A 71,743-nucleotide genomic window follows, 5' to 3' on the forward strand; every position below is an offset into this window, starting at 1 on the left:
TAGTGGTAATTCCAATGAAGAATAATAAGTTTCGCATGTACGTAGACTATAAAGATCTAAATAAGGTGTGCCCTAAAGGCACGTTCCCATTGTCAAACATTGATCAAATGATTGATGCGACGGCCAGGCACGAGTTGATGAGTTTCCTCGATGCTTACTCTAGGTATAATCAAATCAAGATGAACTCAGAGGATAAACAAAAACTTCGTTCATAACGAACTTCGGCATATATTGCTATAATGTGATGTTTTTCGAGCTTAAAAACGCCGGAGCCACTTATAAGAGGCTTGTAAACAAAATGTTTGAGAAACAAATAGGAAAACCCATGGAAGTTTACATAGATGATATGCTAGTTAAGTCTTTGAATGCAGGTGATCATCTTAAACACCTGCAAGAGACCTTTGACATCCTAAGGAAGCATAACATGAAGCTTAACCCTGAAAAGTGCGCACTCGGAGTCAGTTCCGATAAGTTCTTGGGGTTCCTGGTGTCACAAAGGGAGATCGAAGTCAATCCCGATAAAATTATATCCATCGAGGACATCCCTGACCAGCTGTCAAGCGTAAAAGAGGTTCAAAGGTTGACAGGAAGACTGACCTCTTTAAGTAGATTCATTTCTCGGTCTTCAGAAAAATGTCATCACTTCTTTTCACTTCTCAAAAAGAAGAATAACTTTGAATGGACTCTAGAATGCCAGCATGATCTGAAAGATTTGAAAAGGTATTTATCAAAACCTCCATTATTATCAAAATCGGAGGAAGACGAACAATTATTAATTTACTTAGTGGTGTCGGAGGTAGCGGTAAGTGTCGTTTAGTCCGTGAGGACGAAGGTACGTAATCTCCTATCTATTATGTTAGTAAAATTTTGACTGGGGCGGAAACTTGCTATCCGCATCTAAACAAATTGGCCTTAGCTCTTGTAGTCGTCGCTTGGAAGCTTAGGCCTTATTTCCAATGTCATCTGATAGTCGTGGTTACAACCTTTCCCATGCAGAATATCCTTCACAAAACTTGAACTTTCAGGTAGGTTGGCCAAGTGGGCAGTCAAAATGAGTGAATTTGACATAGAGTATAAACCTAGAACTGCGATTAAGTCACAAGTTTTGGCCGACTTTATGGCTGATTTCAGTCTGGGACTACTACATTTGGCTACTAAAGAAGAAGTAATGGTGTCGGAATCAGCATCAAGAGTTTGGACCTTGTTCACGGACGGAGCTTCGAATGTGAAAGGGTCTGGGCTTGGTGTAGTGCTAATCACGCCCTCAGGAGAAACCCTAAGGCAGGCCATAAGAATTATTCTTCTAACTAACAATAAAGTCGAGTATGAAGCTTTGATTGCAGGAATCGAGCTAGCCCGAGGACTGAACTCTGAGGTCATAGAAATAAAATTTGATTCTCAATTGGTAGTAAATCAAGTCTGCGGGATCTTCGATGCCAAAGAGGAATGCATGCAACAATATGTAGTGAAAGTCCAGGCTCTGCTCGCACGGTTAGGGAATGGTCAATTACACACATACCAAGGGAAAAAACATGGAAGCAGATGCACTAGCCAGTCTGGGATCGTCCATGGAAATGAAGGGAATGGACTCCGGTACGGTCGTGCAACTTATGCATTCGGTATTGGATGTAGACAGTTATTACGAAGTAAATGCGACCAATTTGGTCTAGGACTGGAGAAATGAGATCATTGACTATCTTGAGCATGGGAAGCTACCTAAAGATCCCAAGGCATCTCGGGTGCTGGGCACTAAAGCAACTCGATACAGCTTCAAGGGAGGTCAATTGCATAGAAGAACTTTCCAAGGCCCCGATGTTTGGGAACCTCCTAAGCTAACTATGTCATAAGGGAAGTCCACGAAGGGATCTGCGGGAATCACTCGGACGATGATTCCTTGGTATTAAAACTAATTAGGGAAGGATACTACTGGCTCCGAATGAATAAGACGCTAAGGAGTATGTTCAAAAATGTGATAAGTGTCATCACTATGCACTGTTGGTGCACCAACCAGCATATTTATTACGCTCGGTTCTATCGCCCTGGCCATTTATGAATAGGGGATGGATATATTCGGTCCATTACCGCCAACTTCAGGTAAGGTAGGATTTCTTTTGATTTTGACTAACTATATTGGGTTGAAGCAGGTTTTTACTATAAAATCGGCAAACGCGAAGTGGTAGATTTCATGTGGGAGAATACAATTTGCAAATCTAAGATACAAAAAGAGATAGTCTGTGACAACGTGCCACAATTTATAGGCGCAAAGGTCACAAAATTCCTTAAAGACCTAAAAATCACATCATCACCTTACCACCCAAGCGCAAACGGTCAAGCAGAATTAACAAACAAAGTGATTATCCAAAATCTCAAAAATAGATTGGAAGTAGCCAAAAGCAAGTGGCCTGAAGAGCTGCCGGGAGTACTATGGGTGTATCACGAATAATGACCATATCAAGCATGGGGGAGACTCTTTTCTCTCTCGTATACGGAGCATAAGCCTTGATCCCAGTGGAAGTAGGAGAACCTACCTTGAGATATTTTCAAACGAATAAAGAAACAAATGATGAGGCATTATTGGTTAGGTTGGAGCTGCTCAACGAACACAAGGACTTGACGCATATAGGGATGGCAGCCCAAAAGTAGAGAATGGAAAGATATTACAATCGAAGAGCCAACCTCCATTATTTCAAAGTAGGAGACTTGGGTTTAAGGAAAGTAACTCAAAACATCTGAGAGCTTAATGCAAGAAAGCTAGATCTGATGTGGGAATGTCACTGGGAAAGGGTAATATGAATTGGAAAATAAAGACAGAGTAAAGCTGCCAAGAAACTGTAATGTGGCACACCTCAAAAGATATTATTGCTAATGAGCACCGCCTATACTAAAAGTATGTGCAGCACTCTTTTTCCCTTCATCTGGTTTTATCCTAATCGGGTTTTCCTGTCAAGGTTTATAATGAGGCATCAATGGAAAGCATACTACGAAGGAAGCTTCGTCAACGGAAATAAGACCTTTAAATGACAAGGTGTGCAAGAAATAAGCCACTACGGGACGGTTAGATAGTATTTTTCTCGATAGCAAAGTTCTTACCTAGAAACAAAGCTTGCTATCGGGCCAAAGGTTACCCGACTAATCACGAGTGCAAGTCACTAGGGTTGGTTAGGTAATCTTTTGCTCTATAAGAAAGTTCTTAGCGGGAAGTGAAGCTTGCTATAGAACCAAAGATTATCCAACCATGCACTAGTGGAATCTTTAAAGGAGCAAGACTTCCAGTTTTCAAATTCGCATTCTTCGTATTCGAACATTGAGGGGAATGATATGAGAATACGGCAACATGACTATCACATAAACCGTGACTACGAAATCCAGGAATAAAGTCTTATTATCGGGACCAGGGACTACGTACCCAGCCTCATAGAAACAAGTTGTACAAGTTAGCCACAAGTAGTAGCAATTTTTTTAGCACAACGAACGCTTATGTACTTTTGAAAATGGAAGGAATAAAGTAAATTCCTTTTATTTTATCGTGTTTCTTATCCGAAAGATGAATTAATTTTATAATTTCAAAGTTAAATAAGTATTTCAAATGCTAGTCTGGAATGAATAGGAGACGTCCTCTTTAAGAGCACCGTAAACATAAGAGGGCCCTCTCTTATGAAACTCTCACATTAAAGGGTTGATTCCGGAAGAACTTATCCCCATAATCCAAAAGCTATCGGGGAAAACTGCACCCGAAGCCTTGTATAATTTGACTCAAAGAGAAAAACTTGTGCAATACTTAAATGAAAAAGCACTTCTATATACAATAAATGTGCCACGCGGCACAAGTACAAAAATATGGAAAGGAAAAGCAAAGTGGAAACAAAGCAAAAAGCAAAACTACTGCATCCCTGGAATCCGCGGGAAGAGAAGCATCTGCACTCCCAGGAGAAGTAGGAAGATCTGCCGCTGGCTCAAGATCTTGGCCTTCACCATCATCCCCTTCAAGTTCTTCTTTAGTTCCCGAGAAATCGAAATCGAAACTAGAAGAGTCATCCGCATCAGGTTGGATCGGGAGACCCCTTCGGGCAGTTGACTCCAACTCACGGGCCTTGGAGATTTTGACATCAAAGTCAATGTCCCCCGCTTTGGCCTTTTCCAAGGTTTTTCTCCTCATGTTATACATAGATTTTTTTTCAACAATGAGAGAACTGCTCGGCGCTGAAGTTCTTCCTTAAGACGGTCAACCTCGGTTGAAAGGTTATTCCGCTCAGATCTTTAGCAGCCTGGAGGCTGGCATCAAAGTCACAGATAGTGGAGTTAAAAAAAATTATTATGCTATATGGCCTTCTTATGCCTCTCTTCCAAACGGGCATGCTTTTCCGCAGCAGCAGCAGCTTCTTCAGCTTTGGAGTTCAAGTCTGTCTCCAAATTATTCAGTCTTTCAGTAGAGGTAGCCTCGCGATCTGCAGCAGCAAGAATGGCATTTTGGACCTCAACCCACTTTGCCTTAGCTTATTCAAATTATACCTTTTACAGGCGGCCTCTTGGCTAAAGGTAACTACCTTTTACTTGCTTTGTTGCAACTAAGCCTCCAACTTGATGGCCTCAGCAGCTTGTGCTTCCAGTTCTGGGGGGCGGGCAGTAATTTGATCCTGCTCGGCCAACAATTGATCCCGTTTGGAGATGAGTTTCTCTTTGTCAAGGATCAACCTTTTAAGGCCCTCTAAAGCAATTGATCCCGCTCATAGGTGTTATGCATGGCATTTTTCACCATACACTCTCCCGAGAGAGACTATATTTTATTTCTATCCTTCTCTGAAGTCAGAGGCTTCATATAATTAGCAAGTTCCATCGGCCGGGACAACAGATAGCATCTGGTAGAAACCGAGAGGGAAACACTCATCCTCCTTTGAGGATCTTCGGAGGGGGCCGAATAGTTATGTCCCAAATTCCCATGAATTAGGGACCAGGAAAGAGGGATATGCTCCTCTCGGACGACTACGGCCGGTGGAGATGATGTAGCAGTTTCTGCTGGCGAAGGCAAAGTTGGCGAAGAAGGAGAAAAAGTTGATGGCATTGTAGGTTGAGAAGCAGTTGTGGCAAAATCAATGCTAGTTGTTGGTTGCTCATCAGCCGAAGACGGAAGGTACCCGGTACCCAGCCTCACAGCACCGGGAACAACGACTGAGACTCGAAAGTGAGAGTTGGCATCTTCCACTATATCATATTCCCCCAGAGCGCCAGGTCATCATCCTCGGTTGGTGTAACTACCTTAACAGATTTAGCATTCCGTTGAGCTGATTAAGGTCATCATCTTCTATGTAGAGAACCCCCTCATCACTGGCTCCTCCATCAGCATCGATCACCACAGTGTCTATGGTTGGCTCGGGCACGACGCTCTTCGCCTTTTTATTTTTGCCATCGGCCATGGAGGAACCTTTCCATTTTTGTTGCTTGTTCTCTGGCCGAGGACTCCGAGAGGAAGCACTTGCACCAGAGGCATGCCCGATGACACCCGTTCGGATTAAAGCCTCCTACAACAACCTCGCCCCATTAGCAGGATTGGCCAAAACGACATTCTCGGGGACGATAACAAAGCCCTGCGGAAGACTTGAATTCAACAAGAGAGAAAAGGTAGCTAGTTTTCCTATACATAAGGTAAAAACAAGATAAGTTCAACCTACCATGATTGTTTGCCTTCCGTCTGTAATAAGGGCCAGTTTTTTCCACCGGCGAGTTTCAGGCGTAGTGACTTCCAAAATCTTCTGGAGCCAATGGCTCAAGCCTTCATCCCTTGGTGGTGTCCACCGAGTTGCTGAAATAATGAAAGGAGAAGGATCAGTAGTATCATGGGATAACCATTAACCAGAAGGAAAAACAGACGTTGAACTTATGAGTATAGTTCCATGATTCGAGAAAGAATGGATTTGTAGCCCGGATGTTGTCCTTGGTGACAATTACAACGAACCGCTCCATCCATCCAAAGTCATTGTCATCGTCCATGCTAGTGAGCAAAGCATGGTGACTATATTTGCTGAAGTTTATCATTCTCCCACGGAAGATCTTGGGGGAATAAAGGTTCATCAATCGAGCCAGGGAGAGCTCTTCTCCTATCTCCTGCCATAGACACCGAAGACAAGTAACCTCCACACAGAAGGGCTCACTTGAGCCAAGCAGACTTGGTAACGGAAGCAAAACTCCAAGATAATGGAATAACCCCCCCCCCTCCCACACACACACACACACACTCAATGAGAATAGGCCCAAAGTGAAGGGTACATGTAAATATATATAAAAACCCTTCATGGAGAAGGTTACCCGCTCCGCTAGGTCAGGAGCGATGATGTTCAAATCTTGACAACCACAGTCTTCCTTCATAACAGGGATGCTGGAAGGATGGATGGAAGAAGGATTACACCTACAACCCATGTGCGGGGATTAGCAGTAGGGTACTTCTCTTTGAAGTCCTTTGTTGTAGTAAGCCTTCTGGGGATAATGGTGCTCACCATAGGAGAGCAACATCATCAGTATTTTCTTTGTTCTTTGAAGAACTGAAATTTTTGGAAGAAGGGGCCATAGTTATCAGAAGAAAGTGAGGGTTTTTCTTTGAAGAAGAAGATTAAACGAAGTTGAAAACAGGTGTGAAGAGAGTTTGAGAGAGTTTAAGAAATTATGAAGTAAAAAAGAAGAAGATGGAAGCATATAAGTAAAGGAATAGGAGGCTAAAATCGTGGCCATGATTACCTTGAGAACCGGCAAAAGTTTTGCTGAATCGTAGGATGACACGTGTTCGTGGCATTAAATGCGGAGAGACGTACACCTAATAAAGCATCAGAAACTTTTCAGAGAGAGTCAGTAAATTTTCCGCCAAGAAAAGTATCTTTACCAACTTTCCGATGATACAAGGATGTGCCACCGGAAAGCAGGGGGACTATCTGTATAGGGTAAAATCGGTTCATATTAAATTCTCGTATAATAGAGTGACACGTGGAACCAAAAACAGATAGAAAGCAAGACATGTGGACGTCAAGACTGGGGGCAGCAATCTCGGCTGGCACCGGAAAGCCCCGAAGAAAATGTTGCTCATGAAGACAAGTGAATACCTGTCACCCGATAGCATTTAATGAAGAAAATTCTGCAGTATTAAATACATAATCCGTTATAGAGAATATGTCATTCATAGTCTGCCCTTACACATTCTTCAATAGCCCCCATAATTATCATTTAAGAGGGGCTTGATCCTAGGACCTTGTTCCCTAGGTGCCACTATAAATAAGGATTCCAACAACCATCGTAGGAACACGAACTTTCTGACAAACTTATACTATATAGTGTTCAAAGCTCAATAACACTTTATTATCTTGCTTCTTTATATTATTATTTTTGCCTTCGGAAACTCCGCTCCCGGAGCCAAGCTTTCTACTGTCTTATCTCGATTCGATGCTAAGTCTTACATTCTTATTTAATTTATTTACTATTTTGGGATCAAATCGATTCGCTTGTCTATAAACTACGTATAGATTTCATTGTACCATTTTACAGGTAAACAATAAAAAAAACTCAAGAAGTAATTTAGGAGTTCGTGACTAATTGCTGGATTATTTAGATAAGTAGCGATTGAATAAATTTTATTAGTATTTCTTTTTTCCCATACTTGAAAATTTTATGTCTGAGGAAATTTATAAATACTCTCTCTCAATTAGTTAATATGTTTCACACTACAAATAAATATATTAGTTATGTATATAATTAGGGGATAATGGATGCCTTCATATATCCACTGCAAATACTTTCTTCTGCCACTGGATATTTGCATTGGTTTGCTTTCTTTAATTCGACAACCATCAAGCAAGTTCATGTATATGTCCCTGTCTCCCTGAGCGCCACCTGGTTGGTTTGGCGAAAATTTCATACTAAATTTTTATTTTTATTTTTATTTTGAATGACATGGATTTATAGCTGTCAAAAATATTACTATATAGTATGTTTAAGATAAGAAATTTCCAAATGTCTTTCTATTTCTTTCCTAAACTGTACAATCAATGTCGTCACATAAAACTGAAAGAGAGTAACTATAATATCGGTAGTGACAAAAACGATTGGAAAAGAAAATGGGGAATGGGGAACAAGTAAGCGTAGTACCAAGAATTTTGGAGAAAGAGAGACCAAGAAAATGTTGAGTGACGGCAGCGAAAAAACGAATAATCTTCAGCCTTCATAGCGGATGCAGGGAAATCCATATGGTTCCCAACCTACCCCACATTCAAATAGTGGCGGATATCCATAATATTCGGCGTGAAATATAATTTATATGTAAAAATTTATTGAATTTGTAAAAATAGTATATATGAACCTATAACTTTAAAATTATATAATATAGTCAATGGTAAAAATCTTATATATTGAACCCATAAAATTTAAATCATATATCCGCCTGATCCAAGCTCTTAGATACCGAGACAAATCAAAATTTAGACCATTTGGATTCGATCTTTAAAGTTTTTAGCCCTGATCAACAATTTCTTATACTTTCAGAATTACAAGTTTAAATATAATTTTTTATGAACTTTAGTGAATTTTCTTGACAAATTTTTACTGCACATAAAAAATATAGAGTTCAATAAATACGCAACTTATTAGGTGCATCGGCCACTCTTTAGATATAATTGTTTCTGTTGAATTTTGTATTTGTTATTACTGATATTTGATATACTAGAATAATAAGTAATTTAGTCGTATGAGGAGTCTTTATTTGTTTTAAATTTAATTAAATAAGTTAATTGAGATAGTTTAGGTTTTTGAATTTGAATATTTATGTTTTAAGTTGACTATTTATGATAGAAAATTTCAATCAATACTTTTAACATCTGTTTAAAAAAAAAAAAAAGTTTCTTTCTAACTTAATTCCATACCTTCTTTATTTTTCCAACCAATCGTGTGCTATATGGTGATTCAAGCAATGAGGTAAACAATCCTATTATTAATTATACCCGATACGAATAAAGATGTGTGAGTTGTTCAAAAAGGTTGTTGATGTTGTCATCTTAATGAATCTCTTGAGTGGAAAATGAGACAACAGACAATTTTGCATTTTTTTTTATCCAATAAGATATGCATGAAATTGATATAATCCTTAAACAAAGCTTAATTCAGAATAAAAAAGACCAACAAGACAGTTTGATGATATAAGCAAAAGTTTACAAACCTTGTTTGAATCCACGTCCTTTGATAATACAACCATGTTATATACGTAAAAAAATGTGACCCCATCAGCGCCAAACTGTGTTCTTACTTGCTTTTGTCTGCTTTTTTTAATCTTTTCTTGTGCTCATGATGTAAGCTGTCATAAAGAATATACGTATACAACGTCAACTACTACATTTTTGTTCTTTTAGTTATTCTTCTCTCTATCTTTCCTTTTTTCCTTATATGGTTTGGAATTAGAATCTGAATCAGAGAGTATATTCACGTTCATTTTTGTATATTCCTTAATCTGATTCTCTTTGTTGATGATGGAAGATGCTGCAAGTTTCAGTAGTAGAGGATTGTCGGAGTCTTCACAGAGTCGTATTGCTCGAAAGAGAAGAGAAAAAGTTGAAGTATTTCAAGAGGTGCTTCGAAGATTAAGAGAGTCAAATGATGAAGAAGCGAATCAGCCTGATTTTGAGGACGAGTTGTGGGCTCATTTTACTAAACTTCCACTTCGGTAACTCTGTTATTCCCTCTCCCCTCCCCCCCCCCCCCCGATCAAATTTAAGTTATATTTAACTGGTTATAGCTGTTACCTATGTTGCCATATTTAACTGGTTATAGATGTTGCCTATGTTGCCCGGACTATCCAAAATCCTACCGCACCCGTATCAGATCCTCCAAAAATGCACTACTTTTAGAGGATCTTACACGCACCCGGTAACATTTTCGAAGAGTCCGAGCAACATAGGCTGTTAATATATGTTATTTTACTTTCCAGTTTACCATATTAGAGTACTTGATATGAGACTTACATGTTGTTGTTCCAACTTAATCTGATGGTTCGAGTTGACTTTTCTGTTAGCAGTATCGTTAATATCTTCGTCTTCAATGTAGGTATGCATTGGATGTGAATATTGAGAGAGCACAAGATGTTGTGATGCACAAGAACTTGTTGCAAATGGCACATTATCAGAACACCAGGCCAGCAGTTGAAGTCCGCCTAGTGCAGGTAATAATATTGTCCAAATTTTGCACTTCAATTCTTTCTCTGATGACCAATTTATGCCTATATACATGTGTGATGAGTTAATAGTAATGTAGTGTATGACCATCTCATCTAAAAACTTGCTGAATTATGTCTTTAACTTGCCCCTTTAACCTGCCCCTGACGTGTGGGCCTGAATCTTTTTTTCTTGGGCCAATCACATAAGAATTCTTTTTTTGATGATAGGTGGCGGTAAGACTTGAACTCAAGATCTATGCTTACTCTAATGTTGATCTGTATGAGCATCTCATCTAGAAATTTATTTATGTGTGTGACCATCTCATCTAAAAATTTATTTGAATTAAATTTTGGACATAGGGATATTTGATGGAATGGTCACTTGAATTAATGATGATTATCAAACATTTGTAGCTAATATGTTATGTCTTTGTTAAGTCTAGGATACTTTATTCAGTAAGATATACGCCTATTTCCTTTATAATTTCTCTTTACTATCTTTTAAAGTAATTTTCTGATTAGCATGCCTGAAGCAAATTGAATAAGAACATATTCATCTGACTTTTGCTCAATCCAGATTCATCGAATATCCGATGGAAATCCAGGGGATTCAGTTCATTCAAACTTCTCAAAAAAGGGAGGTGCACAAGGTACTGATCACCACGGCAGGTAGAGGCATGACGAGATAAATATAAATATATCTGAACTCTCTTTCCTATGCTCAGAGTAGTGATGAAAGCTGCTTAAATAGGCTGTTTCTGTATTCGTTCTTTTTGCTTTTGTTTATCAAATTACAGCATGCATCCTCCACCTGCCTTTGGTTTGACACCAAGTACAGAGCTTGCATTAGAAGCCAATAAGTTATATGTTCAAGATGGAAATAGTGCTGTGAGTGGAAATTCACTGTTATTTCGGTAATATTCTGATAGATTTCTCCATATTCAGCTTTCCTTTTCTCCATTGTCGTTTCGTCCATAAGGAGTTTTTCATTGCAAGTCTATGATGCTGTCATTTTCAGGGAATTTATTAATACCTACCTCTTTTGCTTTGTTTTGCAGGTCTTCATATGAAATAACAATTTCAACGCTTGACAAGCCCAAGCTCCTCACCCGGGTAAGCATTTTCAGCAGCCAGACCAGAAATCTGATAGTATCTTCTGTTTCCGAGGATAATCTGCAAACACCAAGTAGTTCACAATCAAATCATAATTTAAGACATTTTAGGATTAAGTGACATTTGCATGTTCTTCACTGAAGTTACATAATGATCACATCTCAACTTTTTTCAAACCGTATTCATGTTGGCATAGTTTTCTGCAATGGATGGAATAGCTAAAGGATTATGTAACAATTATCATAGGCTTGGTACACTATGTCATTGCCTTCCCTCTTGTTTCTCTCTCTCACTCTCTCTCTCAGAGAGTATATATTATTTTGTGTGCACGCCTCTAATGTCCATATATAGAACCTTGAATTCTGATTCAATAGGGATTTAAAGCCATGCATAACACTAATATCAATAGTTCTATTCTTCTTAGTCATGTATCACGATGTTGCCAAACTAGTATGTCGCTTATGACTAATCATTCGTCAAGTAAGGAACATGTAACTAGGGGGTAATCAGAGGATAAGAATAAGGGATTTCTTCACTTATTAGTCTGCTTATAGTCACTGTTTTGAATGTGGACATATTATTCAGACTTTTGCCCTCTCTAAAGATTCTCTACAAGTTTCTCCATTCAGTTGTTTTCATGATAGATTATTAAGGTTAAATGCACTTTTACTTTCAGTTGACTTCCTTAATTTCGGAGATTGGGCTGAACATTCAAGAAGCTCATGCTTTCTCCACAAAAGATGGTTACTCCTTGGATGTCTTTGTGGTTGATGGTTGGGGAAATGAGGTACTCTCCTAAGACTCGAGTTTAGATACACTTTGTTCTAATGATAGTTTTATGTTTCAAATTCACATCCTTTAAAACTTCACTCTCCATCATCTTTATACAATTGTTGACGTTTAGTCTCTTTCCTAATTGTTAGGAAACCGACCAACTAAGAAGTGCCCTCTTGAAGGAAATTTCAAACATGGAGGTAAAAGTCATAGATTTGCTTAGTAATGTTGTTGTCATCTCTCATCTGTCTCTATCTTAAGTTTTAAAGTGCAATGCAGAAACAGTCTGCGTTAAATCATGACCTTTTGCGGTCTGCACTAAATCAAGTCCTTTTGTCCCCTAAAAAGGAGTTGGTAAAAGCTGGTATCAACTTCACCACGAACCAAGTGGATATAACAAGCAATGGGAGTGAAGCCTGGGAAATTGACGCTGCACTGCTGAAATATGAATACAAAATTGCAACTGGCTCAACTGGTGATTTGTCAGTAAAATGACATTTTGAAGCAATAATCCATTATTTACTGAATATGGCCTGATAATTTATCTTACTGGCAGGTATAAGGGTTCATTCCAAAGTCAGGAAGTGGCTATTAAGGTTCTCAAAGCTGAGTGCCTAAATGAAGTAGTGCAAAAAGATTTTGTCCAAGAAGTTTATATATTAAGGTGACTATATATGCTTGCATTCAACAACAATATTCAGTCCTGTTTGATATATAACGGCGATTTTACTTTCAACTTCTTGCTTTGGCTGCTACCCTCTCTATGTGTGTGTCTAAGATAACTACCGAGTAAAACTCATTCTGGAAAGTAAAACACCTCAATAAAAAAGGATATTGTACAATTGATGTGAAGACTAAACACCTGAACTCTTTCTGGTACTTACAGGAAAGTCCGCCATAAGAATGTCGTGCAATTTATTGGTGCATGTACGAAACCTCCACCCTTATGTATCATCACAGGTAAACCTAGAGATTAATGTGTCACATTAGATGCTTTTTAGTTCAAGAGCACACACTGATTGTCTAGTTTAGTTTTACCTTTTTACTGGAAAAGCCTCCTTTCATTTATCTTAAATAACCTCTTCTATGCAGAATTCATGTCAGGTGGAAGTCTGTACGATTTTCTGCATAAAACGAAAGGTTTTTTCAAGCTTCCATCGGTACTCAAGGTTGCAATTGATGTTTCAAAGGGGATGAGCTACCTGCACCAAAATAACATAATCCACAGAGACCTGAAGACTGCCAATCTTTTGATGGATGAAAACCAAGTAAAGAATAAGTTGACATCCTTATCTGTTTAACTTTATATGTAAAAAGACTCTATACAAAGTGCTTACAGCTTGTTCTTGACAGCTTGTGAAGGTTGCTGATTTTGGTGTTGCTCGAGTGCAAGTTCAGTCTGGTGTCATGACTGCAGAAACAGGAACATATCGTTGGATGGCTCCAGAGGTTCACCCTCCCTCTCTTTCCGTCTTCGTCAATATCAATCTTTTTTCTGCTTGTTCATGTGTTGTGAGCTTAGTTGATTGATGTCCTTAGTAAAACACAGTTCCAGTATGATCAAGAAAAGGTCTGGAAAAAACAGGAGGTTGAAATCGCATCCATGATATACTATATTACTCACGAAATCAACCCAAATTACTCTAAATGAGTGCAGAGAAGTGATTCTCATAATAGCTATCTTGTTTTCCAAACATAACATCAGTCTTAAGCAGTTCACTCCTCCTGATTTTTATTTTATTTGATATTTCAAAGGTTATTGGACATAGACCATATGATCGAAAAGCTGATGTTTTCAGCTTTGGGATTGTTCTGTGGGAACTGCTAACCGGAAAGGTAATGCTTTCTCCCATTGATTCTTCCATTATCTTTCATTTATAAGAACATAGGGAAGAGAAAGGGTGGGAGAACATTAAAATATAAGGAACCTTGCCTGTAAATCATAAAGTATTTGTTGAATAAAGCTTTTTCATAAAGTTTCATGTGTCCTTCAATTTCCTATTCACATTTTGCTTAAAATTATCTATGTCATTTTTGTTCATAGCTGCTTCCTCATGAGCTTTTTCTTGGCTTTAAAAATTTTCAGTGTCAATAATCGTTTTTGTTGATATTGATATATATATCAGCTTCCTTACGAGTACTTGACCCCATTACAAGCTGCAGTGGCTGTGGTCCAGAAGGTATTCATTAGCTTCTTGTACTCTTGAATTTTGAAAGATTCAACTTGAGAAAGTTGAGGTTTTGCTCTTCATTAGCTGAATTTTCTGACATCAACTTTAGGGTTTGAGGCCGACACCTCCCACGCACACTCATCCGATATTGGTGGAATTACTTGAGAGGTGCTGGCAGCAAGATCCGTGCTTAAGACCTGAATTTTCTGAGATTCTTGAGATCTTGAAATACACGACCAAAAAGGTATTAAGGTTAATGTCATTTCTGCATTTGCTTTATGTTTCTAAGAACTTGAACTAGCGTTTGTGCTGCTCGTAAACAGATAGTCGAAGAAGAGAAGAGTAGCAAAAGAAGAAGCCTCTGATAGCCATATCAACTCATGTATGCAGAGCAGCATGTCACATGACACGCATTTTACTTAGGATTCTAAGTTTATATATACCGATAATGCAAAGAATTTTTTTACACTATCTGTGTAGTTTAACCTGTGAACCCGTGATAATTGCTAGTTTACCCAGTTTTATACTTTTATCAGGTTATAAGTTAATGTTTGTCATTTAATTCATATCTTTTAAGGAACCTGATTATATTGTGTAAATATTTTTACACTGGCAGTACATAAACCTTTAAACTTATCATAATTGTTATGTTTCCTATTCAATTGTTCATTACACGTGATGTCCATCTCATTGAAGAAGTATTAGGCATGTACCTAATAAAAGTTTCTTTGATTTGGTAGCCAACCTTGTTGACTTGGTTTGGTTAGTAGCCAACCTTGTTGAATTAGTTTGGTTTGGTAGCCAACCTTGTTGAATTTTTTGGTTTGGTAGCCACTAGCCAACTTTGTTGAATTGTGAAAAGTGTGTGTAAATTGTCAAATATTGTAGGCTTTAGAGAGTGAAGCTTTGCCTATAAAAGGAGAGCTTCAACTCTCATTTCTTCACACCAACAAAGAGAGAAAGAAAGAGTGAGGTTTCACAGACAAGGTATAAGAAAATAGTTTGTGAGGAAAATAGAGAGTGAGCGATATTGTAGTGAGGTGGGAATATAAAAAGAGGGTTATTTCTTTTGAGTGTTGTAGTGGTCTTTGAATTATTTTACTCGGACCTACAAAGTGTAAAATTTCTTACTATAGTGATATCAGTTGCTCCTCTCAGGGCCGTGGTTTTTTTCCTTATTAAAAGGGTTTTCCACGTAAAAATCTTGGTGTCGTTGTTACTCTTTTATTCTTGTTAATTACCATATCTCGGTACTACATTATTATTTCGCTTTTATTACCATGAATATTATTTTTGTGGGGGGTTTATACCCAACACTTAGGTCTTAGCATGATTTCGAGTGGAGGATTCTGAAATGGGCACAAGGAGGAAAGCAATAGTGAGCACTAGTGTTTCTTGTTCTTGAAAATTACTACTTTGGTAACTGGGATAGTTGATATGTGGTGCTTTAAATCTATTTATTTATTTTTTTGGCGTAATGGCTTCCCGACCACTTAAACTTGTACTGGATTTTAAAGCCGATACACGAACTTACATTGTTCCCATTTGAACACTTCAACTTGACGAAATGAATACTAATAAACACTTTCTGTTGAACGTGTTTGCTAATCGCTCTGGAATATCATGTCACATGTTTGGTCTTTATTATATAACATGTGGATTTGTGGGTCCTATATTATTAAAAAAATTAATCTTTAAAATTTTTAAATGAAATTTTAAAAATTAATCTCCCTTCTTCTCCGTTCGCCCACCTCCATTCATTTCTGTTATCTTGCTCTTTCCCAAAACCTTCCAACTTCTACGAGCCTAACCTTCAACTTCTTAGACAGTGAGACTAGAGGGATCTCATTGGTGATATCCCCGTGTCTACCCACCAGACACCTCTCCAAGAACTGTAGCTTTGGTTTCAAAATCTCATCCTAAAATTTCACGAAATTTGAACTGCTTGTCGGAATTGTCTCTGCCCTCACCCAGCTTTAGGCCAAGCTATCTCTCTGGTGACTCCATCCATTTTTTTCTAAGAACTTCTTAATCTTCTTCGCAACATCAACCCTCCCTGCATTTTGCACCATTTCTGGGATGATAATGGTGTACTTGTTTTCTTTCTGTGAGTTGCCAAAATCCTTAGGTGTCCGCCAAAATTGTTTAAGTTTTGAAAGGCGAAGCACTCATATTGTGTTGAGCTCTTTTCTGGGGCATGGGGGAAATGGTCTGGTTTATTTTCTTTATTTTTAATTTGTATTTTTTTTTCTAGTTTTAGATTTTTTTTAAATCAAAACTATTGTAGTCACGCATATAATTTTCGTGACTTGCACACACCTTGTCCACATCATCATTGTTACTATTACATGTGCATGGTCAACGGTCAAATAGGTTTATTAGTTATCGGATATGTGAGTTTGAGTGTTCAAATGGGAACAATATAAATTTGTGTATCGACTTTAAAATTCGGTACAAATTTAAGTGGCGAGAAAGCCAATACGCTTTTTTTTTTTTTACCAATTCTTCTCTGGTACACCGCAGACAAGTTGAACCAGCTGAAAACTTGGATTTGCAAAAGTAGTTTTAACGTAGTAAATACTTTCTTCTAACAAGAGAAACAAATAAACTCAAACATTGTAACATAGGCCAACGCCATGGATTTCAGTATTTCACATTTCCCATAACCCTAAATAGTTTAAACCAAATACATGGATCGCATTTTATTTGTTTGTTTATTTGTACACAAAAATATAAAGTTCAATAGAGTAGCTAAATTGACAAAGTCGACTCCCTTGTCTAATTTAAATCATTTTCATTTTAGTATTAATAGCACCTTCTTATAAAAACTAGATGACATATTTAACACCACATATAAAATTATTATTTTTGAATATGGTAGTTATATGCCAATTTTTATGATAAAAGTTATATATGGTAATTACATGCCAATTTTCATGAAAAAATAACGTATTAAATAAAACCTAAAAAAATGATAAGTAACATTTATCATGACATAGAGAAGTAGTTTTTTTTTGGCCTTCTCTCTAGCCATTAGAGAGAGAAACAACACCAAGAACCCAAATCAATCACCACCAAAAGACTAACGAGACAATAACGATGGACACGGCACAATTATCATCACTGACAACTGAAGAAGCTAATCTGCTCTATCGGAGTACACAAAAGCCAAAAACGGAAGGAAACAAACTAGACCCCAAGGTAAGCTTCACAGATAGAGTAATTGAAAATCAACTCTTTGAATCTTTAGAGTTTGACTTTGACATGTTTGCCAATCTGTCACTTGAAGATGATAATGATAACCCAACAAATCACCCGACTTTTATACCCATCTCTTCTGCTGAAAAACAAAGACTTTACAAATCCTTGGACCCAAGCACTAATTATCAAGCTCATAGCTAAAAGAATTGGTTATACTCTTCTACGCATAAAAATACAAAAACTTTGGAACACAACAGAGCCCCTAAATCTCAAAAACCTTGGCAATGATTTTTACCTTATAAGATTTTCGTCAAAAAATCTGTACACCACAGCCCTGAATAATGGACCATGGTTCATTGGATCCCAATTTCTCTCAATTAGGAAATGGACACTGAAATTTAATCCCAACAATGTCCAAAATACCTTTTCCACCATATGGGTGCGCCTACCAGAATTACCTACAAAGTACTATGATTTAAATGTACTACAAAAAATTAGAGGCACAATCGGTACGGTTCTCAAAATTGATAGTTGTACGGTGCACACAACACGGGGAAGGTATGCCAGACTATGTATTTTAACACCACTGGGCAAGCCTATACCTATAAATGTTATGATTGGCAAGCATCTACAGGAAATACACTATGAGAACACAAACCCACTTTGCACAATCTACGAATGGTTAGGCCACAATTACTATCAATGTTTACAAAGTAAGTCTACCCAACAGACGGAGTAGAAAGCATCTGAAGAGCACTCAACCCAAGGTCACTGGAAAACAGTCACATACACAAACAAGAGGTACGCTACTAACAAAGCCTCAAAGTTTTATATAGATGGAAAACAAAGAGAAAGGGGGAAAACACCTGCTGAAAATTTCGAAGAAAATGGAAAAGAAAAAGGAAAGAAAAAAAGGAAATTAGAATAGAGGAAAAAAAATTAATATTGGGCATATTTCTATATGTTTTGATGTTACTTTACCCATGTTTTAACCACTTTTTGGTGCTATTTGGTGTTTAAAATGCCCAATATGTGTTAATTATTAGTTTTATGACTAATTAAGTTATGTGTGATGATTTAAGATGTTTGGAGCGCAAAAATATGAAGAAAAGATGCTCCAACTAGAGGAGAAGAGGGTGGATGCGTCGCATCCAACCTTGGAAAGAAGGCTAGTTGGTACACGCTTAACAGTGAAGTCGGGCCATAGCATCCGCCTTAGCTTCCGCAATTGGGCACAACAGAGATGGAGGAACAAAAGTTGAAGAACCAACATCAATTCCTGAAGCTGAGTCGGATTAGGAAAAAGAAAACTTTGGCCCACGACTTTTATACGCATTATATAGGTTAAAAATGCCCCCTTTAGGTCATCTAATAAAAATTTTGAAGGGGATTCGACCTAGGGAGAGCAAGGAGCCGCAGTGGAGGCCAGATTTCATCTTCTTCCACCAAACTTAGTAATTTTTATGTTTCTTTATATGATTTATTGTTTGGCTACCATGTCTATATGGAGCTAAACTTTACGTTCTAGAATTGTGGTTCTTTCATGACTACTGTTATTCGGATATTGATTTTGCCTTCTTGATTTAACATATTGGTTTATTTATTCAATCTTGCGCTTAATTATTTAATTGTTTGATCACCAATTGAATACTATCTACGAATCTAGAATTAAACTCGAAAATGGGAATTCTAGATTGCATATAGGATTGAGTAGAGCAAGTTCTTGAATCGGGGCATCGGGGAACGATTCGCGGTTAGGATAGACATATAACTAATTGTCTTGCTTGGTTTATGTACAGGAATTATAAATGCATTCTTGTTAGTTCTAATTCCATAGATATATAGGTGTTAGGTTAGCTTGAATAGGCGAGTAGGAACTCGACAGATTCTTATGAGCAATATTAACCCTGTCAATCAATAAACTAGATAAATTAGTCAATCAATTCAATTGAAGAATACAATAGGAGTGTTAGATAGCTCATAACCCTAGATCGTTTTCATTACATTGATATCATAAAAATATGCGCTTTCTCTATTCAAAGTTCATTATTTATATTTCTTTATTTAATTAGTTTAGAATCAAATATTTCTAGGTTTAATTCTTGTTTAGGTAATTAGGATAGCCTAATTTAGTTAGTAGTTAATCATAAGTCCTCGTGGGTTCGACATCTGACTTCTAGTCACTTTATAACTTGACGACCGCATATAATTGCATGTGCGTTTGGTCGCAACAAAAATGAAGAAATAAAATAGAAAATTATTACATCAGGAAGTGATGTTACAGCTCATACCAACATTACGTTGGGAACAAGAAATGACTTTGACTTTGGCCCCAAGAAAGAGGTAACTGGATACAACCCTTCAAATGCCAAAGGGACATTTACAGTTACACAATAAAACAGATTTGCCATCTTAAATGACAACGGATGGGAACTTCAAAATAAAAATCCCAAAAAAAAAATCAACCCAATCCAACACATCATCAAATTTATCAGCTACGCACATCCAATTCCAGTTCACATCAAATGATTCCACAATACCCACGGAACAAAAGCTTCCTACGACCAGAACCATGAATAGAAAAATAGCTAAACATACAGCAACTATAAAAACTACCTTTTTACGGACCCCACACAACATCAACCCCAAAGACCACGATCCAGAACCTCACCCATCCAATTTGTTCCCTCTTTTGGCCAATTCACACAAAATCACTCTCTTCACATTTAATTCACTGACTACTACTACCCTTCCGTCTACCCTTAGCACTGGTAATACCACTCATTCCTCCCCTATCACCCCTAATCCAACCCTTATGGCAAAAAAAACCAGACCTTCTATCACCCCCTCCACTAGAACCCCTCTAAACAACTGCCCATCTAAAACGTCTCCTACACCCAACCAACTGTTTCACTCCCCACAATCCACCACCATAGTTAGCAATGTGGAGACACTACCAAAACTACCGCTGGAACCACCACTACGGCCTCCACCAGAACCACCATTACGAACGTACCACATGGAACAAGACTACCAAATCCAGCCATAAATAACAAACTACTACTTCGAAATGACGATTATCCCGCTCCCAACAGTCACCAACCACCAAATCTATTACAACCAGATAAGTAATTATATGTACGGCCTAATGAATCAGCAGTGGGCTACACCCCACCATCTTCCACAGGATCCAACTAACCACCAAACATAAGCAAACCAGGAACCGACGACTGTCCTAAAAACAGGAGGCCCTAATCTTGGATACAACACAATAACTATTCCAGATGATAAAGCAATACCTCTACACCAACAAATAAGCAACAATGGTACTACAATCACTCTACACCCAGGAGATAGCTGCCATGGATCTTATTTAACAGCTAAGAAACCACAATACTACCAAAAGTAGGAGTTCCCACCTTCTCCACAGAACCAGGAGGAGATTGCATCCCTACAGGCCAACTGGTTGCTCTTGTCACCAGAACAGGTACTATCCGAGAATCTGTACATTGAGGATCAACTAACCCCATTAGAGCCATTATCCCTTTTGAACATGGAGGAGGCAATGGCTATGATGTTCGATCCCGAACAACATGCGCCAAACATCCTCGATCAAATTCTCTAGAACATCACACTGCAGGAATCACTGTCAATGACACTCCACAAAAATAGAGAAAAAAGTTGCTTCATAACTGTCCCAACAAAAGTCCAGAGGATTGTGATGAACATCTACTCCTACCCGCTTTCAATCCTCCACAAATATGCTATTCTGATAATTGCAACACTGATGGAGGAGGATATCCTAATAGACAATGGGGTGGACCACCCACTTGCATATGTCACTAGCTCCGGGCGGGAGTTCGAGGATCGTTAATGAGCCACATATGAAGATACCTCTTTGGAACTGTAGAGGGTGCAAAATCCCTGAATTCAGGTAGAGCATCAAGGACCTCGTGGACTAGAACAACCCCTCCATCATCTGTCTTACAGAGACACGCATGTAGAATCATTACGACCTCATGGAGTTTATTAATTTCACTGGCCTATTTGAGCTTAGTGCAGATGGGTACTCTGGAGGTGCTGCCCTATGTGGAAGCATGAAGAGCTTGAGGCTGACCCAGTCACCTTTACTGATCAATAGATCTATGTCAATATCCATGTTAGAGGAACATCACACCATTGGTTTTTATCCTTATTTTATGCGACTACGAACCTAGATAATAGAAAATTTTTATGGAATAACCTAGAAACTGTAGCTAAGAATCATACTATGCTATGGCTTCTATCTAGGGATTTTAATGAAGTAACATCTGCTTCTGAAAAGTTTGGAGGAAGACCAATAAATAATACTAGGACTACTGCCTTTCTACAGTCCCTAGACAATCTCAATATGATTGACTTAGGGTTCACGGGACCCAGGTTCACGTGGACAAATAAAAGAAAAAAGGGGCCACCAAATCCTGAAACGGCTAGACCGTTTCCTTGCCAACCCGGACTGAGTGGGGACATACCCTGATGCGACTGTGGCTCATTTTCCTCGCACGCACTCTGATCGTTATCCGGCCATCTTGAACTTAACAAAACCTATGAATAAAATCACCCACATATTCCGCTTTGAAACAATGTGGCTAAACCATCCTGATTTTAATAATAGTTAACTATCATTGGTCAAACAATATATACTACAGGAATTCCATATCATCTTTTACGAAATATGTGGAGACATGGAATAAGGGCATTTATGGAAATATCTTCAAAAAGAAATAAACATTACAAAATAGAATATTAGGTATTCAAAATATGCATCTTACCTACAAAAAGGACTTCTGTATAGACCTTGAGGAACAACTCATTTGCGAATATAATGGAATCCTAGAAAATGAAGAGGACTTCTGAAAATTAAAATCTAGAGTCCAATGGCTAAATAATGGAGATGCCAATACCAAATTCTTCCACATCTCGACTATCCAACGAAGCAGAAAAAATAGAATCCTAGGACTCAATGACTCTGTAGGAATATGAACTTTTGACTTACAGAATATACCGATGAGTTTACAAAGCCTTAGCTTTATGTTTTGATGATCTAACAAACTTACTGTCAAAGAACCAGATAAGGAACCTAACGCACTTGGTACACATCGCAAATCAACGAACTTTGGCTAATGTGAACTGCTACAACTTCAGAAGATAGAGAATCAACACAGGGACCTAATATCTTTGTGTTCCCCTGACAGCAGTACGAAGTCAACTATTTATAGCTGGAAAGTGGATGCCTGCACTATAGGCAGAAACAGTGCAGCACAGTTCTGCAGTCACTTCTCATTTGACCTACCAAGTGATTACATCATTCAAGTGATGTCATCTATCTTGTATTAACAAAGTGCATTACAACAAAACATCACTTGAACTCTTGAGAATTCATTCAAGCATTCAAGCATCTGACATTCAAGCATTCAATTCTCAAGTGCATCAAGAACAAAGTTTAACACTACTACGGACCAGTTCCTAGAGATAGTATTTTGTATGTCCTTAGTTGAGTTGTAACTTTGTAATTGTTCTTCATTGAAATTCCTACTTTTCTTATCTAAAAGCGTTACTTAGGAACCTCCTGTAAAACTATAAACCATTAGTGTTTGTGTCGTGACTAGAGTTAGTCATGAGTTGAAGTCTTTATAATAGGTGTATTGCAAAGTGGCTTGTAATATGTGTATTACAAGTTAGTGAGGGATTAAGAGTTTAATTCCTAGATTGCATAGGTTGTAATCTAAAGTTGCTCATAGTGAAGTTGAAATCCTACCAGTGTAGGTGGTAATTTTTTATCCCCTTGAACAGGGATTTTTTCACATAAAAATTCCCTGTCTTATTTGCTTACTATTTTATCAGCATTCTCAGTAGAAACTCATAGAAGACCTGGTCTCTATATAGTTTTATGGACTCATATATTCTTTATGGAACATAATCTTAAACCACTTTACAGACATTTACACTACTGAATTACCATTTTGTTCTAGATATGTTACCCATAATTCAAACACTCTTAATATCCTCAGTGACAGAGATAAAGAATTCCTTAGTAGAGACTAAAATACCCTAGAAATTCACAAAGCAATAAAGTCTTTTAAGCCGCTCAAAGCACCCAGACCAGATAGTATTCACCCAATATTTTTTCAGAAATGTTGGGCGGACACAAGTCCCTCAATTATCAACACCTGCTCATATGCTTTCCGAACCCTTACAATTGATCTTGAGATAAATAAGACATTTGTATCTCTCATCCCTAAGAAAAAGAAATCCACAGTACATCTCCCACTATAGATCTATTAGTCTTTACAACACGATCAACAAGATATTTACTAATATTATTGTTAATAGGATACAACCATTCCTTAACAAAACAATTAGTCCTAATCAGTGCAGCTTTATTCCGGAAAGACGTGTTGCTGATAATGCAATAATATTTTTGGAAGCTATTCACTCCTTTAAAAAGAATTCAGGAGGCAAAGAAAAAATGATGCTTAAACTAGACTTAGAAAAAATATTTGATAGCCTGGAATGGTCGTTTATTCGAAACTCCCTACATGCCCTCAACTTTCCTATTAAATTAATCACACTAATTATGAACTGCATCTCAACATCATCTACCTCTATCATAAGCCAATTGTCAACCAACATATTTCTTTGAACTCTCTCGTGGCATACGCCAAGGGGACCCATTGTCACTATACCTCTTAATCATCTGTATGTAATCAATTAGTAGGTACATTGACTATGTTGTGGACATTTGTCAATGGAAACCTATAAAAATTAGTCTATCAGGACCCCTCATATCCCACCTCCTATTCGCAGATGATCTTATCATCTTCTCTAAGGCAAAGGCAACGAGTGTTGCCTCTATCATAAACATCTTCAACTCCATTTTCCAACAATTTGGTCAGCGGATAAACTTCACAAAATCAAAAATTCTCTTCTCAAAGAATGTGGATAGCAACACCCAGAGCACGCTCTCCACAATGCTAAACATTAAGGCAATAAACTATGTAGGAAAGTATCTTGGCTTCCCAATTACCAATCTACAATCAAAAAGCTATGAATATCAATTTATCCTTGATAGAATGAATACAAGACTAAAAGGCTGGAAAGCAAAGCTCCTAACCCAAGTAGGAAGAACCACCCTTATTCAGTCGGTTCTGAAAGCTATACCAACACACTCAATGTAACTCAATTATCTGCCTACGTCTACTAGAAAACATATCGACTGCATTTAATGGGACTTCTTATGGGGATCAACTACAAAAAAAGAAGGGTGCACCTAATTAATTGGGATACTGTAACATCACCAAGACAAGAAGGAGTCCTGGGTCTTGTCAGTTCCAAGAGAAAAAACCTAGCTTTCCTTTGTAATATCATTTGGCGCCTCTACGTCAGCCCAAACAGCCTATGGGCACAAGTGGTAGGTCAAAAATATCTAGCAAGGCAGGATCATAAAGATTTTATCTCAAACATAGCTGACTTTTATGTGTGGAAGAGCCTTGTTGGAGCTTACCCCTTCTTTGCAAAAGGATTAGCTTGAAATGTGATGAATGACAACTATATTAATCTTTTGAAGAACAACTGGGTCATCGCCCAGCTACCTCTAAGGGCTCTCATCCAAGGTCAACTAAAAAATGTATATTTGGGGAAAAATCTCTCACACATATTATAATCAAACTCTTGGGACCTAAGCCACTTATCCTTTGAACCTCTTACAGACATTCAATCACTAATTCACAGCACCTATCTACGATTCTTTTAAGCTGTCGCAGATAACTTCTTTTGGAAACCAACCACTGACGGCTCCTTCACTATCAGGTCAGCCTATTCTTTAATAAGGCAATGTCTATCTATACAAACACCAAGGGATTTCGAACACACTTGGATATGGAAAGCCAACTGCCATAATAAACTCAAACACGTCCTATGGTTATTAATCATAAAGTGCCTACATACATAATCCATGCTATATTACAGGAAAATAATTTCATCCCCCATTTGTCCTCACTGCAATGTTGTGGAAGATACCGAACACATCTTCCTCCATTACCCACGAAACAACATCATTTGAAACACTCTACATATAGACTTTGAACCACCAGATTTTAGTACGTGGGTTAAAGAACTATGTACTTCCAATGGCTCAACAACTCTACCAAACAAAATTAAAGTCCCATTATCCATTATCACCCCCATTACCTTATGATGGCATATCTTGTTACACCGTAATAATAACTTGTTCAAAAAAACATCTGCAATAATCACTAGCAACACACCAATTGCCCAAGCAATTGAATACCTCTACTTCACAAGCCAAAAAACAGGCCAACAGAAAACCACTAGAATTCAAAGTACGGTGGGAACCACCACCACCAAACATCTATAAACTCAATATAGATGATGCATACAGAAAAAACTTCAACTATGGAGGAGCAGGAGAAATCATTAGGGATTCCCATGGAAGTTGGATAGCAGGGTTTTCCCGCCGCGTTGTGGCAACTACGCCACTCCAAGCTGAACTTACAGCCTTGCTCAAGGGATTGGAACTGGCCTTTACTAAAAACTTAATGCCACTAATAGTGAAAACTGACTGTCAGGTATTGTCCATAATTATAAAACCGCATATGATTAATGATGCTTACACAATTTTACTACATGATTGCAGGTTCATCATCAGCCATGAACCAACCACCAGTCAAGCACATATACCGTGAAGCCAACTCAGTTGCCCACATTTTAGCAAACCATGCAAGTACATGGATACTGGAAGGAAATGCAGGACGTGAAGACATATTTTGGAGCACAGTGTCTTTATTTGCTTTCTTTACTTATCGCAAAGACTTATTAGGAACTACATCGTTAAAATATATTTCATGTTGTAATAACACTCTTTAGTTTCCTACTTTAATACATCTCGTCGTTCACAAAAAGTTTTTTATCATAAGTTTAAATTATCATATTATGACATAATGTAAATAGCTTAAATCTATCCTTTATTAAAACACCAACATAAAAATAAAACAGTAAATAAAAAAGCTTTATAGCTTATTTGGTCAAGTTTCTAAAATCAGCTTATTTTAAAATATGTTTTTAAAAAAGTACTTTTAATGAAAAATAATTTGTGTTTGACTAATTAATTTGAAAAGTACTTTTGAACATCAATTAATGTTTGACCAAACTTTAAAAAAGTGGTTCTGTAAGCTAATTTTTTTATTACTCTCAAAAACTCTCCTTCTACTTCTATTTAAAAGTATTTCTTTTGAAAACTTAGCCAAATATTTTAACTTTGGAAAAAATACTTTTTGACCCAAAAAAAAGGGATCGGAAGGTTTATGAGTTGCCTTAAGCAAGCAAATGCCGGATATGTCTTGAACACCAGGAATCTTCCCTGATCTTTTGCTTTTTTCTTTTCTTCAAGAATCTTCCTCCATCTTCGAAACCACAAAAAACTGAGGAAATAATAGTTAATACGTTTCGTTCAAACACTACAAAGAGAACATTTGCCTCTGTACAAAAATCCCGCTTTATTCACTGCCAACTCTTCAACATGTCATTAGCTTGTTCTTTTATCAGTCACCCCCTTAAAGCAGTATTCCTCCTTCTTTAACTTTTGTAAATATTCTTTCTGGTCATGAGTACTGAATCATCCAGAACAAGCCAAGAATCACCTTCCCCTTTTTATTAACTTCTTGAAACTAAACACCACTTCTCTAAATGGAAAAACTCTCCAAAATACATCACTGTAGTGATCCTACTTCATACCCTGAATAATAACACCAAATTCTCTTGAACCAAACTCAAAAAAACCCATTCTTGCCATGGGTACATCCGAACCAGAGGACTCTATTGTGAAAATAAATAGCAGGGAATCCCCCAAAACCCCTAAAGAAACTGAATTGTCCGTTTCTTCAAAACCCCATTTCAACAAGAATGACAGCAACAACAGTAATAAAGATTTAAACATAGTGAATGAGTCACCAGTTTCACAACATTCACCGTTACACATGGCCCAGGAAGAAGCTTTACACTACAGTTCCAGCTCTTCTTTAAGGAAAAAATCTAGTCTTTTGGTGAGTAGGACCAAATCAAGGCTATTGGACCCACACCCACCTGAGCAAGATCAGAGGTCTCAGAATGTTGCAATGAAATCTGGAGCTTTATTAAGAGATAGTGAAATCGAAGAAGATGACGCTTTTTCAGATGAGGATTTGCCTGAGGAATACAAGAAACTGGAGTTCAGTCCATTAACTGTACTTCAGCTGGTGAGTTTGGTTGTAATTATTGCAGCTCTAGTTTGCGGTGTTATATTTAAAGTATTGAGGGAAAAAAAGGGCTTTGGGCTTGAATTGTGGAAATGGGAAGTAGTGATTTTGGTGTTGATTTGTGGAAGATTGGTTTCTGGTTGGGGGATAAGGTTAGTGGTTTTCTTGATTGAATGTAACTTTTTGTTGAGGAAAAGGGTTTTATATTTCGTTTATGGATTGAGAAATTCAGTGCAAAATTGCATTTGGTTGAGTCTGGTTTTGATTGCTTGGCAGTCTATTTTTGACAAGAAGGTTGATAAAATGACTGGTGGGAAGGTTCTACCTTATGTGTCAAGTATTTGGGTTTGTCTTTTGGTTGGTGCATACATTTGGTTGCTGAAAACACTTCTTGTGAAGGTGCTGGCTATGTCATTTCATGTTAGTACATTCTTTGACCGTATTCAAGAATCGTTGTTCAATCAGTATGTGATTGAGACGTTGTCTGGGCCGCCGTTGGTTGAGATTGATCAGCAGGAGGAGGAAGAGAAGGTTATGGCTGAAGTGCAGAAACTTCAGAGTGCTGGGGCTACATTGCCTGCTGATCTAAAGGCGAGTATATTTGCAAAAAGACCGATTGGAACACCACGCAAGAGTCCTACGTCTGCTACTACGAGGAGTTCTGCATTTTCGAGGGTTATTTCTGAGAAGGTGAAAGAAGAGGAGGGAGGAATCACTATAGATCATTTGCATAGACTGAATCAGAAGAACATTTCTGCTTGGAATATGAAAAGGCTGATGAATATGGTTCGAAATGGTGTGCTGTCAACTTTGGATGAGAAGCTACCACAGTCGACTCATGAGGATGAATCGGCTGTGCAGATCACTAGTGAAAAAAAGGCTAAAGCTGCAGCCAAGAAGATATTTAACAATGTGGCTAAGCCTGGCTCCAAGTAAGATTTTTCCTTAAAAAGACAAGTTTAGTTTCCTTCACTGTAACTTACCTATCTCTTCGGACTACTGATGCTAACAACAATTAGTTGTTGCCCTTAAATTCCTATGTTATCATAGCTCTGCAGTTTATATTTGATATCTCTGCTATTATTTCTGAAACTTATCGTGTTGTTAGTAAAATAAATAGGATAATGTTAAGTGCCCGCTTCGGCGAAAGCTGGACCAGAAGTTACAGCCCATAATTCTTTTATATTCTTAGCTCTTGTGTTGTTCTATAATCTATTGTTTTCCAAGCTCATTGGTTTACTTAATTGGTGGTCTGTGACTGCCATACATCAGGTTCATCTATCTGGAGGACTTGATGCGTTTTATGAGAGAAGATGAGGCTGTGAAAATAATGCGCCTTATTGAAGGTGGAACTGAAACCAGCGGCATAAGTAAAGGGGCTTTAAAAAATTGGGTGGTGAGTATATAAGGCCAATTTGCCTCTTCTTTCCTACATTCTGTATTCAGATTTTTGCTGATGCAGAATATGCAAGTTGTCCTTGAATAGTCAACCTTTTTTCTTGGATAAATTAGTGCGAACTCATCTTAAAATTGTAGCGAACAAAAAATTTTGGTATTCATTTCAAATCATAGCTACAAAATGAGCAAAGATGGCTAGTTTCAAGAAAACATAGTTTTTTCACTTTCACATTTCACTGATGGAGATTGGCATGTGAAGTAAGAGTGTCCCGGCTATGAAAAGATGCTCTAGCTGAATGTAGCCTAACCAATTTAAACCAAAAGTAAATGAGACTTTGAAATATTGATATCCAAAGAGAGTGTGAGCTTTAATCGAAAACCTAGACTTGAGGTGGAATTTGGCCTTTCCTGCTATTTTTTATTTTTAGATAATCCTAAATTAGCACAAGTTTGATAGGATTATAATGTTTTACTTTATATTTCCCTTCCAGGTTAATGCATTTAGAGAACGAAGGGCTCTTGCTCTGTCTTTGAATGACACTAAGACTGCAGTAAACAAACTTCATCAAATCTTGAACGTCCTTGTTGCAATTATCATATTGGTCATCTGGCTCCTTATTCTCAGAGTTGCCACTACACATTTCTTGGTCTTTTTGAGTTCCCAGATGCTTCTGGTAGTATTCATCTTCGGAAACTCAGCCAAGACGACATTCGAGGCAATCATCTTTTTATTTGTGATGCACCCATTTGATGTAGGCGATCGCGTTGAAGTTGATGGAGTTCAGGCAAGAAATTCTTCCGTTTCAAAGTGTATGTTTGATTGTGTTCTAACATGCATGCTAAAGAATTTCTTTGATGCTTGTTCAGTTGGTAGTTGAAGAGATGAATATACTGACAACAGTTTTCCTAAGGTACGATAACCAGAAGATCATATATCCAAACAGTGTCCTATCGACAAAGCCCATAAGTAATTATTACCGTAGTCCAGACATGGGAGATTCAGTTGATTTCTGCATTCATATCTCAACTCCCATGGAAAAGATAGCTATGATGAAAGAGAGAATAACAAGGTATATCTACAGATATGTATGGAACTTCGAGCTATAGTGGTCTCACTTGCTTTTTCACTTAGCTAAGCATTAGAAAAACATGCTCATCATAATATTGCAGAAAGGACTCTGATTTGTCATATTCGTCCATAGAATTCTTACTCCTATAGGTGCATATATGAGAATCAAGATTGCTGTTATAACTAGTAATAATATAATTGGCTTGGCATGCTAATGGTAAACTGCACAAAGCGATAGTACTTTTGACTTTCTTCTTAGCTTGATCATGAGGAGTTGTTAAATTTTCTTGTACTTTTGATTAGTTATGGTTATGGCTTCTGCACTGGCAGGTATATTGAGAACAGGAGCGATCATTGGCACCTAGCTCCAATGATTGTAATGAGGGACGTGGAGAACTTGAACGGAATAAAATGGTCAGTGTGGCCCTCACACACGATGAATCACCAAGATATGGGAGAGAGATGGGCGAGGAGAGCTCTTCTGCTTGAAGAAATGGTAAAAATATTCAGGGAGCTGGATATCCAATACCGTATGCTACCTCTTGATGTCAACATTCGTACCCTGCCACCATTGTCTTCAAGCAGAGCTCCCTCTAACTGGTCACTTTGTGCTTAATTGATCGAAAAGGTCACACATTTGAGAATCATTCAAGAGGGCTGTGATGGTTTGTTACTGGAGCAATTTTCTACAAATGCTCAAGAAGGGTGTAGGCCGAGAAGTATTAATCCAACTGTGAATGATCCAGTATTTTTTGTTTCTCATCTAATAGCCAATGGTTGTGTACATAGTTAACTTTGATGTCTTTTTTCAGTTGAAAATGCTGTAATATTGAACCTGAGACCCCTTACTAATTTTAAAATCCGAACTCTAATTAGATGTTCAAGAGGCCACAAGTTCATTGTTACTAGTTGACTGTAAGTAGATGTTATCAGGCCATAAGATCATCGTAAATAAGATATTGTTAGGCCGAGTATTAACTGTCCTAATTAATTTAAAATTGAGAAAATGACCCTCTACAGTCCCTCAAATTTTAAGGAAATTTTACCACCTATAGAATAGGTTAGTACCCTATTTATATTTTATAAATACCCTTTTAAAATATTACATTCTATAAATACCCTTTTTAGTTTATAGCAAAAAATTTAAATTTAGTTCCATCCTAAAATTAAGGCTTAATATATGCTACAAAATATTTTTCTATCTCATTTTTTTTTATTTTCTCTCACCTAATTAGCGTATATCTCCTCTCATCAGCTTTTCTCTCTCTTCTTCAATACACTTTTCCCTCTTCTCCCACAAACACACGTTCCATACACTTCAAAAACCCTCCTCCGCCATTATCGCGTATACTTCTCCGCCATTATCACCCCACACGCCATTCTTCTTCGCAACTGTTCTCAAGCGTAGTTTGACGGGCAAGTTGGTTCTCAAGTGTTTTTTAGAGCTTCACAGTTGTATTTTGGAAATCTTCTCCCCGTAGGTAATTCAACTACTTCGAAGTTGCTTTTTCATTAGTTTGTTTCTATAAGTTTTTTTTAGCGAATTTACACAATTTTCTGATATATCTTCCATTTGTATTGTTAATCACCAGGATTCTTTGAGTTTTCTCTCTAATGTCGGATGCAACGCCACTCAACAGACTACCCAGAGGTATACCCACCAAAATTCTCTATTTTGATGGGCCCTCTTTCTCGTTGCAACTGACTCAAGCGGAGAAAGATTTTGCAGGTTTATCAGCATCCAAAGTTGATGAAAGAAGAAGTAAATTACACAATGACAAGTTGAAAGAAGTCCAAGTTGATGAAGCTTCAAAAGAAACCAAAAATCAAGTTGGCTCAAAGAGGAAAAAACCTATGAAAGATTCAAGAAACCAAAAGGTAATTGGTATTTGTTACATGTATTCTGTTGTATTCATATGTATCTTCTTGTATTTTTGTACCTTTTTGTATAGTGTATTCTGTTTCTTCTATAGTATGTTTATGTATTCATGTGTATTTGGTTGTTTCCAACAGTTCATTTTTAATGTAATCTTACCTGTATTCATATGTATTCATGTGTATTTAGCGTTTGCTAATGTATATTTGCGATAATTCAATTGTCCAGTTTGACCTCAAATGTATTCATATGTATTCATATGTATTCATCTTAAATATTTTGTATTATATCTGTATGTTACAAAGTATGTTAGCATATATTTAGCCTAGTCACTGTATCTAGTCTTCTGTAAAGGTTTGTAGTTGTCTGACATGCATTTGGCCTTGTCACTGTATCATGTCTTACATGTATTCCAAAAAAACTTAATATGTATTTTTGCAATGTATTCATCTGTATTAACATGTATCTTTCAATGTTCATTGCAGGGAATTGATTTGTTTGTGAAACACCAGCCAAAATTAGCACCCCATATTAGTAGTTACACTAACACTGATATAGTATCCCAGCTAAAAGATAATCTTACTCCCGATCAGTTCCAACAATTCGGCAATACATGCTTTGGCTCATTTCTTCAAATGAAGCGATTTGATGTTCAACATCAACTCTTCAGATGCTTTATGGCTCGATAGTTAAACGGCACTCCAAACAATGTATTTGCAGTATACATCAATGGTACTGAATTACATTTCACATTAAGGGAGTTTGCGCTTGTGACTGGCCTCAAATGTGTAGGTAAAGATGAAGATTTTAAGTTTAGTGAAACTCCTCCTAACCGGCTTATTGCGACTTATTTTGGAAGTGCTAATATTGTAAAGAAGAAACACTTGAGACAATGCTTCAATGACAAGACATGGGCCCCGACAATGATGAGGATACTTTGAAGATATCTTTGTCGTATTTCATCCACACCTTTATATTTTCATCTGAGAAGAATAGTGCAACAATACCGAGGTTAGATTTTGACTTAGTAGAGAGTGGGCGCTATTCTGAATTTCATTGGGGTATTAAAGCATTTGAGTTGTTGATAAACTCGATTAGCAAGAAGATGGATGCTTTGAAGAAGTATTACAGGATAGCTGGGATGCCCCTAGCTATGCAGGTGTGGTTTTATGAGTGTTGTTCTTCTGTTGGTTCCAAAATTGCAGTCCGAGTCTGCGACGTGGTCCCCAGAATACTCAATTGGAGAACCACCGGAAATCAGCCAACATTTTCTTATCTGACGAACGGCATGTTCAAAGACACCGGAAACACGGTAATATACAAATGTTATCAATATTCTGAAGATAATTGAACACAAATACATCTATAATTTGCATACATTTGCATTCAGTTAGAGGGAAAGCCTACTGTAATATACATTGGATTCATAAGCTTATATACATGAATACTTGCATACATATTAATACATTCTAAATACAACAGAGTTAAATACACCTGAATGTAGCATTATACAGTTATGCATTAATATGTTTTTTGTAAGTCATAACTTATTTTTGTTCACAGATTGTGTTCAAGGACATCACTCCTCTAGATATAGAGCTTGCTGTTATTCAGGTTCCTCAAGTGTGCGCCGATATTGAGAAAATACCTACTCCTGCGCATTCAGACAAATCGGGACAGGATACAGATGACTTTTCTCCTACACCCAATCTTCAATCTAAGAAGAAACATGTTGAAAGTGTTGGTCCATCTTCATCACCGCCACATAAGAAGGTCAAGGAACAACCCAAGATTCCTACAAAAGAACTAGAATATCAGCCCAAAGTCCCTCTTGTTTGTGTTTCTGATATTGGACATAAACTTGTGCATGACCATCAGCTCCCAGAAGGCCAAAATGAGGAAGTATCTTCTTTGAGGAAAGACCTAAAATCATTCAAAGAATACGTGAGTATTTACCCACTGATTAATCAATAAAGTTTGATAGCTATGTGTTTTAGTATTTTTCTAACTATTTTGTACTGTTAAGGTTATTGGAGAGTTCAAGTCTCTAAGGACATTGATCAATGATAACTTCAAGATGCTTTCAGACCATCTTCAACAAAATCAGCAAACTGAACCCATAGTGAGACATGATGGTGGCATTGACACAGATGTCGGAGATAATAATGAGGTATAAAAGCAGTTATCATATTGAACATATGTATTTAGCTGTATTCATATATGTTTTAATCTAACCATTTTACTATTGTATTTAACTGTTATTCAGCTCTATATATATGTATTCTGACTTTTAAATCTTAACATATTGAGCATATTTTTTTAGATGTATTCATAACTGTGTTACACTTAATCTGTAATATCACTTTAAACTGCTGTATTTATTTTTATTTCAACTGTATTTACATGTATTCTGCTTGGTTAATCTGCATTTTCTGTAATGTATATTAGCTACTTATATGTATTTAATCTTTTTCTAACATTAAGTTACCATGCTAACAATGATACATACAACTACCAGAAAACTATTTCAGAGGTACCGTCCATCATACCATCTACCACAAACCAAGAGGATGTATCTAAAGAATTCTATGTTTCTCAATTTGAACTGGACGACAAGTTTCTACCCAGTCAAATTCCAGAAACTAGAATAGTTGTTCACGCCAGTGCAAAAAAAGATGAAGCCACACCAGTGCAACCTCAACGAAATAGGCGACCAAGTAGATGGAACTCTTCGCCCTTATCAGTCTAACTTCGACTCAGGAGGTAAGTGATTTTACAAACGTAATATTCAGCATTCATCGTGATTGAATCATTTATAGTAGTCCATAAACACAAATTCAATTTACAGCATGTTCCTCTGTAAAGTTGACAACCATCTTTGAGAAAAGACACCCGTTTGAGGAAGATCCAATAACGGCGCCACATCCTATGTTACTCATTCAAGAATATGACAAGTGGGTTCGTGAAGGTCTTCTAGCAAGACATGATCAGAAGTGAGTTTTCCCCCGTTCATTGTATTATGTTTTCATTTTTTTTAAGGTATGTACATAATGAGTTTTATATCATACTTGTAGAGGTAATCTCGACAACCATTACAAGAAAAACAAGTCTATACTTCACATTCCATTGGATTTTGGAGTTTATCAAGTTGATTCCAAAAACTGGTTTTACCTTCTATCCATTTACGGGAAGTTATGGGATGACAATGTAAGTCTTTCCCAAAAATGATAATCTTATCTTTAAATAATAACATGTTGTTTTATTAACTTGTATTTAGTTGTATTATTCAGTTGTATTCAGCTGTATTTTTCTCTGATTTCCTATGTATTCAGCTATAGTCAATTGAATTAAACTGTATTATTAACCTATAATTAACTTTATTGAAACTGTTGTATTCAACTGTATTGAACAATTGAGTTACCTGTATTCATCCAATGGCAGTTAAATTCAACTGTTTCAACCAGCTGTCCAGATCTGTATTCAACTGTATTACACTGTATTCCACCAAAGTCAGTTGAATTGAACTGTATTATTAACCTATATTCAACTCTATTCTACATGTTGTATTCACCTATATTAAGGAATTGGATTAGTTGTATTCATTCAATGTCAGTTGAATTCAACTGTAGTCCATAATCTAAATACAGTTGTATTCACCTGTATTACAGTGTATTCCTCTATTTTCTGTATTCATTTGTATTCAAAAAAATTTTAGCATCTGTATTGAGGTATTCATATATATTATTTCTTAGTTGAAGCAAATAAACTCACACTATCTACCAACCTCTTTTGTTTATAGCATATGGATGTCATATTCTACTATCTGCAAAAGATGGGCAAGTACAATCAGCATAGGGACTTCACGTTTACTACTGTTGATTGTATATTCAAGACAAGAATAGCTGAAATATATGACAGGTATGAAGATACAGATAGTAATGCTAATGTATCCAAACAAGAACACATTGTATGTGAGTATATTAGGGGCTACAGATTGCATGCTAATGTACCCTGGCATACAGTGGATAATGTCTTGATACCAGTGAACTTGAAGGAAAAACTTCATTGGGTGTTGGTTGTTGTGACTTTCAAAGATAGATAGTGTACGACTCGTACACGTCTTCCGGTCATGATGCATATATAGTCTCTGAGATTGTAAAGCTAGCTAAGCTACTACCTCTGTATCTGTCAATTAGTGGATTTTACAGAGATAGTCAAGCCATTGACTGGTATGCTTATCCCGCATACACAAACAAGGATCATAACGAACCTTTTGAAGTTATCTTCGTTCCAAATCTGCCTCAACAGAAAGCGGGCAGCATGTAAGTATCCAATCATCATTCTTATATGTTTTATACAAATCTAATTGTATTAATTATTTTATATTATGTTTCAATCAATTATTTTTTAGGGATTGTGGAGTGCATGTTGCAGCCTTCGCGGAGTTTCTGAGCACTATTGGAGAGATTACACAAAAAACACCATTTGATGCCACTCTTCTCCGTCAAAGATATGGTGCTCTGTTATGGGACTATGCTATGTGCAAGATAGATGCTGATGCAATAAGCGAGAGTGAAGCACCTTCAAAGATTGAAAGGCAAATCTCTGAGTCGGAGGCAAAGATGCAGATAGTTTTAGAATAGCTTTAGGTTTTTTTTTGAGTTTAGCTTGAACAATGATACTGATTGTAGTGGTTTTGGTCGTAGATGCTATTTACTTACATGCTGAAATTTGGTTAAGTTTGCTTGAACAGGTTTTAGTTAATGCACATGTTAGTTACAATTTCTGAAACTTTATGTATGCTGAATGATTTTTGTTAATGCCAATTTTTTATTTGTATTCAGCTGCATAAGATCAACTTTATCTTTCAGTATTAAGTAGTTGTATTTAGTTGTATTATTCTGTTTAGCTGGTTGTATTAATCTATATTATTCAGTTCAATTCAGTTGTATTAAAGTGTATTTATCAGTTGTCTACAGTTGGTATGCAAGTATATTCAGCTGCATCTATTCAGATGTAACTTTGAATTGACTAGAAACAATACAAGTTATATTTATTAACTTGTATTTAGTTGTATTATTCAGCTGTATTTAGCTGTATTTTTCTCTGATTTCATATGTATTCAGCTATAGTCAATTTAATTGAACTGTATTATTAACCTATAGTCAACATTATTGAACATGTTGTATTCAAATGTATTGAACAATTGAGTTACCTGTATTCATCCAATGGCAGTTAAATTCAACTGTTTCAACCAGCTGTCCAGATTTGTATTCAACTGTATTACAGTGTATTCCTCCAAAGTCAATTGAATTAAACTGTATTATTAACCTATATTCAACTATGTTCAACATGTTGTATTCACCTGTATTAAAGAATTGATATAGTTGTATTCAACTATACTAAGATACTCTCACAGCCACTTCATATATATTTATATATATAGAAATAATTCAACTAAATAAATTCAGAAAATATTAACGAAAGTCATTCCACAATATATTACTTCGAAAAAAGAATTTATTATAGCTGATAATGTCATAATAAGTGTTGAGAAATTGTCGAGTCACCAATACATGTCAGAATACAACTATTTATTACGTGGAGCATTCCTACAAGTTCGCTTGTTATGTCCTCCCTGCCCACATATGCTACATGAATGTTGATTTTTCGGCAACAACAATTCACTTAAATTTTTGTCGCGCTCCTTCTTTGGCCTTCCAAGGAGGTCTTTTCCATTTGGGTGGTAGTACAACCTCCTCTGCAACATACTCTGGTATATTCCAGTCATTTTTGTCCGGTAGCGGGTACACTGGCACATCGTATGTCATTACAATTGTACTTGACTTGTAATAGCTAGAGCAATATTCTTCAGGCATTAAAAACTTGCTCTTCAATACATCCCAGGCATGTGGGCATGGCAATTTATCAATTTGGAATCTCCCACAAACACATTTTCTCTCGAGCAGGCAGACTGTGTAATTCCTCCCACCATCGTTAACAGTATGTAAGAATTCAGTTGAGGGTACCACCTACATTTAAAAACAGAAATATAAGTTTTGAACACATTTACATGAATTAACAAATATATACTACTGAGTTAAATGGTTACTATCAACTTCGAAAATTGCAACTTCATCCAATTTCAGTTAAATTCAGCTGATTCCAGCAACTGTATTCAACTGTATTACTCTACAGTCTGCATTTGTATGCATTTGTATTCAACCTTTTTTGAGCAACTGTATTCAGGTATTTCCAATCAATTTAAACTGTATCAATCACCTGAGTTCCATTGTAATCATTATCACGTGCATACAGTCTTAATAATAACATGTATTTAACTGTATTCATCTATATTATTTACTAGTTCAAGCAAATATTCATAAAAATGAACGGGTAGTTCTGCCTAAAAAAAATTGTATTCAGTTGTATACAGCAATGCCATAAAAAATTAACTTACAGTCATACGGGTACACATGGTCTCATTCAACTCCAGCATTTCCTGGTATTTTTTCCCAAGCGTCTTGTATGTCTGAGTAGCTTCTTTACGGTTACTACAATTCCAACGACCAAACATCTTCCTAACTTCTTCGAGGAAGTCATATATTGGCAATTCCCTTGCTAAAACTAGTGCTGCATTGATTGACTCAGCGATATTTGACGTCATTGTCCATCCCCTATTAACAAGTGCATACAACCTAGCTCACTTTTCGTAACCAGCTAACTCTAAGTATTCTTTCACCCTAATATCTACCTTCTCAACCTTCTCCATCAGACTATCAAATTCAGTTTGTGTGTATGTTTTTGCCATCGAGAAGTATATCTCACTCAACTTGGCATGGCTCTTTTTGAATTTCTTGTATACGTTATTCCATAGATGCCATATGCAAGCACAATGCGGTAAATCCGGATACACTCTCGATACAGATTTAATGATGCTCTCATTTCTATCTGAAACAATGCACATGTTTTCCCTTACATCGTATGCTATCTTGAATTGCTCAAAGAACCACGTCCAAGCAGCATCGTTCTCTAAATCAATAACACCGTATGCTAGTGGCAATATATGACCTGTTTAATACAATTGAATATAATTGTTTTTAAATACATGTTTTCCAATGCTTTAAATATTAACAAATTGTATTATTATTGAGGTACTCACCTGCACCATCCAACGTGCTTGCAGAAACGAATGTCCCGGTGTAGTAGGATTTTAGATGACTTCCGTCCACTACAACAATTGGTCTACAATGATCAAACCCCCTTATAAATGCATACAATGATATATACATGTACATGAATTCATTCTTTGACGATTTTTCCATGTTATGTGAGAACCTGGATATGTCTTATCCATTGTATATAAGTATCCTGGTAATTTTTTGTATGAATCAGCCGGTTCACCTCTAAGAAAATTCATTGCCTTTTCTTTAGCCCTCCACGCCAACATGTAGCTAACATCAACACCTAGATCTGATTTCACGTCATCAATAATGTCCCTCGGAGTGTATTTCCTCTTATGGTTTGTAAGCTTTGTCCTTATAATACCACTTATAAGGCTGCTACTAGCATGCCGCTGCTCGTACACTTTATCCTTCAGCGGACATGTATGGTTGTCATTGAATTCTCTCACCTTGAATAATTCCGATTTGTTAATGCTTGAAGCCTTAAACCTCCAATCACAATCTTCTGAAATACATATTAATGCATAGCTGGAAAGAAAAGTTCATACATCAGACAACTTAACGAATCTGACATATATACTTCCTATTCATAAAGTACCAAATTGATATCTGTGTATATGTAATTTTGTATACTAACGAATTCCAATATTGTTAGATGTGATTAAATACAATAAATACAACTAAATACATTCGTATGAATAATCAAACACTTAGTAACATTATAGACATAATATGAAAATAATCATAGCCACTGTTGTATTTTTTCAATAGTAAAATACACCTGAATACATATTATTAAGAATACTAAACAAATATAAATTTTCAAAGGTGTTCATCATCTGGAGGAAACACACAACTACAACTAAATACAACAAAGTTAAACAAACATCAAACCTGACAGTATTAGACCGATCAACACGGAATTGAAACCTTTGAGCTATAGCATAATTCTTCATCACCTCTTTCAATGTAGCCTTATCCTTATAAACTTGTCCATCCATAACCTCCTTTTGATTATTTTTTGAAATTATCAAATCCTTGTGGAGTTCGAACACTCCAATCGCTTCTCCTGAATTGGCAAGTTCTATAGCTAGTGTATCATCTGTATCGGAATCGTACATTTGAACTGCTTCGTCTATCTGCACAATGTCGCCTTGATTTAAACCATCTCTGGAGATAAGCTCTTTTTCCATAGTTGTAATGCACAGAGGATACATCCCAAATTCTTTGTTCTCTTTTTTCAATTTTACATACACTCTGTAACCCATATCATTGTGTATTTCCATTGGCGTGCGATTGCCTTCAACATTGTATTGTATTTTAATGGTATTTGTGCTCAAATCTATACCCAGTTGATTAGAAATTGAACCAACTAGATCATTAAAGGAAGCATACTCAATCAGTATTCCCTCAATGGAAAAGTCGATATAATTACCCTCATTGTTCCACTTTCCAGAATGACGCAACAAAACTGTCAAGCTTGCCATATATATAGAAGAGTTATACCTTCTTTTGTATATAATTTGTATCAATCGATAAGGAGGAGAAGAAAATCGCACAATATAGAAGCAAGTTGCTCTGTTTCTTCGCTTCTTTCACGTTTCTGTATTTCTGACTTTGCGAAGAATACAGATTGATGGGATAACTTTTAAGTTTGTTGAGTAAAATTAGGAAAATCAGAATTGATTTGATTTCCTTCCGTTTTTAACATCTTCGTCGACCCAGATATTGCACAGATACGTTACGTATTTAGCGCTACATACGTTTGAATACAAGTAAATACATATCAGGATTAACTGGATTTCCTTTTTGTACGCCGCTAATTTTTGTTGTATTATTAAATACACTACCTTAAATACATTAAATACATTATAGAATTGCATAAAAGATATCTATAGGACGTAATATAGCAAAGGGTTTCTATTAATGGCTAATTAGGACTAAAAGATGGTGCTTTGTGAAAAATTCTCAAATTTTAATAGCCCATGTTTTTTCGTAAAAATAGCATGGTATAGCCAGTTTTCGGACTGGTCATTCAAAAATAGCCAGCGTTTACGAAGTCAATGAAAAATTGTCACTATTTTGCTGCAACAGAGACCGGTCCAGCATAATATACTGGAGTTCGGTGCACCTGTGTATGAACTCCAGCATATTATGCTGGACCAGTATAATTTGCGGACTCCAGTATATTATACTGGACAATTATACTTGCTGGAACTCCAGTATATTATGCTGGAGTTCTAGTATACTTATGCTGGAACTTCAGTATAATATACTGGCGTATTTTTCGGGTTTTAAACAGTGTTTTCGCTCAGATTTATCTTTACATGAAAAGTGACTAAATTTCGATTACTTTTGAAACTGGGCTATTTTTGAACGACCAGTTGTAAATCTGGCTATTTTTGAACTTCGGCCCAAACATATTATATTTAATAGCCCCAAATATCTATTTTGTATATTGTTTGTATAGTGACAGTCTATTTTGTATTTTTTTTTTGTATAATGACAGTCTATTTTGTATATTTTTTGTATGGTGACAGTCTATTTTGTATATTTTTTGTATAGTGACCATCTATTTTATATATATTTTGTATAATGACAGTCTATTTTGGATATACAGTCTATTGTATATAAATTGTATAGTGACAGTCTATTTTTTTATATATTTTGTATAGTAACATGCTATTTTGTATATATTTTGTATAATGATAGTCTATTGTTTATATTTTGTATAGTGGTTGTTTATTTTATATATATTTTGTATAGTGACAACCTATTTTGTATAGTGACAGTGTATTTTGTATATATTTTGTATAGTAATAGTCTATTTTGTATAGTGACGGTCTATTTTGTATCCCGAGCATTTTTATCTATCAACGTGTATAGATTTTTGCATTATGTATAAAAACGTATATATATTATTCTTTTACCTTAACCTTATCTATCCAACGTGTATAGACTATTTTGTATAAAAAATAATTAAGAAGCTATTGACATTTCTATTAAAACAAAAATCAGAGAACGGTAATGAACAAAAACAATAGGTCCACCTCACAAAAAGATTAAAGTAATTGTATTGAATCATAACTCACAAGACTCATGTTACTCTATTCAAGTTGCAATTATAGAGATGTTAAGGTGGTGCTTTGTCTTAGAATGAGATGAAAATAAATTTCCCAAAAAAAATTCAAAATTGAAGAAGTGTCTTGAAAAAATTTCAACACCTTTTGAAAACAAACATAATATGGTTGATATTGAACAGTGTTTTAAAAGGCGTTTTCAGGGCGAGGTGCACCAAAAATGCCCCGGGGCGATGGTGTGGGGTAAAAGTCTCAAGAGGCGTACGCCCAGCAATTCGGGGCGTATACCCAGGCGCTCCGGGTGCATTTTTTTAGTGAGACGTAAGCCTCAAAGATTTTTTCAAATTAAAATAAAATTTGTTGAATAAGTCTTTCATGTAATATCCAAATTTTCAAAATTCAGCTTGGTAATTACTCAAAAGTTTTAAAAGGAACTGAAATGCATTAAATTTAAAAATTAAGACCTTTTTTATTAATTGAAGCCCCAATTCATGGTCTTTCCCAATTCTTTATCTTGTCCGCGAGTCTGCTAATATCTCTCAAAAGCAACGAATATTCATTTTTTTTACAAATACAAAGAGAACTCCATTCTCCTTCAAAGCAGCAAATCCAAAGTTCAAATTGCAGGTTAATCATCCTTTTTGTTCATTCATGTAGAAAACTTTATTCTTTTCGACTCAAGATACTTGAGCTTCTAAGTAACGTATAATAGATTGTTTTGGCTAGTTTTTTTTGGGGGATGAAGCACGCGCGCGCGCGCGCGCACACACACATATATATATATATACATATATAGTTTTCTTTATTTTTTATGCAATTTTACCAGTTTATAAATATTTACTATAATTATATTATTTTATAAAATATTAAAAATTAAAACCTATGGGGCTTACGCCCGGTGCCTCGGGGCTTACGCCTCGCTGAGGCATATGTAAAACGCCTCGCCTTACGCCTACGCTTTTTAAAACACTGATATTGAATATAAAGCCTTTTTTTCATGAAACATATTAAACGAAATTACTCTCTAATGAATTATGATATATTTTTTTTTTTGGTAATTATATTATATTTTATTTCATCAAAATTTCAATCATAACCATCGCAAAACCTGGAAAGCAGCAGTTTGGACATAAGTCTCAAACTTACTGCATATCATCTCTACACAGTCTCATCTACACAACTCTATTGCCTATGGATAAAAGTTCAAATTTTTCATACATCTATCCAATCTTCTAACTCTACAAGCTCTAATATGAATTTCTCTTGCTAATTGCTTAATCACTTGATCTGCAGACTATCCGTTAGCCTTGAAGATTCTTGCATTCCTTTCCTACCATAAGTGATATACTCCACCGGCTAGTGTATGACATATGTTGTTACCCCCTTTGATCTGTATTATTGGTATTTGAATGTGTGTTAAATTAATTATTTGAATTACTATGATATTAATGAAAGCAAATGAATTATTTAAAGTAATAAAAACTTACTTTGATTCAGAAAATATCTCAAAAAAAAATTGAACTGCAAATAGTTTAATATTTTGAAAATTTAAAAAATATTAATTTGTGGAAAAATAAAGCTGGCTAAAGTATTTTTTTAGATAGCTTCGAAAAATAAAAGAGTATAATCGTGTTACTCTAATCACAACTCACAAGACTCATGTTACCTATCTATGTTCACATCTCAGAATAGATTAAAAACTGTACTTTGCAACTTGAAGAGTTAATCAAATGGGTTAGCGCATTTTTTTGCGTGCAGTCAAATTTAATAGGCTAGCGATTGTCTTAATTTAGTGTTGAACGGTCATAAATGAAGTTTGCTCTTTAAAATTCGTATCGCATACGGTTACTTAAAGGTGAATTCATCCCCTCACAATATCGGTAAAATGGACAAAGGTTGTTAATAGTAGTCCTTTACTAAATATTGAGCGATGACTTTGTCGATTTTAGTATACAAATTTATAATTACCGGGGTGAGCTCATAGCCACAAAGTTGATTATAGCTTTCTTTGCAAAAATGGACACGAGGAGCACTAACATGTATCCCCAACGTTAGTTGTATCACATTAATATTTTAGCCAGACCTATCACCTATATCGCTTTAAAAAATTAAAATTTGTGGCCCCGCTTAACCATGCTCGTGCTCGTAAAGAAAAGGATAGAGTGCAAGGAATGTAGCCCACTGAAGAGTATAACAAAGAAGGAACAAAACCCACTACTTTCTTGATTTTTATGTAGCTTTTTCAGATGGCTTCTCCAGTCAAAGTATATGGACCGACTTTGTCAACTGCAGTCTCAAGAGTTCTAGCTTGTCTTCTTGAAAAAGATGTCCACTTTCAGCTTCTCCCAGTTAATATGGCCAAAGGGGAACATAAGAAACCTGACTATCTCAAAATTCAGGTAAGTGTTTAGACTCTGTTTTTTTTTTTTGAAACAATTTATCTACTCTGTTTATCTCTTAATATTATCCTAATTTTAAACAGCCCTTTGGACAAGTCCCAGCTTTTCAAGACGAGAACATCACTCTGTTTGGTAATTACACTTCTAGTCCTATATCTTCCCCATTTTCTAAATACACCTGTCCTCCCAAACTTGCAGCATACAGCCCTGGAAGTATGGGTGGAAAACTCTCTTGGCAGTTCCAGTCTAAAATTTGGATTTTTAAACTGCATTTGCCAAGAATTCTTGGATTATATGGTAGGATGTACTGGTGCACAATTTGTGTCTTGTTCTTTTTGTATGGTTATGCTAGGAGCGGCAACCGGGTGTGTCGGGTCGGATATGATTCGGGTCGAAGGCGGGTAACAAAAAAATGGATAAATTATCCGACCAGACCCATATTTAATAAGGATAAAAAAGGGTTAACTGACTGATAATATGGGTAACTATATTTTTCATAACTTTTTGCATATGATCACTTTTGGGAGAATTCTTATAGCCTGTTTGGCCAAGCTTATTTTTTGCCAAAAGTATTTTTTTTTTTTTTTGCCAAAAGCACTTTTGGCCAAAAATTGAGGTGTTTGGCCAAGCTTCTGGAAGGAAAAAAAGTACTTTTGAGGAGAAGCAGAAGCAGTTTTGGAGAAGCAGAAAAAAGTAGCTTCTCTCCAAAAGTACTTTTTTGAGAAACACTTTTGAGAAAAATACACTTAGAAGCAGTTTTTTAAAGCTTGGTCAAACACTAATTGCTGCTTAAAAGTGTTTTTCAAACTAATTAGCCAAACACAAACTGCTTCTCACCAAAAGTACTTTTGAGAAAAGCACTTTTGAAAAAAAACACTTCTCAAAATAAGTTGATTTTTGCAGTTTGGCCAAACGGGCTATTAGTCTCCCTAACTTGAGGAACCCCCAATTTGAGCCTTTATAAATATAAAAGTTAGACCTATTGGTTATCCATTTTCAAAATGGATAATATGACTCTTATCCATATTTGACCCGTTTAGAAAAAGTTCATTATCCAACCCATTTTTTAGTGGATAATATGGGTGGTTGTTTTCTTTTAACCATTTTGCCCCTCCTAGGTTATACTAAGATGGAATTTGGGTCTTACACTGTTGTTGATGATGCTTATTATAATAAGCAATGATGTTTTATACTTCAATGCCACACAAGAAAGGTGCTTAGTATGGTACCCAATTTTCGCGTGCACTGATTTATTGAAGAACCTGGTTCTTTATGTATTTTTATACCACAGTTGCAGAATAAAGTGATGCATAAAGTAAAGAATACAGTGATTTTTACATGGAAAACACTCGGCTCACAAGGTGAAAATCACGACCTACTATCCAGTAGGATTTTTCCCAAACATTTCATTAAACTCATCAAACTCATTTGCTTCAGTATGTGTTAGTAAAAGAGAACACCGCTGATATATATGAAGTTAGTAAATAAAGAGTAACTAGAAGTCTATTGCCTTACTTCCTTGGTGAAAGAGTTCTAAATAACTTTAACCTTATCTTGGGTAAAGTTCTCTTCAAATGAGAAGACCTGCTCCTTATCACATATGCAATCTTTTGGTTCAGGGTTTATCATAAATAACCACTTATACTTATCCCTTTCACGTGCAGACCTTTTGCTTGTTTCCAACTGTAATCTGTATACTGTAGGGTTCATGCATCATGCATGTATTCCATTGTCAATCAACAAGAAATTTGGGTTTACTTTCCAAAACATGATACTACTTGATGATACTTATCCTGTATAGTTATACTAGTATGAATGACCCGGTCTTGCATTGTTGTTCATGATGCTTACACATACTAGTATGCAAATTTGTGTATTTAAACTGTTTCATAATGCTTATATATGGAATTTAGTTCTTTCGTTGTTGCTCACGATACTTATGCTAGTGTGGATTTGGGTCTTAATTGCTGTTCATGATGTTTATTAATATGGAATTAAGGTTTTATAACGTGTTGATGATGATTATAATGGTATGGAGTTTGTTTTTTACATTGTTTTCTGTCTTGTGTTTGGTAAACCCAGAATCCAGATCTATAAATAGGTACATATGTGACAAATATGGACATCAAGGGAACAAGGGGCTGTACGGAACAAACCCGTTAGAGAAAGCATCTATAGATCAATGGATAGAAGCAGAAGGACAAAGCTTCAATCCGCCAAGTTCAATTCTCGTATTCCAGTTGGCTTTTGCACCGCGAATGAAGATCAAACAAGACAAGAACTTGATCAGACAGAATGAAGAGAAGCTAAAAAAAGTGCTTGATGTGTATGAGAAGAGGCTTGGTGAGAATCAGTACTTGGCCGGAGATGAGTTCACATTGGCCGATCTCTCTCACCTTCCAAACATCCAATATTTGGTAAACGGGACAGATAGAGCAGAGCTCTTCACTTCAAGAAAGAACGTGGGAAGGTGGTGGGATGAGATATCTAGCAGAGAATCGTGGAAGAAGGTAGTTGAAATGCAGACCTCACCCCCTCCCTCATAAGACTTGCTGAAACCATTTGTTTTTCAAAGAGTGTATTGCTCTGTTGTTTGTCATGTTGCGAGTTTTATGTTCTCCGGCTAGACTAACTACATCTACATCTGTGGGTTGAATAATGATTACTAGTTTATACTCTCTACAGCTACATTTGTAGGTTTAATAATGATAGTCTACAAACAGATCAAGGCGATTATCGTGAAGTTTATTTGAGATGTGATCACAATATTCTGGACTTGTTATGAATCAATCCCAGCAACTCTCCTACAAGAAAGTTATTGTTTTTTCTCAGAAAGATTAATTTGTGCTACCCTACATCTTAAGGTTTATCAAATAAACACATTCTCGAATATCTTTAGATCCTACTTGCTCTGTCTCTTGTGGATAAAAGGCAGTGTCCATTTTCTTTTATAGAAGTGTCAAAGTGTTGTGGACATCAGCTGTCCCAGTGTTTGATCCTCCGGTTACATCCTAATGCCAAAAAAGATATATTTCTGATAAAATTTGTAGAAGTATGCCGGAAGTTTGATAAACAAGACCATCTTATAAGCATGAGATTCGTCTAGGAAAACACATGCAAAAAGCTGCATTTTTCGAAATAGTTCTGGACTAGTTTACATCAGCTAGAGCAATGTTTGATCCGCGAAACTTTTGAACTACATTGCAATGCAATATTTACATGTTGATCTCCTCATGCACAATGAACTACGTTCGCTTCTCCTTTTCTTCTGCCAGTCACCTTTAGTAGCAGGATGTGATCTGCATTCTTTCTTTATACTCCTTCATTTCCTTCTGGTACCTTTCCTTGTCTTTCACCCCATAGTTTTGATAGACCTGTAAAAACTAACAATCAGCATCAAACTCTAACAACGTCCCTATGTAATCTAATTTTGCTTTAATGATCGAGTTTGAGTATAAAGCAACTAAGCCTCAATCCCAAACAAGTTGAGGTTGGTTGTATGAATCCAACTGATTCTCAATTTAAGATGAATCCTCATAGTACAGAATGATCGAGTTTGAGTATGATTACCATTTTTTCTTCAGGAGAGAGATTGTTCCAAGATTCTCCAATCATCTTTGTGAATTCCCTCTCTCTACTTGGATAGAGAGATTTGAGCATGGAATGTTTTTCAGCAAAGAAGAAGTTGTATCCACTCCTATTAGGTTTCGGGCGATTAGGATCTCCTCCCTTCCTCCTCCTGTTCCTCCGTCCTGAATGGTGGTGAGGTGGTGGATTGTAAGGTACAATTGCAGTGCAATTCTGTGCAGTTGGTTTAGAAGAAGAGGGAGCAGCAGGTTGGTTTGGATGGTAAAGTACTCCATTGAGAACCTCAGATCCCATTTTGATGGACACCAAATAACCACAGTCAAATTTGCCATCAATTGTCCCTTCAGCTTGGAAACTCTGTGAAGCTAAGTACACAAGAAAATTCAGAACACCCAATGCGATCAACCATTGAATATTGTAGTACTAACATTTTACCCAGAAAAAACATTCTATTAATTTGAAAGAGCTATTGTGTGATAAAAGTACTATGTAAGATCATATAGGGAAAATAATGCATGTATTAGCTTTGATATTATTAATCCCTTATTTGGTAGTGTTTTTCAACCTATGTATACACTCTATTCAGTACTATTCTTATACATAGCAAACCATGACATTAACGATACCATGGTATTTACTACGTGGATAAGCACGTATAAAGACAAAACCATCCTTTCAAACAATACATGGATAAGCATGTGGAGCGTCTTTTTGTAAGCAAATAATTTTTAAAAAAATTATGTAATGCATGTTATTTTTAATATATTAAACCAAAGAGTCGATAAGAAATAATCTTAGCATAACTAATCTCAGCATTATTAATAACAACATCACTAATACATCCTATTTAGTAGTATTCTTGTACTCCCTACAAACGAACCCTAAGATTGTAAGTCTTGCTTGTAATAATGTAGTGTGACAACATTTATTTGGTTACTGAAAAATCTTAAAGCTGGTTAAACGAAATTCAATATAACGCAGAGAAAGTAGTGAAGATATATTTGCTCCAACCAATTATCCATTTATATGTAAGTGATAAAATTGCAGGAATAGGCCTCTCATAGTCAAATGTTAGATGGACACAGCTAGGGTATATATCTATTTTAGGTGTGTAAGTATTTGATGTGGATATATGAAACTTTTTCCTTATAAATTTTACTGTACTAATTTTAGGATATGTGTTTTGCGCGTGTACCCTGAATAAGTAAAATTTTTAAGTAATTATATTAAAAGTAATATTTGAGTTATAAAGTAAAAGCGAAAGAAAAAAGTGTAAATTTCTGAAAATTATGATTGAATTTAAAACCCTGATTTTATTGTGCTAATGTATATTATTAAGAATCTACAACAACAACAACCCAGTAGAGCTCCACAAGTGGGGTCTAGTGAGAGTAGTGTGTACCCAGGCCTTACTCCTACTCTGGGAAAATAAAGAGATTATTTCTGATAGACTCTCGGCTCAAGAAGATATATATTAAGGATCTAAATACCTGAAATATAGCATCTATACTATATTAAAAGCACGAAGGCCCTTAGCGAAATGTCGTTTGCCTTTTTTATCCTTTTAAAATAGAGCTCACACTAGACAAAATAGTCATTTAATTATTATCTTCATATTTAGGTGTACACAAATAATTTTCTTAGTATTACGTAGTGTGTACACAAATTATTTTACACAATAAGAGCAATTGCCGTGAAAGAAATAAGAAAATAGAGAAAAATTTATTATAATATAGTATTAAAAGTTAAATTGCTAAAATATTAAGTTGAAGCAATAAGGATATAACCCAAGACAAAAAAAAATCACAAAAATTACCCTTATCATTTTTCTTTCTTTTTATATTTATTTTAATAAATGTAGCTCCCTATATTTTTCATATCGTATTACATCATTTTTTATAATTCAATATTAGCTATTTCATACTTTATATTGTTATTTATCTATGGGTTTCTAGGAGCTATAGTTCTATCTCTACGCTCACAAATTTCTAAAAGACCCAAAGATTCAAATTCTTTCAATTTATTTTATTATCTTTGAATAATTATTTTAAAGTATTTTTTTGTTATTTGTTTATAGTATTTGGTAATAAAGATAACAATAATTTTCATAAGATATATATTATCTCATAAATCATAATAAGATATATAAAGACTTATGTGGCGTAGCATTTCTTTGTTTAATGAGCTAGCTTAATGAGAATAACATTCATTATATTTAGAAACTTACATTTTCTTTCTTTGATATTTTTTCAATAACTAAAACACATTATTGAATAATATATATATATATATATAATTTTTAAAAATTATATATTTATTGATATAGGTACACGCGCAAAGCGCGTACCCTAATACTAGTATTATAAAAAGACATTAGAAGGAAAATAACCCAAAAAAAGTTGTAAGAAACTAAAGCAAACATTTCAAAATCAAGTTTAAAATTAAGTCCTACTTTTAAATACGACATGTAATAAAATAATTAGACAAACTTGCAAAAAATTAATTGGCTTAATATCATTTAAAATTTCAAGAGAGAATTCAACCTGAGCTTAATGCTCGAAAACAATAAGGGATTAGCTCAAGTAGTACTAAAAAAGGTGCTGATGGTAGTGGGACTCCTGCAGGTTAACGAAAAAAAGAAAATTACAATTATTTTTCTTTAATTGTTATCAATAATTTGATGTTCCTTTTAATATTGCCAAATATAATGAGTATTTTACTTATATATCCTATGTGTGCCTATTTTTAGTACTAACTTCAAAGTAGTGCTATCTGACCAAAAAAGTAGTACAATATAAATATGAGTTCTTAATTTCTAAGTGTTGAATGATTAAAAAATATTATAGTTTACTACAAATTTAATATTATTGGGCTTTAAATAGGAAAATTTGTATAAAATAAAAATTTAATTGCTCTTAGAATCCTAAATATTAGGATTCTCTACATAATTCCAATACGAAAAAATAATAATAAGAATTATAGTTGATTACAATGTCCTAAATATTATGAAAATAAATAAATAAGTATTCCTATATATTAGGAAAATATTTAAATTATTATTTTGTCCGATGTGAACTCTACTTTTAAAGGGTAAAAAAGGCGAACGATATTTCGCTAAGGACCTTCGTGCTTTTAATATAGTATAGATAGATATAGATATAGATTTGAAAAAGTCGCATGAGGCAGATATGTATGGAGCTTGGTTCATTGTATTTCGCTAAGGGTCTTCGTGCTTTTAATATATATATATATATATATATATATATGAAAAATTAAAGAAATTTTAAGAAGTCAACAAATTCTAAACTCATAATTTTAACAATAGATTCAATGGCAATAGTTTAACGGTTGAAACCATGACGTTTGAAATTTGGAATTCGTGGATGTATGCACACCTACATTACACATCTTTGGCATAGATACATCAAGATAAATGCAAGAATTAATGGAACATAACTCGTATACAAATTGAAATATCGGAGGGTTGATTTGACTTAAAAGGAACTCGAGTTAAATAGAATTTTGAGAGGCAAAAAGGTCGAATCAATGAGTAGGATCTCAAATAGAAAAAAATTGTATTTCAAAAGTAGAAAATTACCGATCAGAAAATCTGCACCTCAAATGTACAAATCCACGAGAACAATTTAGCACCACAAGAAAGACGAGAAGACAAACAAAATAAAAAATAACTTGAGGTATGAAATTCAAGATCGTCCTTCATGCCTATAATAACAATAATATTCTATAAAATATTTGTAAAGTTTGAAATACAAGGGTTTAAGGACCCGTTTATCCATTAAAAAAATTTCTTTTTCGATTATTTTTTCAAAAATGTGTTTCTCCGTGAATTTTTGCAAATTTTTGAAAATATTTCGAAAAAAAAAATTCTCCACTTACATAATTGCAACATTTTTTCAAATAAATTGCATGTTCAAACATAATTTCAAATTCCAAATACCATTTTTCAATTTAACTTCAAATACTACTTTTTTGCAAAAATTATATTTCTTATGTCCAAACGCCAACTAAATATCATATTTTCGATCTTAATTCAAACATTCATTCTTGAATTTTTGAAATAAAAATTTGCTGTTGTATAATTTTAATTTAAAAATATTATAAAGAATATCAAAAGACCCTAGTAAAAAATTTAAGTAGTACTAGTAGATGAATAGCAAAAAGAAAAGTTTCTGCACGCCAGAATTCAAGCAATAAATTAAAACTTATATCCTATGTCTCGAAGTCTACGACGCATGACACGTGGCAGAATGTAGCTCCTCTAATTACTCCTCCGAGGAGACGACTTGGGGAGAGGTGGAAAACTAGAAATTGAATCCATCTGGTAGTAAAAGGTCAAATTGAATTCAAGCAATAATTTATGCGGTCAAAGTTATACACATTAGAATTTTACTGACCTGGAGTTTTGTCAAGCAAGGGAGCTTCACGTCTAAAAAAGTAAACTTGTTCAAACCGATGAAGCAAAGTGAAATAGTGTTTCCTCAGTGCATATGAAGCACTAGTTGTGGTTGGAGAAAACTTGAATACTGAACTCAATTCTCTCCATTTCTTCTCATCCACAACCTATACCACCATTCATATATACGCAAAAATAAATTATAAATGAAATAAAATATAGTAATAAAAGAGAAACATTTTATTTTAAGTGGAAGCTGAACCTTGTCAAAGCCACCCCTTTTAGTCACCTCTACATAGAGAACATGCAAATCTAGCTCCTTCCCTCCAATCACAGGAACCCTTCAACAAAAACCAATTCAAAGATTAAATAAACACAACCTTCCCATGTTGTCTCTTTCTCCTTCTTTTTTTAATTAGTATTTAGGTGGCGGAATCATAATTTAAATCATTTAGCTCTGATCTAGTGTCAAAATATATATCTAACTCTATTTACTTTTCGCACACATATATGTAAATAATTATTTTTCTCACATATATATAGGATTTGGTCCAGAAAATTGATTCTATCAAACCCGAAAACTTCCATCACGGTAATTTCTTAGAGTAAGAATGTAACAAAAAATTAAAAAATAAGTTGCTTACGTGTACTTTGTTCCCATGACAGAGTGGAAATTCTTGACACACTCCCTGAACAGATTTTGGTCATTAACAATGTTCTCATGTGAAGCCAGTGGTTGAGGATACAGCTGACCGCCATTTCTGTTGCCGGTGCCGGCGGGAACCATAGCTTTCTGAGACATGGGTTCACCTTGCCGCCGGCGACTGATAACACATTCAGCAAGCTGTAACCTTCGCCGGAAAATCAAGAAACAGTGAAGGGAGGTAGCTAGCTAGTAATGGGTGAAAACTTTGAGGAAAGGGGTTAGTTTAAAAACAGCTAAAGAAGCCAAATAAAAAGAGATAAATACAAAGATAAGTTGGTACTTAAGAAGACAATAAAAGCTCGGAGTTTTTGAGACGCGTGTTGAAGCAACGGTTATATGCAGAGATAGTTTTCTAACTTTGGCTTCTTCTTCTTCTTCTTTCTCTCTTGAGTTGAATCTCAGTGGGCAAAGGCAAAGTACATTAAATTTTTGGCACAGGCTAAGCTTATTCATTAATTAATGCTCTTAATATTTTTTGTATCTCTTTGCTTGTTGTATTGTCCAAAGTGTACTGTACAATTCTGGTGTAATATGAAAACTCCAAGTCCAACGCAATACAAAGTTTTGATAGGTATTGCTGTAATAATAGGTTCTGATCAAATCTTTACGTACGCAATAGGTGAATATATGCTGCAGGTTCTTTTTGGCCTCTGCTTACGTAAAGTACTATGCTTCATCTAATCCAATCTGCTTCAATTAAGTACCAGTTATCTGTCATCACTTTTTCCTTTTTATTTTTGGGCTCCAGCTTTATGTCTTCTAGTAGTACTTTCTCGGTTTCAGTTTATTTGAATCTATTTCTTTTTTAGTACGTTTTAAAAAGAATAACTTTTTTTTAAAATTTAGAAATAATTAAACTTAAACTTTCAATTCTATCCTTAACGAGAAACTTTTATAACCACACAAATACTCTGAATCCTATTTTGACTTGTTTAAAATCACAAATTCCAAAAATCTTCATTTTTTCTTAAATTCCGTGCTCAGTCAAACAGGTACACATAAATTGAAACGGAAGAAATATTGCCAATGGTTGAAGGTTTTATTTCTATTTTAGTTTTTCTATTACATTTTGCATCAAATGTCCTAGTGGAAGTCATCTCAAATATTATGTGAAAGTTCCCTAATTGAAGAAGATATTCTTCAAAATAAAATTAATTAAAAAAAAAGCAAAATGTTAGGAAGATGGGCAATCAGGCAAATTATTTTTTGTTCTATCAATGAAACATAATTTAAAATAATTGTGGAAAAAAATAAAAATAAAAGAGGCTAGCATAGTATCGCAAACTAATAAGGAGATTCTATTATTCTGACATCAAATTTTTTAATATAAACGATGCAAAACCTGAGAAAGATCATTGTAATTATCCTTAAAAAATTAAAAGAAAAGGGCAAAAACTAATCAAACATATTGCTTCCTTCTTTAATTTAATTGGATTTTCATTCTTTCTTCTTTGGGTCGTTGTACTATTCTATCAACTTTTAGTTTACTATCTAATTCCGCAATTCTAGCCGAAAAGTTCATATAAGCTAGTTTGATCAGCTTATAAATTTAGTCAAACTTCCTCTATATCTCTAATTTCCTTTTAAAATGTAGTACAAGTAACACCAAATATACTTTTACGAAAAAAAGAAAAGAAAAAAGACTACAGCATTCACTTTAGGCTCATATGGTTGTTTTAATTATTTACTTTCAGGAAAAACATAGATGTTTTTATGGTTCCTCATTTATGCTAGTTTAGTTAGTTTCAATCTCATTAACTGTGTATATACAAAATTGTAATGTCAGACTAACAGTATAGTAAAAGAAATAGTAGATTATTATTCAAGCCACAGCAGGACACATCATTATGCTTTTATTAAATGTATTTCCTTTTCTTTTTCCTTAAAACATCCAAAATGAAGGGCTTGGCCCTCTTGATTGTTACATATTTCTAGCTATCCTTGGGGGAAAATGAAGGAAATGACATTAATACATTAATGAAGAGCATAAATATAATATGTAAAATTCGTTGAGCCTTTCAAATGTGAGCATGTTTGGGTGGTTAATATTGTCTTTGGTTGATATGCTTCAACGTCACTCATTTTTATTATCTTATGCTCTTATCAAATTTTGTATATATATGTCATCTTCATGGGATTAATTTGCAGCCTCTCAGCAAAGTGATATGACACTCCACAACTTTAGAGTAATTCTTATTTGGTAAATTAATTGCAGATTCTTAAATGATGGACACAGCTTATTCAGAACTCCCTCATTTCATTACAATTTACAAGTACGCATTTTTTACTTTTATTTTTGTGCCATATAGTATTTATGGTACTGTATGTTGGACTTATATACATTGACAATGTAAGGTAATTTATAATTTTGATGCTTTTAACCAATTGTATCAGTTACATGTCTTATTTCTCATGTAACGAATTTCACCGATAATATTCTTTCAAGTGATAAAAGAAATTTATATTGTGTGTGTATACAACTAAACCTTCTATTTAAACTAAGGCCGAATTTTCGGTATTTGTACCAATTCCATGATTAATTCTGCTTTTATAAAAATATAGGAAACGTACCTTTGCGATGCGCAGATCGTATCAATAAATATTAAATTATGATCGGGTTTATTTAAACATATTAAATTGTACCGTTTCGTTAAATTTTTACGATTATTTATCAATAATCAACAATATTTTTTGTGTTATTTACTTCATTTTATTTAAAAAATTAAAGTATAACATCGCTATTATTTCTATCTCCTGCTTTATGCATTTTTCCTATTTATTTTATCGATAAATCTTTTCTCCGGTCAGTTACCTATAATTTAAATAATACAATATGTAAAATATAATTGAAACTTTGAATTCTACAGTAATGAGATAATAATCCTAGTTCTTTGACACATTGGTAAAATACGAAATTGAATTGATACATGCTTAAAGTTAAAACTTTTGGTAACTAACTTTATGAAGAAATCATAAAGTGAAAGCTAATAAATTGTGGCAAAAAAAATAATTCAACCAATTCATGCACTGATAATATGACTTTTGTTTGGCGTAAGTTTCACAATTTTTTCCTCCATAAGTTTATTATGTAGATAGACTTTTTGACTTTGATGTAGCTAATGAGTCATACTGTCACGATCCGGATTTTCCACCATCGGGAATCGTGATGGCGCCTACTCGTGAAAACTAGGCAAGTCGAGTGTGATAGAATTTTATTACCTTTTTTCCTTAACTTTCAATAGTTACAAGTTAACATATGATCATCAACGGAATAATAATAATAAGGGAAGTGCGGAAGACGAAATCTAATAGTTTAACTTAATACAAATACGATTCCATAACAATAATCCACCCAGAACTGGTATCACAATCTCACGGACTATCTAAGATTACTACAAATAAGGTCCGAACAAAGATAATACATGTCGGTCTCTGAAATAAATAGGAACAGAAAGAAAATAGGGTAGAAGGGGACGCCAAGGCCTGCGGACGTATGCAGGAGTACCTCGGGCCTCCACTGGACTGAAGGCAGCAACCTCACTATGGTCAAAATACTCCAGCACCGGGAGCTGCACATAGTGTAGAGTGTAGTATCAACACAACCGATCCCATGTGCTGGTAAGTGTTGAGCCTAACCTCGGCAAAGTAGTGATGAGGCTAGGACAAGACTACTAAATAAATCTGTGCAATTAAATCATGTACGGCAAATAATAATAATAGAAACTATCAGTTAAATAAAGAAGAAAATATAACAAATCATATTGGAGCCACTCTAATTTAGTCATCTTTGTAAATTTCACAACACATCACTTCTATCATAAATTGCTAAAACTACTGACCCAGAAGGAAAAAATCTACAAAAGACAATGCTAAAAATTAATACTAACATCTACTACTAAATGGCATTTGAAAATAAACTTAATTATTTCCTTGATCAATATTAAGCCTTTTTAAATCAGAATACGTGTCAATGTAAGACAACACAATCAAAAAGAGAAAGAAGAACAAACATTTGTTGACTTGATAATTTCACATGGCAACCACAATTATTGTATAAAATTAGAAATATAATAAATTTCGTGTAGCATATCATGTAATATTATAGTCATTCACTTTAGCACTCAAATTTAACTAAATAAGTGCATAACAATTTAGGCTAAATGAAATATAAGATTTACATTTCAAATAAAATGAAAAAAATAGCTCTATTTTTGTTCAGAAATTTGTTGGCTCGTGAAAGCAGTCATCTGCTAGAACTCTTATTTCAGATTTAGAACTTTTATTACCAAGACGAACTTCAAAATTTTAATATAGAAGAATCAATTTCTCATTTCATGTTCAACGAATACAACTATAATTAAAATCCGTTTATTTATTATTTGCACAACAAAATTTTATTATCCATCTCTTTACCCCTTTCCTTAATTAATGTATCTCGACAAAAACTTCGAAAAAGGATGAACTATTATTGGGAATTTTTAAACAAATCAAAGAAAAAAGAAAAAGAACGTACTTTTGTATAAAAACCACAAATAGACATTAAAATAGTCACTATAATTACATTCTGCGTGTATACAATACCGTTATGCACATTTCAAAGTATTTAAGTTAAAATTTAATTTAAAAAGATTTTGTGAGAAGAGCAACAGAGAAAATTTACTTGGTCGTAAGCATTGCGCCAAGTGTAACAACCCGAACGATCGTTTTGAGCATTTGCAATTCGCTTGGTAGTTTGGGGGTACGAGTAGCTCTGTATGATATATTAGTCGTTTTGAGCATTTGCACTAGTTTTTGGAAGTCGAAAGTTCATTAAGTTTGATTTGAGGTGTGTTTCATCATTTTGATGTTGTTATGCGTGATTTGAGGTCTCGAGTCAGTGTTATATTATGGAACTTGTTGGTATATTCATACGAGGTCCCGAGGGGCTTGGGTGAGTGTCACGACCTCAAAACCAACCTGATCGTAATGGCGCCTATCATGAAACTAGGCCAGCTGACACCTTCCCAAACTAATTCGACATTTCATAATAAAGATGGTTTTAAGATATTAATTAATAAAACTTCACAGCATAAGTCTAAATAACAAAGTGCGGAAAGAAACAAAAGCCCGACATCGGGATATCACAAGTCACGAGCATCTACTAAGGACTATCCGATAACATCTAAGACTATTACAGTCTGGAAAACACTAATATAGTCTACAGGAAGATACGAGGATGAAGAGCAAGGCTGCGATCGCCATGCAGCCACCTTGCCAACTTCGAGATATCCGCGACGGATGAAAGATCAGTGCTCGCTATCACGTCCAGCAACCCCTAAATCTGCATACAAGGTGCAGGGAGTAATATGAGTACGTCAACTCAGTAAGTAATAAAAGTAAATAAAGACTGAGCAGTAACAAACACATAAATTCACTTCATGAAATCTGAGTAAATACATCATGCTTTCAAATCAGTATATAAGTCAAATCATCTCGTTTAAAATTCAATTTTGGCCAAAATCATTTGAAGATATTTTTCAACAGTTTCAAGAGAGGTTCAATGAGATTTAGAGTAAAAGTGATGAAAATCATAAATAGTCCCTCGGGAATAACATATATCATAAACTGCCCCTCAGGCATAACATCACTCAGAATCAGCCCCTCGGACAAACTTCACAATCTTTCGTAATCAGCCATTCAGGCACAACATGAATCAAGAACAGCCCCTCGAGCAACATAATATCACTCACTCAGGGTACCCGCGCTCACTGGGAGTGTACAGACTCCGAGGGGCTCCTACAGACCCAGCACTGTAACAAGCAACCTCGTGGCATAATCAATCAGGCCCTCGATCTCTCATATATCATAAATCAATACAACATGTTGTGGTGCGCAACCAGATCCCATAATATCCTTACAACACAGGCCCTTGGCCTCACTCAGTCAGAAACCTCTCAAGCCACTCGGGCTATCAGTAAAATAGGATGCTCAACTCAAAAATATCACTTTCTGCATCAAACGGTGTAATAAATATTGAGTTATGAAATCAGTAAAATATAGCATGACTGAGTACATATCTTAAGTCAAAACAATAAGGAAATAATAAGAAAAGACCCCTAAGGGGTCCAAAACAACTTGGCACGAGGCCCAAATATGGCATTCAACCCAAATTATAGAAATCCTTTCTAAAACACATAAGTATCATATAGTTTCCAGTCAAATACACAACTTAGTAGTTGCTACAGGACGAACCAAGTTACAATCCCCAACGGTGCACGCCACACGTTCGTCATCTAGCATGTGCGTTTTTAAAATATTTATTCTCTCTTGATTGTCATCATCAAAAAGGGGGAGATTGTTAAGTTAAATTCTTAAGTTTCAATGATGACAATTTCTAATTGTTCTATTTCGCAAAACTCATCAAAAAGGAAAAGGAAATCAGTTGTGAAAATCAATAGATCTATAGAAGGAACCAAAAAGGTTGCTGATCTACTCCGCTTCAATCAAGGCAATTAGTTTTTCAAATGAAGAAGTTGTTGTCATTTTCAGCTCCTCAATTAAAGCTCAGTCAAGGGATTGACTGTCTCGTAAATAAAGGTTGTGACAAAGGAAAGTCACGATCGAATCTGTTTTTTCCCAAAGAGCCGAATTCGAAGACGCACCCCTTGGGTCAAATGCTTTTCAAAGATCTCGTGCCTCTATTTCTGGTCAAGATATCAACGACTATTTTTCATCTTCTATAAGAAGGCTGCCTGGCTCAAAAGGAATACTTGCGCAATTACAAACATTGTCTTCTAAGTCTCCCTACTTCTTAGCCTAAACACTGTAATCCAAAGTTTATCAGTGTCTCAAAAGATAGGAAGAAGTTAAAACACAAAAGAGAGTTGTGCCATTTTTCAGATTTACCGAGTACTGTACTTTGTTGGTGGTGAACGAATCAAAACCATCCATGTTATAATTCTTTCAAGAACTAAAAGGTACTCTTGTAACTGAAGGGAAACTGGTTGTAAGTACCTCACCGGTACCGAACCAGTATAAAATTGTTGTGTGTCTTTCTTTATTTAGTTACTGTCACTTTACTTCTGCTCTCAATTTAGTCAACTAAAATTGTCGTTAGTCGATTAAGTTTTTAACTAGCCACAATTCACCCCCTCTTGCACTTTCAACGTATTTATTAGACATCTAAATCTTATTATGCATATTTGGTTACACATTTCAAAACATCCATGGCATCATCTACCGTCTCAAACAACGCTATTCCAACCAAGAAAAGGCCCCCCTAAGGATAAAAAAAATTGTAAGTTTCCTAACTTGGTTGTCTGATGATATTATATAGGAAATGTTGACCTTTTAATTTGAGGTTAGGATAATTAATTTAGAAAACTGAACGTGAGATTCAATCTTGATGTTGAATGAATATGAAGGTTTAAATTTTGAACTTGTTTTCTAATTTAAATTATTTTTTAAATTCCCAAATTTGTAGGAGGTTTGTCCTAAAATCTGACACTTGTAGAATTTTGGTTTTGACACTTGTCATTCCATATAGATAGATATAGATTTCGATTTTCAAACCTACAATGTAACTGTTATACAAACCTTTTCTTTGGGAGATTTTCCTTTTTCGTTTTTTCTTGGCTGATTGGAGACCTGAATTACTTCATTTTAGTATCTGTTAGTTGTAACGTTATTTGCTTCTAAAATATCATCTCATAACAAACAATAATTAAGTATTTGAAGGCAAGCAGTTAGATTTCCAATTAATGTAGATTATTTTTCAAATAATTGTAATTCAATTTTAATTTTTGTGAAACAGTATAATTTTGTTGGAGCATACCATTGGATTATAGACCACGAGAAATAGTGAGGCCGAATAACCCTTTTGCAAATCAAGCCTACTTAGTTTCTTCAAGTAGTTTAGAACCGCCCAAAACATGGGGAGCGACCGGGCGACTGTCCAAATTGGCCCAATTCAGCCGAGTAACTGAATCTAGCACAAAAAAAATTGCAATGGTATGTCCCTCAATGAGATTGGTCTTGACGGAATATCTGTTTTTATGGTGTTAGCGAAATATCTCCATTTGCTACTTGAACTCTATAACTCTTCAATATTTAAAGCTTATAAATTTTTGTTTGGTGGTGAAAAGTAGAAAGTTAATGATCCATTATTATTAAAATCGTTTGAATGTTGACAATTTATATTTAATTTTTAGTTCGATAATCGATTTAGTAATTTTCTATAAAAAGCTCAAAAATTTATTGTTAGATCTCAGATTGTGTTGAATAAAACAAAGCGGGTCTTTTGATTTAGTGTTATTTGACTAAAGTGGTCATTAGAGATTATCTGTGTTGGTATTTGAAAGTTTTGTTTCAGATTTGAGACCATTTATAGCAGATTTAGGGTGGTTTGATCGAAATTGAAATGACAAATTTGAAGAATATGTTGTTAAACAACATAGACAAATTATGTCAATCGGTAGACTTCGATGAATAACTTAACATATAGGTAAAGTAAATATAGCATAAACTCTACCCATCAGGTAGAAAAATCTTTAAATAGCAAAATCATGCAAACATGGTAGACTTTTATAAACAACTTAACAGATAGGTAGAGTAAAATATAGCATAAACTCTACCAATGTAGTAGAGAAACATTGAAGAACAATAATTGAGTATGGGTCAGAGGGTTATTTTTTTAAGTATCGCCAATTTTAGGGACATTCGGCTAAGACCAGCATCTTAAGGGCCATTAATTCATGTCAATCACCCGAATCTAGAAAGGCTAAAAGAGGTTTTTGGGGTGGGACCTTTTTTTATATATACGAGATTTTAAACTTATTTACCTGAAATTGTCTTAGTGTTCATATTTACAGAAAGTAACTAAAGATATTTACAAAATATATATAAATCCGGTCAAAATTTATAATTTATCTACAACTTAAATACACATTTTTTTCCAGAATTCGGTCAAAATCTAAAATTTACATATAATTTATATACAATTATGTAAGTTATGGATATTTTGTATACCGTTTCTATACTCGACATATAAAATATATACAATTTATTTATGTCTTCTTTTTCGAGTTGTAATTTGAAATTTCAAACAAAACCACTTTGAATCTTCACCAAATTGTCTCAAAATTGAGATATAAACTTCAAAGGATATCCCAATCCTTTGCAACAATACCCAATCCAAACAAAAAATAATTTTACAAATTTCGATTTTCGAATTCAAAGTTTCTAAGCTTTCTAATAGATTAACATAGTTTCCAATTCAATCTACTCACTTATGATTAAAATTATTTTGTTTATTCATTCCAAAAAGCTAAAAAGACGATCTTCCCTCATTCAAAAATGATAATTCGCTTATTGTTTAACATAGAAAAAAACAAAAAATAAAAAGAAAGAGAAATCATAATAAAATTGCTTGATGCCATATTTCTTTGTTCTCGTAAAGGTATGGCTGAAGTTGAGGAGAAAGAGGCCAAACATTCTTATGTTAATTTATAATTTTAGTTTTGGGGTGGAAGAGGGAAGAAAAAGTATGAAAGATTAGAGTCTAATACAAAATTGATAATCTGTATATAAATTTATAATTAAGTAAAAACCTCAATACTGAAAGTAAATAAGTTTCAATTTTTGTAGTATAAATAAGTAAAAATCTCTATTGGGGGCTCACTATCTCTACACCAAGGGAGAAATTCAAAAATATCTAGATTTACAACTGGTCGTTCAAAAATAGTCCAGTTTCAAAAGTAATCGAAATTTCACCACTTTTTATGTAAAGATAAATCTGAGCGAAAATACTGTTCAAAACCCGGAAAATACGCCAGTATATTATGCTAGAGTTCCATCATAAGTATATTTGAACTCTAGCATATTATACTGGAGTTCCAGGATAAGTATGCTGGAACTCCAGCATAATATACTGGAGTTCCAGCAAGTATACCGGTCCAGCATAATATACTGGAGTTTGGAGCACCGGTGCTCCAGTCTCCAGTATATTATACTGGAGCCAGCAAAGTATATCTGTCCAGCATAATATGTTGGAGTTCATACACAGGTGCACCGAACTCCAGTATATTATGCTGGACCGGTATTTGTTGCAGCAAAATAGTGGCTATTTTTCATTGACTTGGTAAACGTTGACTATTTTTGAATGACCAATCCAAAAACTGGCTATACCGTGCTATTTTTACCTACACCAACCCATTTCCTAGAACATGGCCCATTTTTTTTTTAAAAAAGTTACACTATCACGTTACTCAAAAACAAATTGCAAGTAGCTCCTTATCGTAAAAATAGACTGCATAGTTTTATGTTCGACTCACAAAAATTTACTACACGTGTGCTTGTTTTTGAACTTGGATATTTATCCGCTGTTAGAATTTGATGGTCAATCTCTTCGAGAATCCAACGGAGGCAGTTTGAGAACAATAAAATACTTAGATTACACATATACTTGTTTCTTCGTTGAGAATTATTATTCAATCCTTCAAATACTAACTTGACTCGACAAAAATATATGGAAAATGCAAGTTGAGCGAAGCAAATTAAACCAGTTATTTGATTTTTTTAATAGCATACAGGTCTATTACTTTTTCAAGTAACTGATACCAATAAGTTAAGATTAAAGTTTATTCATATTGGTACATTAATTTTAGATCCACTGTTCGCCAGGAATTTTTTTAAGACTTATAGAGATTTTATATGACTGTAAGAAATATAGATAACTTTAGTTCTGAAAAAACGAATTTCTTGAAATATAAAATTAAGGCGAATTTAAAGGAAATAACATAAATAATGAGGATTCATATTTGTTTCTCACTTTGGTGCTCTATATCAGTATTGCGACTCCGATTAATTTGAATTCCTATTGTATAAGATCAACTAAAGATAGAAATACTTTTCATCAATTTTTTTTTTATAATTCTAGAGCTCGAATTCAAAACCTCAGTTAAGATACAAGAATCATATTTAATTATCTGGCCACAACCATTTGGTGGTTATTGTGATGATCTCTAAAAAAAAGCTAACGTCGCGTAGTTATATATAACTAGTTAATTTATCCGCGATCGCGCGGCAATGAAGAAAATCATAAATAATTGCCATAAAAAGATCAACATTTTCTAGATATTTGGTCACATACTTCACTAATTGTCAAAACAAAATCGTAAAATTTTGAGATTATCATATAACAAAATAAACTTTAAGTAAAAAAATCAACTAATTTCATTAAAGCAAAAATTGATTATCAAGATATTCTGACAGTTTTGAGAAAGGTTAAAGTCTGTTACCAAAACAAAAAAGTTAAAATCAATCCATAATTACTCTTTATTTCTGCAACGACGAAAGAAGTATTGTTCTCCAATTACTCTCTTACCAATATATATAGTTGTCAAGTTTAAAAAAAACTATAAAAATTGAATGAAGTCAAGAAAATTATAGTTGTACGAAATTATTAATGAAAAAATTGACTCACTTAAATAGAAGTAATTACTTATCTCCTCCTCTTTCCTTTTTCACTTGACGGTTTGGATAATTAATTACTTTTTACTCTTCTCTTAATTTTTGTTTACTTTAAATGAAAATTTTCTTGTCAAAACCTTTACAAACTAAAAACTTGGAAATATAGAAAGGAACTTGAAATTTCTTTTATTACCTTTGTTAAAGGCTGAAGCACTTGAATATGTTTGATACCATTGCATACCTATAAGTACTTTTTGTTATTTAGGTTTAAAGAGATGTTTGAAAATTAAGATTTATGTAGACTTAGAAAACATAATTATGATACTTTTCTTCTTTGTCCCCTATTAGTTGAGATGGAGATTTTTTGCTTTGTGGATGAAAACTATCAATAACATCTGTTTCATCGGTTAGCTAGTCCAACTAAACTAAAAAATTAGCATCCTAAATATAATGCTATGCATACTTACTAATAAAAGTACATTTACATATTAAAAAATGAAACAGAAATAATTTTAGGAAAAAATAAAAAAAGGAATTAGAAAAAGGAAGTAAATAACGATAGTACATACTCCAAGAATTGCTATTTCTGTTACCTCTCCTTTCATATTTTTTTTTTTTCATTTCATTCTTTCCTTATTCTTCTTTCCATTTTTCATCTCAAGTCTTACCTTCTACGGTTATGTAATAATATTTCCTCTCGAATCTCTCTTAATTTGTAGTGAAATTCATTGTTTATTTCTCCAAATAATTCTTCTTTCCTTGTGGACACTCTCGTCCCTCTTCCTTTAAATTAGAAATATTTTTCGGCATCTCTCCATAAAAGGAATTATAGTGCAGCTGTTTTTTGAGAAAGACTTTTGCGTAACTTCGTGGGGAATGGTTATCACTTGACCCTTCTCATTACACGCATCACCTTTAAAAAAATCATATATTTCTTTCTCTTCTCTTAAAAAATTGCACTTGATAAGAACATACAAAATTTGGAAATGCCCCCGTTACAATGCAAGAAACTTCAACCTTCTGTCTTTATATTATTTTATGAACTACTGCTGTAAGCAACTAATATATCTCAAAATATTACTACTGCAATCATGTAATGTAGATAGAAGAAAACACAAGGAGAAGTTAAAGAGAATTAGAAAACAAATTAAATTTACTAACGTTCATTCAGAAAACAAACAAATGACTTGACTAAGTTTGCACTTAAATGTTCTCTGATTCAGCATCAATGATTTCGAGTATTGTTGGTATAGCATTAACAGCATTCAGAACAAATTTAAAAGAAGTTGTGTCGTTTGGCTTCTAATGAAACGTAGTAACGGTATCTTCAATATTGTGTCCCTTGAGTGTGCCTTTTTTATCCTGACTCACTTATTATGGAGGTGCAATTAAAATATTTTTTTTAAACGGTTTTTTTCTGTTTCCAAGTAGATGCAATTAAAACCTGGTTTAATAAATTTAATAGAAGGGAAAACTCAAAAAATTGAGAAATTAGATAAATGCTTTTTTTAGTTTATAAGAGGTGCCACGTCACGTTGACAAATTCATAGATATATAGATTGGGTGCAAAGCTATCGTTTGTGCAATTTGGTTAGAAGAAATAATTAGAGAGTGGACGAGAGGGAAAAGGCAGGGGGATCACATGGCAAAAAAGAGAGATTCTCCCACATCAATCACAATCATAGCAATTGTCATCTGCCTCATGATTTATGTCTTGAAAACTCGACGCCCATTTCTCTCTGTCTCTTCCCCCAACCCCTTTTCTTCTCTTTAATCAGACAACAGTAACCTCAAACTATCATTAATTTCCTTTTCCTCTCCTCCATCTAATCTCACGTGACGCACACTCCATGTTCGAAGATTTTGTATAATGTGTATTTATTGTTTTGTAGTCTATTTTCGTCCTATTATAATCTCCTCTAGCCTTGGTATAGCTTAGCTTCACTTTATGAAGGTTCTTTCTCAAAAAGAAGAACATGTAAAGTGAGAAAAAGGATAAAAAGTTATAGTTTTCTTAAACCTTATGGGGTCAAAAGTCAAAGGGTAAAACATAGGGTTGAACTTTGATTTTGGTCGCAGTGATGCTACATTTTTATGAAAAATCAATAATGGCTAAAGGAAAGATGAAAGTTATAGCGCCTTTGGACTTCTGAATTGGTACTATGTGATTGCACACAGTTACTGAAAGGCTCTTTTTCTGGATTTCTATAAAGGCTTTTTGGTATTTAAAGCTTTTTCTTTTTTGTATTTAAGTTGATGATGCTTCCTTCCTTAACCTGTTTAAGTAGAAATAATCATCATCTCCTTGCATGCATCATGCACAGAATTTTGATTAATTCACCACTTCTAGAAAAACCATAATCATTAGGGGCACTAATAGGGAGGAAAATCTAAACATGTACTTTAACATGCATATGTTATTTGTCAGGAAAGAAAAAGAAACGAAAGAGAAAGAGTTTGCATGTCTTATTCTCCTTGCCTTTTTTGGGGTAAAAACTTACTTGCATTTGATCATGACATGTATCTTTTGCATATTGTTACATCATCTAACTTTGGTTAATTATTATGCATTTTTGGCTCATTTATACTTAAGAAAATTAATTACATTGACTTGATGTAAACACCGAACGTGATTACGTGAATACGTAAGTTTTTATCCTCTTCTTATTGTTCTAACATTTATTCTGAAATTAATAAGGAAAATAGTGTTCACGAGCTAACTTGACCCACGTACATAAAAGGACCAAATAGATTATTTGTAATACAAGTAGAATGGGAAAGACTTCAAATTATAATAAACAATTACCTGCTGAATAAAAGAAAGATACACTTTGTGAGTCCAAATACTGTGACTAGTCTTTCAAGGGAAATAAGAATGTAAAAACCAAAATTAAATTGGAGTAATTATATATGATAATAATATAAACTATGCATATGTCAGTTACTGTTAATTAGTCAAGTACTACTAATAAAACTTTTAAGGCATCTCACATACGACTTTGCTTGAACCTGTAGGAATGAGAGTGGGCAGTGGAAGTAGCTCAAAATCATGAAAAGTTTGGGGAATCGAATGTAACATGCCATGAAGGCTAATTTCGAAAGTCAGCTTAGATTTGATGTTTATCCTTTAATTCTCTGCTATAATATACTTATCTGGGGACATCCAAAGGCAATGCATGCTCCTATATATAATCACATAGAGTGGAAGTGTGGACATCAACCATTAAACTATATATATAGAGAGAGAGAATGCAAAGCCATATTATTTTGAGAGTTGTAAAGTTTCTGTCTTCGAGTTGCCTACGCAAATGATGACTAGTTAAAAGAAATGCAGTATAGTAGTAACGAGTACCATCATGTTCCAGTAAAAGAAAGTGAACACAGATGTAGCGTTTAGAATTACAATTAAGGGCAGAAAAGAAGGCCATTTTATGAGTGTCCCAATGATTTAATCATGGCTAGCTCTGACAAGTGCTGCTCTATGCCAACCAGTCATGTGAACTCTCCAAGAATTTTAATGACTAATTTCAGACATAAAGACAGAAAGGGAAGCGTGGGGCAAAACAGAAGCAGATACAGTCGATTGTAGTGTATTTACTGATTTTCGCTCGCACTTTATACCTGTATAAAGGCTTTGCGTTCCCTAATTTATGGTTTAGTAACTAGTAAAGTAATCCGCCCTTCTCACGATGGTAAAAGATATACTCTCTCCGGTCCAAAATAAGTGATCAATTTCTTTTTGTCCAAAATAAATGTCCATTTATATAATCAAGAAAAAACTCAACTTATTTTTTCAAAATTACCCTTATGTACGTATTTTTAAAAACTAATTTACTCCTCACATTTGAAAAGAGAAGTAAGTGCTACTATAACTTAGCTGCAATATTTAATTAAGGGTAGTTGGACACACTAACTATTTTTATCTAGAATTTAGTATTTCCTTAATGGATGTAACCAAAACAAATTGGCCAATTATTGTGGACATGAGGGAGTAGCAACTTTAGAATTGATATTGTTATACATATGCTCGAGAGTCTAGATGTGAAAAATTTCATTTATATGGATGTTAATTAATTTTACATTTTTTTTAAAGTTACAAATAAAAATATTTCTATTAGATGTAGAATCTAGATGAACTGCATCTCTCATTAGCATATCCTGAAAAATGATTAAAAAAAATTTGTGTGCATGTCTATGTATAACTTTTATACATGAATTTTGTTAGGTGTTTGTCTAGATTTTTCCTATCATAATTAGTTTTCCTATCTCACGAAGGAAATGACAATATATTTATCATAATTGAGTTTTTCTTTTCCTAGAAGGAAAATATAATTCTTCCATATTTGGCTAGTCCCTTTTCTTGTAGGAAAAAGTTTGAACTTCTATAAATTGAGGATCCTTCCTTCTCATTCAGTAGCATCCACACTGTAGTCATATGGGGTTTGAGAGTCGCGTTTAGGGGAAGAACTTTACGGGACAAGTGTTAGTGTGTCACTTGTGTTTGCCTCTTCGTGAGGTTGTTCTCTCGATACTCTGTACTCTATTTTTATATAGTGGATTGTTCATCTCCACCACGGACGTAGGTCAGTTGACCGAACCACGTTAAATGTCTGTGTCTCCTTTGGTATATTTCTCTTTTGTCGACTGATATATCGTCGTTCAAGTGTTGCTTTACTAGCTTCCGCATGACATCTATTTTTTTCGATCCTAACAAAGGGTATCAGAGCGAGGATAAAGATAGCTTCATCTTGGCGGGTTTAGGTCAAGTCTCAATATATTTGACGATAATCGTGATTTTTTTCTAAAAAATTTGACCGGTGTACTACGCACGTTGAGACAAACTTTATGGTGGAGATTTGGAGATGCGACCTATTGAAGGCTATGTGAAGAAGGTGGATCAAGTTTATTTTGTCAGAAAATTCAGGCCAATGGGGAGAATTGTTAGGTGTTTGTCCAGATTTTCCTACCATAATTGATTTTTCTATATCATGAAGGAAAGGACAATATATTTACCATAATTGAGTTTTTCTTTTCTCAGAAGGAAAATATAATTGTTTCATATTTGGCTAGTCCCTTTTCTTGTAGGAAAAGGTTTGAATTTCTATAAATTGAGGATCCTTCCTTCTCATTCAGTAGCATCCACAATGTAGTCATATGGGGTTTGAAAGTCATGTTTAGGGGGAGAACTTTAGGGGACAAGTGTTAGTGTGTCACTTGTGTTTATCTCTTCGTGAGGTTGTTCTCTCGATATTCTGTACTCTCTTTTTATATAGTGGATTGTTTATCTCTACCATGGACGTAGGTCAGTTGACCGAACCACATTAATTGTCTGTGTATCTTTTGGTATATTTTTCTTTGTCGACTGATTTATCGTCGTTCAAGTGTTGCTTAACTAGCTTCCACATGACACCTGATTTTTTCGATCCTAAGAAGTGGTATCATAGTGAGGATCAAGATAGGTTATGGTCAAGATGAGTTTGAGTATCATTTTTATGATCGAGTTGACAATAAACTTATTAGAAGTCGTGATGTAATATTCTTTGAAGACCAGACTATTGAAGATATTGACAAAGCTTAGAAGATAAATTCTCAGAGTAATGAGAGCTTAGTTGATATTGATCCAGTTTCTACTACTATGGCACCTATTGCATCTGGAGGAACCCAAGACAATGATGGAAATAGTGATCAAGGTCAAAATGATCGTCATGATGTAGATGTTATGGATTCTCCAATTGATGAAGTTATGGTTGATCAACAACCAATTCCTACTTAGGTAACTACTTCGAATGCTCCTAATACCTCTCTTAAAAGATCTACAAGGGAGAAGCAAAAATCCATGTGCTATCCTCCTTATGAGTATGTACTTTTGACTGACATGGAAGAACCTAAGAGCTATGATGAAGCCATTCAAGATACCCACAAAGATCAGTGGATAGAAGCCATGGAAGATGAGATGAAGTCACTCCATGAGAATGACACATATGAGTTAGTGAAATTGCCGAAAGGTAAGAAAGCTTTATCTAACAAATGGAAATTTAGAATAAAGCAGGATAACCATACATCTGCGCCTTGATATAAGGAGAGGTTAGTTTTTAAAGGTTTTGGCCAAGAAGAGAGTTGACTTTGATGAAATTTTCTCCCCTGTTGTGAAGATGTCTTCTATTCGTATGGTTCTAGGCTTAGCCGCAAGTCAAGATTTAGAGGTTGAGCAGATGGATGTCAAGACTGCTTTTATTCATGGTGATTTAGATGAGGATATTTATATGGAGCAACCTGAGGGTTTTGTAACTAAAGTAAAAGAAAATTATGTCTGCAAATTAAAAAAGAACATGTATGGATTGAAACAAGCTCTAAAGCAATGGTATTTGAAGTTTGAATCTGTCATAGAAGAACAAGGGTATAAGAAAACTTCTTCAAACCACTGTGTATTCTTCCAAAAGTTCTCTAATGATGATTTTATTATTTTATTACTTTATGTGGATGACATGCTTATTGTTGGCAAGAATCAATCCAGAATTGCAGTCCTTAAGAAGTAGTAAAGCAAATCATTTGCGATGAAAGACTTGGGGCCAACAAAGAAAATCTTGGGCATTCAAAACCACCGACACAGTGATAGAAAGGAGTTATTTTTGTCCCAAAAGCAATACATTGAGAAGGTACTCAAGAGGTTCAATATGACAAATGCAAAAGTGGTTAGTACTCCTCTTGCTAAACACTTCAAATTGAATATTAGTCAGAGTCCATCTACCGATGTAGACAAAAAGGAGATGTCTCGTATTCCTTACTCTACTGTCGTTGGCAGCTTGATGTATGCTATAGTTTTCACTAGACCAGATATTGCACATGCCGTTGG

At 34.9% G+C, this 71,743-nt stretch overlaps 6 protein-coding genes and 2 long non-coding RNA genes across 10 annotated transcripts; 5 read left to right on the forward strand and 3 right to left on the reverse strand.

The window, feature by feature from the left end:
• Positions 1-9,370: 9,370 nt before the first annotated feature.
• Positions 9,371-14,871, forward strand: LOC104226134 (serine/threonine-protein kinase STY46-like). Of its 3 annotated transcripts, none has more exons than XM_009778027.2 (16): positions 9,371-9,688; positions 10,069-10,183; positions 10,755-10,846; positions 10,975-11,091; positions 11,236-11,290; positions 11,967-12,077; positions 12,214-12,264; positions 12,413-12,546; positions 12,621-12,728; positions 12,951-13,024; positions 13,157-13,332; positions 13,418-13,513; positions 13,820-13,900; positions 14,191-14,244; positions 14,345-14,479; positions 14,559-14,871. In XM_009778027.2, exons 1-16 carry the CDS (start codon positions 9,492-9,494, stop codon positions 14,598-14,600), a joined length of 1,638 nt encoding a protein of 545 aa, XP_009776329.1. In that variant the 5' UTR covers positions 9,371-9,491; the 3' UTR covers positions 14,601-14,871. The 3 variants fall into 3 exon arrangements, 2 of the variants coding, with proteins under 2 accessions (XP_009776329.1, XP_009776328.1); XM_009778026.2 differs by having other exon boundaries at positions 9,372-9,688; positions 12,344-12,546; XR_011402818.1 differs by lacking the exon at positions 14,559-14,871 and having other exon boundaries at positions 12,344-12,546; positions 14,151-14,244; positions 14,345-14,390.
• Positions 14,872-15,081: 210 nt separating this feature from the next.
• LOC138880297 (uncharacterized) lies at positions 15,082-19,039 on the forward strand. Its single transcript, XR_011402819.1, has 2 exons — positions 15,082-18,237; positions 18,519-19,039. It is a non-coding gene; the product is annotated as an uncharacterized lncRNA (long non-coding RNA).
• Positions 19,040-26,789: 7,750 nt separating this feature from the next.
• Positions 26,790-31,100, forward strand: LOC104226136 (mechanosensitive ion channel protein 8-like). The gene is made up of 5 exons (XM_009778030.2): positions 26,790-28,660; positions 29,001-29,124; positions 29,618-29,911; positions 29,994-30,196; positions 30,526-31,100. The coding sequence occupies exons 1-5, from the start codon at positions 27,285-27,287 to the stop codon at positions 30,809-30,811; spliced, it is 2,283 nt and encodes a 760-aa protein (XP_009776332.1). The 5' UTR covers positions 26,790-27,284; the 3' UTR covers positions 30,812-31,100.
• Positions 31,101-33,927: 2,827 nt separating this feature from the next.
• On the forward strand, positions 33,928-34,721 carry LOC138880387 (uncharacterized). The gene is made up of 3 exons (XR_011403022.1): positions 33,928-34,015; positions 34,098-34,241; positions 34,590-34,721. It is a non-coding gene; the product is annotated as an uncharacterized lncRNA (long non-coding RNA).
• A 3,034-nt stretch (positions 34,722-37,755) lies between these two features.
• Positions 37,756-38,738, reverse strand: LOC138879567 (uncharacterized). Its single transcript, XM_070159183.1, has 2 exons — positions 38,532-38,738; positions 37,756-38,103 (listed from the first exon to the last, which is right to left on the reverse strand). The coding sequence occupies exons 1-2, from the start codon at positions 38,736-38,738 to the stop codon at positions 37,756-37,758; spliced, it is 555 nt and encodes a 184-aa protein (XP_070015284.1).
• Positions 38,739-38,774: 36 nt separating this feature from the next.
• LOC138879568 (uncharacterized) lies at positions 38,775-40,742 on the reverse strand. Its single transcript, XM_070159184.1, has 4 exons — positions 40,150-40,742; positions 39,410-39,783; positions 39,234-39,302; positions 38,775-39,142 (listed from the first exon to the last, which is right to left on the reverse strand). Exons 1-4 carry the CDS (start codon positions 40,740-40,742, stop codon positions 38,775-38,777), a joined length of 1,404 nt encoding a protein of 467 aa, XP_070015285.1.
• A 3,715-nt stretch (positions 40,743-44,457) lies between these two features.
• On the forward strand, positions 44,458-47,548 carry LOC104249008 (glutathione S-transferase-like). The gene is made up of 3 exons (XM_009805369.2): positions 44,458-44,734; positions 44,818-44,866; positions 46,817-47,548. The coding sequence occupies exons 1-3, from the start codon at positions 44,582-44,584 to the stop codon at positions 47,278-47,280; spliced, it is 666 nt and encodes a 221-aa protein (XP_009803671.1). The 5' UTR covers positions 44,458-44,581; the 3' UTR covers positions 47,281-47,548.
• Positions 47,549-47,749: 201 nt separating this feature from the next.
• LOC104249007 (high mobility group B protein 9) lies at positions 47,750-53,999 on the reverse strand. The gene is made up of 6 exons (XM_009805368.2): positions 53,723-53,999; positions 53,381-53,587; positions 52,999-53,077; positions 52,738-52,903; positions 48,305-48,687; positions 47,750-48,108 (listed from the first exon to the last, which is right to left on the reverse strand). Exons 1-6 carry the CDS (start codon positions 53,893-53,895, stop codon positions 48,016-48,018), a joined length of 1,101 nt encoding a protein of 366 aa, XP_009803670.1. The 5' UTR covers positions 53,896-53,999; the 3' UTR covers positions 47,750-48,015.
• Between the last annotated feature and the right edge of the window lie 17,744 nt (positions 54,000-71,743).

This window comes from Nicotiana sylvestris, chromosome 10 (genome assembly GCF_000393655.2).
Source record: "Nicotiana sylvestris chromosome 10, ASM39365v2, whole genome shotgun sequence".
NCBI lineage: Eukaryota > Viridiplantae > Streptophyta > Magnoliopsida > Solanales > Solanaceae > Nicotiana > Nicotiana sylvestris.

Coding starts and splice junctions, on each gene's coding strand:
- LOC104226136 (XM_009778030.2), top strand. CDS start 27,285: ATGGGTACATCCGAACCAGAGGACTCTATTGTGAAAATAAATAGCAGG. Junction 29,912..29,993: donor TTGAAGTTGATGGAGTTCAG/GCAAGAAATTCT, acceptor ATGCTTGTTCAG/TTGGTAGTTGAAGAGATGAA. Junction 30,197..30,525: donor ATGAAAGAGAGAATAACAAG/GTATATCTACAG, acceptor CTGCACTGGCAG/GTATATTGAGAACAGGAGCG.
- LOC138879568 (XM_070159184.1), bottom strand. CDS start 40,742: ATGGCAAGCTTGACAGTTTTGTTGCGTCATTCTGGAAAGTGGAACAAT. Junction 39,303..39,409: donor AATGGATAAGACATATCCAG/GTTCTCACATAA, acceptor CAATTGTTGTAG/TGGACGGAAGTCATCTAAAA. Junction 39,143..39,233: donor AAGCACGTTGGATGGTGCAG/GTGAGTACCTCA, acceptor TGTATTAAACAG/GTCATATATTGCCACTAGCA.
- LOC104249007 (XM_009805368.2), bottom strand. CDS start 53,895: ATGAATAAGCTTAGCCTGTGCCAAAAATTTAATGTACTTTGCCTTTGC. Junction 53,078..53,380: donor GTCATGGGAACAAAGTACAC/GTAAGCAACTTA, acceptor TTTTTGTTGAAG/GGTTCCTGTGATTGGAGGGA. Junction 48,688..52,737: donor CTTGCTTGACAAAACTCCAG/GTCAGTAAAATT, acceptor TTGTGTACTTAG/CTTCACAGAGTTTCCAAGCT.
- LOC104226134 (XM_009778026.2), top strand. CDS start 9,492: ATGATGGAAGATGCTGCAAGTTTCAGTAGTAGAGGATTGTCGGAGTCT. Junction 9,689..10,068: donor TTTACTAAACTTCCACTTCG/GTAACTCTGTTA, acceptor TCTTCAATGTAG/GTATGCATTGGATGTGAATA. Junction 14,480..14,558: donor TGAAATACACGACCAAAAAG/GTATTAAGGTTA, acceptor GCTCGTAAACAG/ATAGTCGAAGAAGAGAAGAG.
- LOC104249008 (XM_009805369.2), top strand. CDS start 44,582: ATGGCTTCTCCAGTCAAAGTATATGGACCGACTTTGTCAACTGCAGTC. Junction 44,735..44,817: donor CTGACTATCTCAAAATTCAG/GTAAGTGTTTAG, acceptor AATTTTAAACAG/CCCTTTGGACAAGTCCCAGC. Junction 44,867..46,816: donor CGAGAACATCACTCTGTTTG/GTAATTACACTT, acceptor TGGTAAACCCAG/AATCCAGATCTATAAATAGG.
- LOC138879567 (XM_070159183.1), bottom strand. CDS start 38,738: ATGACGTCAAATATCGCTGAGTCAATCAATGCAGCACTAGTTTTAGCA. Junction 38,104..38,531: donor CCATGTGTACCCGTATGACT/GTAAGTTAATTT, acceptor TTTTAAATGTAG/GTGGTACCCTCAACTGAATT.